The sequence below is a fragment of the Lolium perenne genome, chromosome 3 (genome assembly GCF_019359855.2).
Source record: "Lolium perenne isolate Kyuss_39 chromosome 3, Kyuss_2.0, whole genome shotgun sequence".
Taxonomy (NCBI): domain Eukaryota; kingdom Viridiplantae; phylum Streptophyta; class Magnoliopsida; order Poales; family Poaceae; genus Lolium; species Lolium perenne.
This window is the reverse complement of record NC_067246.2, coordinates 178,610,236-178,682,324: the sequence shown is the minus strand read 5'-3', so window position 1 is coordinate 178,682,324 and position 72,089 is coordinate 178,610,236. Positions and strand designations below refer to the sequence as shown.

General features: G+C 44.0%; 3 protein-coding genes, 1 long non-coding RNA gene and 1 other non-coding gene across 6 annotated transcripts; 3 read left to right on the top strand and 2 right to left on the bottom strand.

Moving 5' to 3' along the window:
- Positions 1-19,578: 19,578 nt before the first annotated feature.
- Positions 19,579-23,067, top strand: LOC127342721 (uncharacterized). 2 transcript variants are annotated; one of them, XR_011755598.1, is made up of 5 exons: positions 19,579-20,566; positions 20,656-20,726; positions 20,821-20,955; positions 21,449-21,533; positions 22,835-23,067. It is a non-coding gene; the product is annotated as an uncharacterized lncRNA (long non-coding RNA). The 2 variants fall into 2 exon arrangements; XR_007876841.1 differs by having other exon boundaries at positions 21,449-23,067.
- Positions 23,068-37,592: 14,525 nt separating this feature from the next.
- Positions 37,593-43,781, top strand: LOC127342720 (DNA repair protein RAD51 homolog 3). The gene is made up of 9 exons (XM_051368723.2): positions 37,593-37,822; positions 37,900-37,998; positions 38,368-38,490; positions 38,809-38,842; positions 38,915-38,985; positions 39,066-39,292; positions 39,501-39,632; positions 40,803-40,869; positions 43,195-43,781. Exons 2-9 carry the CDS (start codon positions 37,902-37,904, stop codon positions 43,371-43,373), a joined length of 930 nt encoding a protein of 309 aa, XP_051224683.1. The 5' UTR covers positions 37,593-37,822; positions 37,900-37,901; the 3' UTR covers positions 43,374-43,781.
- A 1,779-nt stretch (positions 43,782-45,560) lies between these two features.
- TRNAG-UCC (transfer RNA glycine (anticodon UCC)) lies at positions 45,561-45,632 on the top strand. Its single transcript has one exon. It is a non-coding gene; the product is annotated as a tRNA-Gly (tRNA).
- Positions 45,633-47,224: 1,592 nt separating this feature from the next.
- On the bottom strand, positions 47,225-50,681 carry LOC127342719 (probable glycerol-3-phosphate acyltransferase 3). The gene is made up of 2 exons (XM_051368722.2): positions 49,709-50,681; positions 47,225-48,381 (listed from the first exon to the last, which is right to left on the bottom strand). The coding sequence occupies exons 1-2, from the start codon at positions 50,429-50,431 to the stop codon at positions 47,455-47,457; spliced, it is 1,650 nt and encodes a 549-aa protein (XP_051224682.1). The 5' UTR covers positions 50,432-50,681; the 3' UTR covers positions 47,225-47,454.
- A 1,078-nt stretch (positions 50,682-51,759) lies between these two features.
- Positions 51,760-56,270, bottom strand: LOC139838052 (uncharacterized). The gene is made up of 6 exons (XM_071827404.1): positions 55,739-56,270; positions 55,477-55,659; positions 55,223-55,369; positions 53,364-53,927; positions 52,992-53,300; positions 51,760-52,859 (listed from the first exon to the last, which is right to left on the bottom strand). Exons 1-6 carry the CDS (start codon positions 56,268-56,270, stop codon positions 51,760-51,762), a joined length of 2,835 nt encoding a protein of 944 aa, XP_071683505.1.
- Positions 56,271-72,089: the final 15,819 nt, after the last annotated feature.

Sequence of the window (72,089 nt, the reverse complement as noted above, 5' to 3'; positions counted from 1 at the left end):
ACTCAGAAAGGAAGCAATGCTATATGGGTGATTGTTGATCGCCTATCCAAGGTTGCTCATTTCCTTCCTATCCGAGAAGACATTACTGCTAACAAGTTGGCAGATCTGTATGTTTCTCGAATAGTATCTCTTCATGGTGTTCCAAAGAAGATTATCTCTGACCGAGGAAGCTTGTTTACTTCCAAGTTCTAGGCCAGTTTCCAACAAGCTATGGGAACTCGTCTTTCCTTCAGCACGGCCTATCATCCTCAAACCGGTGGTCAAACCGAGAGGGTGAATCAAATCCTTGAAGACATGCTCAGGGCCTGTGTTATATCCTTCAACAAGAATTGGGAAAAGTTCCTTCCATTTGCTGAATTCTCCTATAACAACAGTTTCCAATCTAGCCTGGGCATGGCGCCTTTTGAAGCTCTTTATGGACGGAATTGTCGAACCCCTCTGAATTGGTCAGAAACCGGTGAAAGACAGTTCTTTGGACCGGACATGATCAAGGAAGCAGAAGATCAAGTTGGCATTATCCGAGAACGTTTGAAAGCTGCTCAGTCTCGTCAAAAGAGCAATTATGATCGTCATCATCAAGAAGTTCGCTATGAGGTTGGCGAGCAAGCTTATCTTCGAGTCACTCCTTTAAGAGGTGTCCATCGTTTCGGTATAAAAGGCAAACTAGCTCCTCGCTATGTTGGTCCTTTCCGCATCCTTGCAAAACGAGGTACACTTGCTTACAAGTTGGAACTCCCTCCAACTTTTCCTGAAGTTCATGACGTCTTCCATGTCTCCCAACTCAAACGTTGCTTCAAAGATCCCATTCGTGGTGTTGATCACGAGACACTTGATCTCCAAGAGGATGTAACCTATCGAGAGTATCCTGTCCGTATCCTTGATGAAGCTGAGCGTAAAACTCGTCGTCAAACCATTAAGTTCCTGAAAGTTCAGTGGTCTCATCACTCTGAGTCAGAAGCAACCTGGGAACGAGAGGATCGTCTCCGATCTGAGTACCCTGCCTTCTTTTCTAAAACTTAGGAATCTCGGGGACGAGATTCTTGTAAGGGGGGTAGAGTTGTAACAGAACCACTTTGCTAATCAAATAATGTTGCTAAGTTGTCATGTGCATGCATGCATTTGCATTTAAATTGAGAGAATTTGCACGAATATGTGTTGAAACAATGTTGCAAATGTTGTAGTTTGTCCTATTTAAAATTTGATGCAAAAAGCCCCATAAAAATTGGTTCAAAACACCCCAAAAATCCTAATTTGTGCCCTGTTTAAATTTTCCAAAGAAACCCCAGAAGTACAGGGGGGTTTTCGCAAAATTTCCCCTTTCTTCTCCACGCACGCAGGCAGGCAGCTGCCTGGCGCTGCCGCGACCGTCGATGGCGCCGGCGGCCCGGATGCTCCCCGCCGCCCCTGGCGCCTATAAAGCCCCACGCCGCCGCAGAAGCAACCCTAGCACGCCTCTTCTTCCCTCTCTCTTCTTCTCTGTGAGCTCCGCCCCAAAACCCTAGGTCCGGCCGACGCACCTCGCCGCCGTTCTGCGCGTCCCCGCGCCCAGCCGACGCCACCAGGAGCTCCGCCGCGACGCCCTCGACCTCCTCCAGCAAACGGCTACCGCCGGGGAGCCCTCTACAGCGCCAATCGGGCTTCGTCCCCGACGCCGGCCACCACCGTTCGTCGCCGATTCCTCCACCGTCCGGCCTCCATTCGCCTCGCCGCCACCTTCCCTGCGCTGCTGGTGAGCTCCTGCTCCTCGGGAGCTAGTCGCCGCTCCCTCTCCCCTTCTCTGGCACGCGCGCGCCATTGACCCGGCCGCTCTGCCGCTCGGGCTCGCCGGAGGAGGGCCTCCGGTGACCATTGGCGGGCGGCGCCGCTCCCAGGAGGTTCGCCCTCCTCTTGCGCGTCCAACGCACGTGCCCGCTTGGCCCCTGGCGCCCCGCTTCGTCGAGGCCGTGGCCAACCTGGCCGGCCATGGCCTGGCTGACGTCGTGCTGACGTCATGATGACGTCAGCCGACCCTTTTATTATTTTCTTTTTATTTTTAATTCAGAAAATGATGTGTAATATATCAAATTGTTCAGAATTTGAAATCCTACATGTTTATGAGCATTTCATACATCATTTCAACATTTAAACTTGCAAATGTAGTGAAACCCTAACCGAACCCTCTCATATGGCGGTGTCCGATGTCGGAACCCCTTTAACCTGATGATGCATATAGGGTTTACTCCATTCCTTTAACCTGACATACCATTCATATTGTATGCGCATTGCATTATGCCATGTCTTGAATGTGTATTTCCCTTTCCTGTATTTGGTTCTTCGCGATAGGATCTGAGCCGGAGTCCGACGTCAACGCCACCGGAGAACAATACTCGTCAGCTGAGGGTCAAGGCAAGCCCTAACCTGGTTCATCTATAATTTCAAAATGCTTTTATCTGTGGTTCCTACATATCGCATACGATTCAACTGTCTTTTATCGATAGGTAGAGTTATCCTATCTATTGCATGTTCCACCCTTGTAGCCTCAAATACCTGATCCACTGCTCCTAGCATAACTAGGTTGGGCATGTGTGCGTCGCTAGAGCCTTTATCTCTTTATGCTTAGCCATGCTTAGTTTGTTACGCTACTACTCCGGTCTTCGGACTGGAGCCTTACAATGAATTGAATCTAGCAGGACAGGTTGACGTGGTAAGTGTAGAGATGTTGATAAATATGATTAAAGGCTCAGACGAGAGGCCACATTGGGATGTGGTGGGTTGTTTCGTTTCTGCCGACCCTAGGAACCGAGTTCTCGCCTCTTGAACCAAGACCGAGCGTACAACCACACGAGGCCCTATTATGGTACCCTCTCGACTCACTAACTTGCCTAGTAGATTCCATGAGTCACATAGTTTGCGCGTTATTTGGACATATGCATTGAAAATGTTTGTGAAAAGGTGCATAGCATACAGGTAGGTAAGCGTGGCCGAGGTGGCTTGGGTTAGAGTCCCTGGTGAAACCCACCTCGCCTCACATCGTTAAGGACCGACTTCGGGACTTGACCCGTTACGGCGGAACAATCCTTAGCGCGTGACTCATGGTCTCGGCGACAGCAAGGTAAAGGTCATGGTCGACCACCCTCTGTCGGCTTTCCACGGAAGAGAGCTAATATATTGGCATTAAGAGTCGGTTGGCACGTGTGGGTAAAGTTGTGCACCCCTGCAGGGTTAAATCTTTTCGAAAAGCCGTGTCCACGGTTACGGACGACTTGGGAATGGATTTTGTGATCATAGACAACATGAACCTAATCGTAAAACTTGGCAACCAATGTGTGCTTACGGACACCTTCTTCGGGTGTTGAGGGGGTGATCCGAGGATAGTGGTTCGAGATGATGAAGATTGGTGGATACAATATGATGATCAATAGAGGTAGAGATGTCGCTCTCTTATCCCCTTTCAAATGTTCTGAGTAGTCAAGCTTCTCTTCTCTCTTATCTTACAAAGGAAAACTGGCTTTACGCAAAATAAGATCTACAGAAAGCCCGCATACCCGCTTTGCTAAAAGGTTGTACTAAGTCTTGTTGAGTCCCTGTACTCAGCTTTGCATGCTTTTGTTTCAGATGATGTCGCTACAGGCGAAGGTGGTTTCCACGTTAATATCGACGGTTAGTTTGGGGTTCCCAGACAGCAGCCTGAGGCTTATGGACTGGGACGTCGCTTTATGTTATGGCTTCTTAAGCCCTTTGCTATCTTGTTATTTAGAATAACATAATTTGCTTCCGTTGCTTGTTGAATGTTGGGTCAGTGACCTCTGCGTGTAATAATTTGGATCTTACTCTGTTAAGAGTTGTAATATATTCTTTTGAGTCGTAGAGTCACTGTTGTGTTACCGATTCTCTCACTGTAGTCTTCCGAGCTCGAGTTTAGGCTTATGTCAGATGAAGATCTGGTATTTGTCTAACCCTGATCCCGGGGGTGCCACAACAACGACAACCCTGAAGGAGCCGAGATCATCGGCTATGAAGAACCAGACCTCTCTGGAGGTGTCGAAGGTGTAGACTACTGATGTCTACATTCCCCCTCCTTTCCTGTAGACAGTGTTGGGCCTCCAAGAGCAGAGGTTTGTAGAACAGCAGCAAGTTTTCCCTTAAGTGGATCACCCAAGGTTTATCGAACTCAGGGAGGAAGAGGTCAAAGATATCCCTCTCATGCAACCCTGCAACCACAAAGCAAGAAGTCTCTTGTGTCCCCAACACACCTAATAGGTGCACTAGTTCGGCGAAGAGATAGTGAAATACAGGTGGTATGAATATATATGAGCAGTAGCAACGGTGCCAGAAAATAGCTTGCTGGCGTGTAGTTGATGGTGGTAGTATTGCAGCAGTAGTAACACAGTAAAACAGTAAACAAGCAGTAGTAACGCAGCAGTATTTAGGAACAAGGCCTAGGGATTACACTTTCACTAGTGGACACTCTCAACATTGATCACATAACAGAATAGATAAATGCATACTCTACACTTTTTGTTGGATGATGAACACATTGCGTAGGATTACACGAACCCTCAATGCCGGAGTTAACAAGCTCCACAATTACTGTTCATATTTTAGTAACCTTGTAGTGTAAGATAGATTAACAGACTAAACCAAGTACTAGCATAGCATGCACACTGTCACCTTCATGCATATGTAGGAGGAATAGATCACATCAATATTATCATAGCAATAGTTAACTTCGCAATCTACAAGAGATCATGATCATAGCATAAACCAAGTACTAACACGGTGCACACACTGTCACCTTTACACACGTGCAGGAGGAATAAAACTACTTTAATAACATTGCTAGAGTAGCACATAGATAAATTGTGATACAAACTCATATGAATCTCAATCATGTAAGGCAGCTCATGAGATTATTGTATTGAAGCACATAGGAGAGAGATGAACCACATAGCTACCGGTACAGCCCCGAGCCTCGATGGAGAACTACTCACTCCTCATGGGAGCAGCAGCGGTGATGAAGATGGCGGTGGAGATGGCAGCGGTGTCGATGGAGGAGCCTTCCGGGGGCACTTCCCCGCTCCGGCAGCGTGCCGGAACAGAGACACCTGTCCCCCAGATCTTGGCGTCGCGATGGCGGCGGCTCTGGAAGGTTTCTGTGGTTTTCGCCAATCGTATCAGGGTTTTCGATCCAGGGGCTTTATATAGGCGAAGAGGCGGCGCAGGAGGGTCGAAGGGGCGACGACACCATAGGGCGGTGCGGCCTGGGCCTGGGCCGCGCCGGCCTAGGGTCTGGGGGCCCAGTGCCCCCCCTCTGGTCCTTTCCGGGTGTTCTGGATGCTTCCGGTGAAAATAGGAACTTGGGCGTTGATTTCGTCCGATTCCGAGAATATTTCGTTACTAGGATTTCTGAAACCAAAAATAGCAGAAAACAGGAACTGGCACTTCGGCATCTTGTTAATAGGTTAGTTCCAGAAAATGCACGAATATGACATAAAGTGTGCATAAAACATGTAGATAACATCAATAATGTGGCATGGAACATAAGAAATTATCGATACGTCGGAGACATATCAGCATCCCCAAGCTTAGTTCTGCTCGTCCCGAGCAGGTAAAACAATAACACAGATAATTTCTGGAGTGACATGCCATCATAATCTTGATCATACTATTTGTAAAGCATATGTAGTGAATGCAGCGATCAAAACAATGTATATGACATGAGTAAACAAGTGAATCATAAAGCAAAGACTTTTCATGAATAGCACTTCAAGACAAGCATCAATTAAGTCTTGCATAAGAGTTAACTCATAAAGCAATAATTCAAAGTAAAGGCATTGAAGCAACACAAAAGAAGATTAAGTTTCAGCGGTTGCTTTCAACTTGTAACATGTATATCTCATGGATATTGTCAACATAGAGTAATATAATAAGTGCAATAAGCAAGTATGTAGGAATCAATGCACAGTTCACACAAGTGTTTGCTTCTTGAGGTGGAGAGAAATAGGTGAACTGACTCAACATTGAAAGTAAAAGAATGGTCCTCCATAGAGGAAAAGCATCGATTGCTATATTTGTGCTAGAGCTTTGATTTTGAAAACATGAAACAATTTTGTCAACGGTAGTAATAAAGCATATGCATCATGTAAATTATATCTTATAAGTTGCAAGCCTCATGCATAGTATACTAATAGTGTCCGCACCTTGTCCTAATTAGCTTGGACTACCGGATCATCACAATGCACATGTTTTAACCAAGTGTCACAAAGGGGTACCTCTATGCCGCCTGTACAAAGGTCTAAGGAGAAAGCTCGCATTGGATTTCTCGCTATTGATTATTCTCAACTTAGACATCCATACCGGGACAACATAGACAACAGATAATGGACTCCTCTTTTATGCATAAGCATGTAACAACAATTAATAATTTTCTCATTTGAGATTGAGGATATATGTCCAAAACTGAAACTTCCACCATGGATCATGGCTTTAGTTAGCGGCCCAATGTTCTTCTCTAACAATATGCATGCTTAACCATAAGGTGGTAGATCGCTCTTACTTCAGACAAGACGAACATGCATAGCAACTCACATGAAATTCAACAACGAAAAGTTGATGGCGTCCCCAGTGAACATGGTTATCGCACAACAAGCAACTTAATAAGAGATAAAGTGCATAATTACATATTCAATACCACAATAGTTTTTAAGCTATTTGTCCCATGAGCTATATATTGCAAAGGTGAATGATGGAATTTTAAAGGTAGCACTCAAGCAATTTACTTTGGAATGGCGGAAAATACCATGTAGTAGGTAGGTATGGTGGACACAAATGGCATAGTGGTTGGCTCAAGTATTTGGATGCATGAGAAGTATTCCCTCTCGATACAAGGTTTAGGCTAGCAAGGTTGTTTGAAGCAAACACAAGCACGAACTAGTACAGCAAAACTCACATAAAAGACATATTACAAGCATTATAAGACTATACATCGTCTTCCTTGTTGTTCAAACACCTCACTAGAAAATATCTAGACTCTAGAGAAACCACTCATGCAAACCAAATTTTAACAAGCTCTATGTATTTCTTCACTAATAGGTGCAAGGTATATGATGCAAGAGCTTAAACAAGAGCACAACAATTGCCAAGTATCAAGTTATTCAAGACATCATACCAATTACTACATGTAGCATTTTCCAATTCCAACCATATAATAATTAACGAAGCAGTTTCAACCTTCGCCATGAAAATTAAAAGCTAAGAACACATGTGTTCATACGAACCAGCGGAGCGTGTCTCTCTCCCACACAAGCATTTATTCAAACAAAAACAAAAACAAGAAACATACAGACGCTCCAAGTAAAGTGCATAAGATGTGACGGAATAAAAATATAGTTTCAGGGGAGGAACCTGATAATGTTGTCGATGAAGAAGGGGATGCCTTGGGCATCCCCAAGCTTAGACGCTTGAGTCTTCTTGAAATATGCAGGGGTGAACCACCGGGGCATCCCCAAGCTTAGAGCTTTCACTCTTCTTGATCATAGTATATCATCCTCCTCTCTTGACCCTTGAAAACTTCCTTCACACCAAACTTCTCATAAACTTCATTAGAGGGGTTAGTACATAATCAAAAACTCACATGTTCAGAGGTGACACAATCATTCTTAACACTTCTGGACATTGCTCAAAGCTACTGGAAGGTAATGGAACAAAGAAATTAACCCAACACAGCGAAAGAAGCAATGCGAAATAAAAGTCAGAATCTGTCAAAACAGAACAGTCCGTAAAGACGAATTTTTAATAAATACTTCCGTTGCTCAGATCAGAAAACTCAAAACTAATGAAAGTTGCGTACATATCTGAGGAACACGCACGTAAATTGGCATATTTTTCTGATTTTTCTACAGAGAAAACAGCCCAGATTCGTGACAGATAGAAATCTGTTTCTGCGCAGAAATCCAAATCTAGTATCAACCTTCGATTAGAGGCTTCACTTGGCACAACAAAACACAAAACTAAGATAAGGAGAGGTTGCTACAGTAGTAAACAACTTCTAAGACACAAAATAAAAACAAAGTACTGTAGCAAAATAACACATGGGTTATCTCCCAAGAAGTTCTTTTCTTTATAGCCATTAAGATGGGCTCAGCAGTTTTAATGATGCACTCGCAAGAAATAGTATTTGAAGCAAAAGAGAGCATCAAGAGGCAAATTCAAAACACATTTAAGTCTAACATGCTTCCTATGCATAGGAATCTTGTAAATAAACAAGTTCAAGAAGAGCAAAGTAACAAGCATAGGAAGATAAAACAAGTGTAGCTTCAAAAATTTCAGCACATAGAGAGGTGTTTTAGTAACATGAAAATTTCTACAACCATATTTTTCTCTCTCATAATAACTTTCAGTAGCAACATGAGCAAACTCAACAATATAACCATCACATAAAGCATTCTTATCATGAGTCTCATGCATAAAATTATTACTCTCCACATAGGCATAATCAATTTTATTAGTAATAGTGGGAGCAAATTCAACAAAGTAGCTATCATTATTATTCTCATCAAGTGTAGGAGGCATAGTATAATCACAACAAAATTTACTCTCCATAGTAGGTAGCACCAAAAGACCACTATCATTATAATCATCATAAATAGGGGGTAAAGAATCATCAAAGAAAATTTTCTCCTCAATGCTTGGGGGACTAAAAAGATCATGAAAACCAGCTTCCCCAAGCTTAGAACTTTCTATATTATTATCAACAATGGTGTTCAAAGCGTTCATACTAATATTACTACCAGCATGCAAATAAGATTCTATAGGTTTTTTAATTTTCGCATCAAACAATCCATGTTTTAAATCAGGAAATAGAATAAGAAGATCATTCTTGTCCATTATGCCAAACTAGTGTAAACAAGAAACAAAAAGATGCAATTGCAGGATCTAAAGGAAATAGCTTCGAGTACTTACAATGCGCCGGAAAATAGCTTGGTAGCCGAGGTCCGGAGTGTGAGTACCTTTTACCTTTCCTCCCCGGCAACGGCGCCAGAAAATAGCTTGATGTCTACGTTCCCCCTCCTTTCCTGTAGACAGTGTTGGGCCTCCAAGAGCAGAGGTTTGTAGAACAGCAGCAAGTTTTCCCTTAAGTGGATCACCCAAGGTTTATCGAACTCAGGGAGGAAGAGGTCAAAGATATCCCTCTCATGCAACCCTGCAACCACAAAGCAAGAAGTCTCTTGTGTCCCCAACACACCTAATAGGTGCACTAGTTCGGCGAAGAGATAGTGAAATACAGGTGGTATGAATATATATGAGCAGTAGCAACGGTGCCAGAAAATAGCTTGCTGGCGTGTAGTTGATGGTGGTAGTATTGCAGCAGTAGTAACACAGTAAAACAGTAAACAAGCAGTAGTAACACAGTAGTATTTAGGAACAAGGCCTAGGGATTACACTTTCACTAGTGGACACTCTCAACATTGATCACATAACAGAATAGATAAATGCATACTCTACACTTTTTGTTGGATGATGAACACATTGCGTAGGATTACACGAACCCTCAATGCCGGAGTTAACAAGCTCCACAATTACTGTTCATATTTTAGTAACCTTGTAGTGTAAGATAGATCAACAGACTAAACCAAGTACTAGCATAGCATGCACACTGTCACCTTCATGCATATGTAGGAGGAATAGATCACATCAATATTATCATAGCAATAGTTAACTTCGCAATCTACAAGAGATCATGATCATAGCATAAACCAAGTACTAACACGGTGCACACACTGTCACCTTTACACACGTGCAGGAGGAATAAAACTACTTTAATAACATTGCTAGAGTAGCACATAGATAAATTGTGATACAAACTCATATGAATCTCAATCATGTAAGGCAGCTCATGAGATTATTGTATTGAAGCACATAGGAGAGAGATGAACCACATAGCTACCGGTACAGCCCCGAGCCTCGATGGAGAACTACTCACTCCTCATGGGAGCAGCAGCGGTGATGAAGATGGCGGTGGAGATGGCAGCGGTGTCGATGGAGGAGCCTTCCGGGGGCACTTCCCCGCTCCGGCAGCGTGCCGGAACAGAGACTCCTGTCCCCCAGATCTTGGCGTCGCGATGGCGGCGGCTCTGGAAGGTTTCTGTGGTTTTCGCCAATCGTATCAGGGTTTTCGATCCAGGGGCTTTATATAGGCGAAGAGGCGGCGCAGGAGGGTCGAAGGGGCGACGACACCATAGGGCGGCGTGGCCAGGGCCTGGGCCGCGCCGGCCTAGGGTCTGGGGGCCCAGTGCCCCCCCCTCTGGTCCTTTCCGGGTGTTCTGGATGCTTCCGGTGAAAATAGGAACTTGGGCGTTGATTTCGTCCGATTCCGAGAATATTTCGTTACTAGGATTTCTGAAACCAAAAACAGCAGAAAACAGGAACTGGCACTTCGGCATCTTGTTAATAGGTTAGTTCCAGAAAATGCACGAATATGACATAAAGTGTGCATAAAACATGTAGATAACATCAATAATGTGGCATGGAACATAAGAAATTATCGATACGTCGGAGACGTATCAACTACCTCATAGTCTACGGAGCCGGGGAGGGTTCCGGAGGAGAGCACGTGTAGACCTATCTAGTAGTACAAGTATCCGAGCAGTACAAACTCTTAGTACTTAACTGCTCGAGGGAATAAATGTATAACCTAGTGAGACTTCTATATTGTAAGTTAAGTTGGGTTCGCCTCGAACCCAGGAGTATTCCTCTTAGGACCCAAGAGGAGCTCCGTGATGATATGTACATTATGCTTGTAATAATTAATGAATGAGTTATGGACCTGCTATGTTCTGTTGTACTACTCTGAGGGATGTAATATTTGCGGAATGGTACTTCGTGAATGTTATATCAACGACTGGCATACTACAACATGCAGTGGTATGCAGGGTCACCACAGTTGGTATCAGAGCAAAAGCTTTGACCTTAGGTTGGAACCTAGTAAATGGGACCGAACGTTAGGAGTCAAATAGGATTAGTAAAGAATTCTCTAAAAATATGGTGTATATTCAATTGAGAATACAACAATCATATCTTTTAGTGCGATAATTCTTTATCATCTCTATTATGATGCATTATTACTAATCTTATATTCTTTCTATTTCTACAGCCAACTATGGCAAGTTCACGTCCGGGACGAAACGTGAAAGTAATGGATTCAACACTGAGTGAACATGAAGGAGGACTCGCAGATATTCTTCGTGCCATGTTACTTGAATTTGGGTGTGATCCCCAGATCCAAGTAAAGAAATACATGTACTACGACGGTACGGTATTGGCAAAGTGTAGGGTAGGACTAAGACTTCCAGAATCCCTAGGAATGAGTGTAGTGATGCCAGCAGGTGAGGCTAGAACCACCCAAACAGCCTACCATATAGCCATTATGAGAGCCATCACTGATATCCGGGAACATAAGACGAAAGAGCTTATGGGTACCGAGTTCTCACACATTCCTCATATGGAGGAGGAAGATGATCCTATGCTTAACCACTTCAAATTTGCAAAACGCAAACCAGTAGAAGCCGCTAAGTACATGGACAATAGTCGCAACTTACTGTCATTGTTCTTCCAGTTGAACCGACATCTGTCGGGGGCAATTGATACAATGCTAGAGGAGTTTACTGAGCCCAAGGAGGAGACTAAGGGGAAGGAAACCATGGAGAATGAAGTACACACACCAGTTTACTCAGCTGGTGACTATATTAGTATTGACCATCCTGAACTAGAAACTACACCCATTACACCTAGGTACTATCCTAGTAGTTCTTATAGAGGATATAAGGGTGGAGAGGAATCCGGAAACAATCAGCGTTCCGAGACTCCTATAGAGAACTCAACAGGTTGGCGTTGGGGGTCAGACACCGGAAACTCTGGCAATTCAGTCAGAAATAATGCGGAGATGAATGAGGACGCCACAACCCAGTTCCAGGGCAATCAGTATAATAGGGGTGACTATGAGGAGTACCCTATACTGATCGAGTCAGATACTGATGGAGGTAATACCTATGGCGGAGTCATAGGGGAATATACCCGATGGGTGGATTATGATGTTTTGAATAATCAATTCATGAACACAGATTTCTCCCTCGGATCATCCTCTGATTCCGACTACCAGCCAACGGGAAGACCCTACGTTCCAGATTCTGTCAGGAGGACGACACGTTCGACCGGATGGAAGCCTGGGATGTACCGGGAGTGAAGTACGACTAGAGACCACCAAGGGAGGCGAGACTACAATACATAAGTACCACATGTATTGTAGTGTGTAATATTTGTAGAAATTTGTACATATACTTCAATAAGTGAGTTTGCATACTCACAACGTCACTGAGTATTGTAATAAGACCACTTAAGTATGTATATACATGGTATATGTTTTGAATGATTTGGATTTGCTTCTTGATTTCCATTGCGTGACTAGTTCTGTGCACAAAGTTAAGCTCAGAAAACTTGCGCATGGAGTAATTATGAGTATCATCTTGTGTTGCAGAACTAGGGGGATATGTCGGGACCGGTAGGTGAGGAGAGTGAAGCGCAGCGCATGGAGCGCGAGGCTAAGCAAAAGGAAGAGGCTGACGAAGCAGCCAGAAATCAGTTTCCACCACCACCACCACCCATGACGCAGCAGAATTTCGTCCAGTACATGCAAATGATGGAAGAGAGGCAACGGATAACGTTGGAGCAGCAAAACAAGTTTTTCCAGGAGCTGCTTCAACAAAACAAGGTGGAAAGACCTGATAACCTGGGAGTCACTCTGTCAGACTTCCAGAATACTAAGCCTATATCTTTCGCATACGCGCCCAAGCCTATGGACGCGGAGGATTGGCTGATGGACACCGAGCGAAAGCTCAACACCGTCAGATGCAATGACCTGGAGAAGGTCAGATACGCAACACACTTGTTGTGTGGACCTGCCGCATCATGGTGGGACAATATAGTAGCCGTTTATCCGGCTGAGAAGGTATTCACCTGGGAGGAGTTCAAGCAGAAGTTCAGGGAATCCAATGTCCCTGAAAGCATTGGGAGCTGAAGCGTCGAGAATTTGAGAGTCTCGAGAAGAAAGATAAGGCCATCCTGACTTATGTCAGGGAGTTTTCGAAGCTGTCCCGGTACGCTGTTGAGGAGGTCAACACCGAGGACAAGAAGAAAAAGAGGTTCATGCAGGGATTGAATCCCCAGTTTAAGGTTCAGCTTAGGATGATGAGGGCAACTGAATTCCAAGAGTTGGTGGATGCAGCCATCACTCTTGAAGACGACTTCAAGCAACTGCAGGATGAGAAGAGGAAGAAGGCTAAATTTGAGCCTAAGAGGTTTGTCAGCAACAAGCCCAATACCAACTTGAGTTTCAAGCCAAGGTACAACAACAACAACTACTACTACTACAATAGCAGGAGGAACCAAGCGTTTCAGACTGCAAATCAGATTGTGTGCCGTAGCTGTGGAGGTACGAGACATTTTTCCAAGGACTGCAAGAAGCCCAGGATAATCTGTTTTGGTTGTCGTGAGGAAGGACACATGCTTAGGGATTGCCCTAAGAATAAGAATAAAGGAGGTCAGTCTGGAGGAGGAGGAAGCCGAGGAGGAAACAACGGAGGGAATTGGAAGAACAAGAAACCCTTTGGCAAGTTAAACTGCACCAGCTTGGAGGAGGTGGTTAACTCCGATCAGGCAGTGATAGGTACGCTCCAGATACTTACTCATCCTGGCAAAGTACTTTTTGATACTGGTGCAACTACATCATTCATTTCTCAGCAATTCATCATCAAAAATGGGATTAGTTGCACTAAGTTAGATACAACCATAACCATACTTTCCGCGGGGGGAACGATAGTAGTAACCCATACCAAACAAAAACAAGTCATCATGATCAATAAGTGCGCGTTTGACGCATACCTGTTCATTTTACCGATGAAGGACATTGATGTCATTCTTGGTATGAACTGGTTAGAAGCTAACGGAGCATTGATCGACTGTGCGAACAAGACGGTGTCTTCGAAAAGCCCCGATGGAAGTAGAATGATCTACCAAGGAGACAAGCATACACAGATCGAAGTCGAGCTGCAGCTGAATAGCATGAAGGAGGTGAAGTTGGAAGATATACCTGTAGTAAATGAATTCCAGGATGTGTTTCCTAAGGAATTACCGGGAATGCCACCAGATAGGGAGATAGAATTCACTATCGACCTAATTCCAGGAACAGCTCTGATTGCTAAAGCACCATATAAGATGGGGCCTAAGGAGTTGAAAGAACTTAAGGAGCAATTGGATGACTTGGAACAGAAAGGATTCATACAAGAGAGTGTTTCACCATGGGGATCACCTGTGATCTTCGTGGATAAAAGAGATGGTGGTAGAAGGATGTGCAGAGACTACAGGAATTTGAACAATGTCACAATCAAGAACAAGTACCCACTTCCTAGAATACAAGATCTATTTGATCAAGTTAGAGACGCGGGAGTCTTTTCCAAAATTGATCTAAGGTCCGGTTATCATCAGATTAAGATCAAAAAGGAAGACGTTCCGAAAACCGCCTTTGTCTCAAGGTATGGACATCATGAATACCTTGTAGTGCCTTTTGGATTAACCAATGCCCCAGCAATCTTCATGAATCTTATGAATAAGATCTTCATGCCATATTTAGACAAGTTTGTCATCGTATTCATGGATGATATCTTGATATACTCCAAAGATAAAACTGAACATGCTGAACATCTGAGGTTAGTGTTGCAAACACTAAGAGAACACCAACTCTATGCCAAATTCAGCAAGTGTGAATTTTGGCTAGATCAAGTGGAATTTCTTAGTCATGTCATTAGCAAAGATGGAATAGCTGTTAACCCGAGCAAGGTAGCAGCAGTTTTAGATTGGGAAGCACCCAAGACTATCAAGGAAATCCGAGGATTCCTAGGAATGGCAGGATACTATCGGAGATTCATTGAAGGATTCTCCAAGATAGCAGGACCAATGACGAAGCTGTTAAGAAAGAACACACCATTCGTGTGGTCGGAGGAGTGTGAGAAGAGTTTTCAAACTCTGAAAGAGAAACTCACCACAGCACCGGTGTTAGCAGTTCCGGAAGTTGGCAAGGATTACACCGTGTACTGTGACGCATCCAAGCATGGATTGGGTTGCGTACTCATGCAGGAACGGAAAGTAATATCTTATGGATCGAGGCAACTCAGACCTCATGAAGTGAATTATCCAACACATGACTTAGAACTAGCAGCAGTCGTATTTGCACTCAAAACCTGGAGACATTTTCTCTATGGAGCCAAGTGTGAGCTCTATACGGATCATAAGAGTCTCAAGTACTTCTTCACTCAGAAGGAACTCAATATGAGGCAGAAAAGATGGCTTGAACTAATCAAGGATTATGATTTGACCATCAATTATACTCCAGGAAAGGCCAATGTTGTAGCAGATGCCTTGAGTAGGAAGAGCACTGGAGGAGTAGAACAAGAGTTATCACCGGAGTTGAGGAAGGAAATAAGCCAAGCCCAAATACAACTTTGGGAGAAAGAGGCTCATGAAGGGCTATCAGTTTTACAAGTAGCCGATGAGCTAAATGTTAAATTAAAGAATGAGATAATGATGGGTCAGCTGGACGATCCATTCATCGTGGAGGAGATGAGAAGGATTGATGAAGGAAGACCATCAGAATTCCACCGAGGAGAATCAGGATCACTATGGTTTCAGAAGAGGATTTGCGTTCCGGATATTGCTGAGATCAAGGAAGTAATACTCCGGGAAGCCCATCAAACACCATACTCCATACATCCGGGAAGTACAAAGATGTACATGGATCTCAAGGAGTTATTCTGGTGGAATAACATGAAGAGATAGATAGCACAATACGTGGCAGAATGCCATACCTGCCAAAGAGTGAAGGCTGAACACCAAAGTCCGGCAGGAAAGTTACAACCTTTACCCATCCCAGAATGGAAATGGGAGGAGATAGGAATGGATTTCATCACCGGACTACCCATGACCAATAAAAAGAAGGACATGATATGGGTAATCGTGGACCGGTTGACGAAAAGTGCACACTTCTTAGTGGTAAATCAGCAGGATAAAGGAGAGAAACTCATCGATCTTTACATCAAAGAGATCGTGAGTAAACATGGAGTGCCCAAGAAGATCATGTCAGATCGAGGATCCGTGTTCACGTCAGCATTTTGGAAGCAATTACATGAAGCTTTAGGATCCAAGTTGGACTATAGTACCACCTATCATCCTCAGACAGGTGGACAAACCGAGAGAACTAACCAGATCCTAGAGGATATGCTTAGGGCTTGTGCCCTAGACTTTGGAGGATCATGGGAGGAGCACTTGCCACTAGCAGAGTTTTCATACAATAATAGCTATCAAAGAAGCATCAAGATGGCACCGTTCGAAGCTCTATATGGAAGGAAGTGTAGATCACCCATATGCTGGTATGAAGCTGGAGCAAGCAAAGAGTTCAATCCTGATTATGTCAAGGAAAAGCAACAAATCATAGACATTATAAGAGATAGGCTCAAGATAGCCCAAAGTTGACAGAAGAGTTATGCCGATCAGAAGAGAAGGACATGGGAGCCACAAGTTGGAGACATGGTATATCTCAAGGTGAGCCCAATGAAAGGACTTCAGAGATTCGGAGTAAAAGGGAAGTTAAGCCCTAGATACATCGGACCTTTCAAGATTCTGAGTCAAAACCGAGGGTTAGCCTTTGAATTGGAACTACCGGGAAGGTTAGCTCAAGTTCACAATGTATTCCATGTGTCGCAACTCAGGAAATGCTTAAAGACCCCAGATGAGCCAGTGTCACATGAAGAGCTCGAGCTACAACCAGATTTGACTTACATCCAGAAGCCAGCGAAGATTCTCGAGGAGAACTGGAAACAGCTCAGGAATCGAGCTATTAAGTACTGCAAGATACAGTGGAAACATCACCCCGAGAGGGAAGCCACCTGGGAAAAGGAGGAAGACCTGAGGAAAACATACCCCGAACTCTTCAGGTATTGCCACCACAACTTCGGGACGAAGTTTTCTTTAAGGGGGAAAGGTTGTATTGGCCCAGGTTTAGAGACGATCGAGGGGTAGATTTTAGAAAGAGATGTGCATTGCATCGTAAATTCTGGGGAAATTTCGCGCTTTTAAAACAAAACTGCATCGAAGGGGGACAAGTTTCTCTCTCGACACCTTACAGGGTTAGGGTTTCGAGAGTGCGACAAACTTGCTCTTATCCAACTAAACTAGGGTTTTGGAGAAGAGAGAAGGGATATTGCATCACAAACTTAAGTTGCATGATTGAATTCAAAATTAAGTTGCATGATTGAATTCAAACCTAAAGTTGAATTTGAATTTCAAATTCAAACATCAAATAGATATCTCATAATTTAAACTTGAGATAATTCAATAAACAATTATAAATAATACACAATCTAAACAATACAAATAATAAGTAAAGCTCATTAGAGAAAACCTTGAGCTTTATTGATTATCACACAAGATACATTGTCTTTACATTATTCACAAATTGAAATAAAGGAATATTACAATACATTACAAGAATCGGCAAAATAGAAAAAGAAAATAAAAGAAAAGTACAATGTCAGATTCTATCCTAAACACTACAAGTTAATCTTCATTTAGTCTTGGACTTGATGATCTTCATGTCCATTTGATCATCATCTTGATCCCTGCATAAATCACAACAAATACAAGTTATGCCAAGTGGCATAGCCACTTGGCAGGTTAGAAAGAAATGGAAATGGTGGATAATACCAAGCTCTGCCGAGCTGATCCACTCTCAGCCAAGTGCAAAGCATCAGGCACACACACACACAACACCACTGTGCGGTGTGCATGCACAACAGCAACACACACACAGGGAGAGTCACCAAGTAGTGACAGGCCTTGTTGTCGACCAGGGAAACAAAGCAGGAATGGTATAAAACCTTTTCCACAGTAAACCCTAGCTTCATTCATTGACAAGCAGCAGAGTAAGTCATCAGATAGCAAGAACATCTCAAGAACACCAAGAACAGGTGAACAGCCAGAGCTGTCTCACCTATTCCACAATCACCAAAAGTTAATCAAGCATCACCAGCAAGCCAGGAGGAGCAGGGCAAGCTCATAAATCCAACCAGAAGCAAATCCTCTACACCAACACCCATTTCTAGGAGCTGGAGTGAGGTATACCAAATAAACATGAGCAAACCATAGTTTTGCTCATAAATAAGCATACTATGCATCACAGGAGCACAGAAGGGTAGAATACCATGTTTGTGTCATCATCTGGCAATTGTGTCAGTTGGTGCAAGCAAACATGGATGAATCAAACAGGAAATCACCAAGGGAACACTGGTTAACCAAAGTAGTGGTTTAACCAGAGAAATCCATCAAGGAATGACTCTATCTGTTCAACCAAAAATCACCTAACACCTAAAGCCCAGCAAGCCATCAGACAGATAGACAGATTGTGTCTATGTTTGTTTATCAACAGTAAAGCTCACTGGAAATCCAACAAGGGATTGTCCAGTGATGCATTCATCAAGCCACAGCTAGCCAACAGGGGTGGGAGCATCCTGAACAGCAAGAATTGCTGTTGAGGCCACCTCGACCACAAAACTGAACAACCAAGCCACCCATCATCACCCAGAGGGTTCAGAGTGAGCTAGGGTCCCCAACAAGTGTTGGCTTCCCTCTAGCTCAAGTCAACTGAATTAAAGAATCATAACTGCAGAAACAGTTCATCTCATTTATCAAATAAATCTTGCCAAGCTACACAGATAAATGATGTACACAATTAATTAATACACCAGAGCCTTGCAGTTGATCCAATGGATCACTGCAAGCAACAACAACTGCTTGAGCCAACATCAGCACACACCAGCACTTGTCTGTGACCCACACACATCTCAAATTGAGCACTAGTAAGGCACAAGATGGAGCACAACAGCTTCTACAAGCAACTGATGATCACAAGATCATCAGAAGCTTACTAGAGCCTATTAAGGCATGCTAGAATCAATTCTGACATTAATTCATAAATCATATAAATAAAGTAGCCACAGTTAATCAATAGATGCTTCACAGATAATCACATAAATAATTTATGATTGTATCCAGAAGCACATCAAAGGCATGATGAGTCACTGGATCAAGATACACAAGGAGAGCACACATCACTCATCACTGAATAACACTGATAAGCCAAACAGCAATGCTCAATTGAGCATACTCATGAAATCAAGCACAAGCTATAGCATAGAATAGCACTGGCACTTACAAATTTGCAAGAATTGCACACTGTAATCATGCTAGGGAAGCATACATGAACACACTTGAGTGTCTGGCAAGCATAATAACATGAACAAAAGCACAGAGCAAGAATCTAGCAAGAATGGCAAGCAGCTATAGGGTTAATAGCATGCACAACAGCATGGATGCACAGTTACTGCAAGCCAGGGTAGATAGCAAGTAACAGCAGGGCATGAAAGAGAGCAGTAGAGTAGGATCCAGGGTAGCAGCACAGCATCGCAGCATACACGCAAGCTAGCAAAGCACATTGTAACGGCCCAGGGTAGCACCCCTATTAGATTTTGTCTGTTCTTTTTCTTTTGTGCATCATCATGCATCATGCATCATATCTTCCACAAGATTTTATGAACTAAAATTTATTTCTAAATAAAAACATATTTTGTTTCCTCTCTCTTGTCTCTGTTTGAATTCAAAACTGCTTTTGTATTTGATTGTGTTTCAAACCAGTTTTTCAAATCAAAAGAAAAAGAGAAAAAAAAACCCTTTCTATCTTCCTGGCCTTCCTCTCTTCTTCCTGGCCCATTCCCTCTTCCTCTCCTCTTCCCCGCGCAGCCCAGCTCGGCCTCGGCCCAACTCCACCTCCCCTCCATTTCGGCCCGTACCCCTTCGTGGGAAAAGAACCTCCCAGTCCTTGTCGCCTTCCTCCTCACGATGATGGTGTGAGTGCCTGGTCCTCCACCACCGAGCGCCCCACCTCAACCACTCCCCTCCCCCTTTATCTTTCGGCCTCCAGAAACCCTAGCTCGCCTCTCCTATTCCTCCCTCTGGCCGCCGCCACTATCTCCTCTTCTCCCCACCTCCCCTTTTTTCTCTCTGGGAACGAAGGAGAAACCCCACAGTACACCTCCTCCTCGCCGCCGTCCCATCGATTCCGGCCGCCCCTCGACGAACCGAAGACACCGGGAGAACCGCCTCGTCGAGCTCTACGTCGTGGTGCAAGGAATCGAGTCAATACCCCGTAAATCGAGCGCGCGGTCGCCGTTTCTTCTCCGACCACCGGCGAGTTCATCGTCGATTCCGCCGGGCATGGTGCCTCTCTGGCCTTCTCGTCGCCTCCATCGTCTTCCCCAAGTCAGGGCGCACCTTCGACGCCCTGTACCTCGTCCCGGTTCGCCCGGGAGCTCCAGGTCCATGCTCGACCAGGATCTTCCGCCATGGCTGCCATCCGTGAGCTCTGCCTCTACTTTCTTCATGTTGCTGCGCACCCTCATGTCGACATGATCCAAACAGTACCATACTGGTTCGTCCTATATTCCCTAATCGTTTGGCCTGAGTTCAAATCCCACGCGTGTGGATTAAACCTATCCTTTTTATCTCTGTTTTCTCCAGATCAGGCGTTCACAGATGCTTCACTTTGTGCCTGAGATCATCTTAGCCAACATCAGCAACCAGCCTAGCTGGTTCGTACCCTTCTGCTTCGATCCGGAGGTCCTGTGTTCAAATCCTAATTCCTGCGATTTAATCCACCTTTTTGTTCTCTCCTCCTTGAATCAGATCAGGCACCGCTGATGGGCCTAGCCCAGATCGATCCGGCGCAACGCGTCGCCCGTGCGGCCGAAGCTCCCTCGTCGCTGCTCGCAGGCCTTGAGAGATCCAGCCCACGCGCGGATCCCTTCACGCACCCTGCAGGTAGCAGGCCACTCCCAGATCCAGCCCGTCCCTCTCTGTCCATTTTATTCTTTTTACAAACCTTGATAAATTCATATCTCCTAAACTATAACTCCAAATAAAAAATGTTATATATGAAAGTTGTTCAGAAAAATGTAAGGAACATGAATATGCCATCCATTCATCTGTTTGCATCTTGCATCATGTCGTGACGTGATAGTTCGTGCATACCATCTAACATATATGCGGAGTATTTCGGACACCGACTATGGTTTCCCCGCTCCGTTTAACTTTGAAGTAGCGCACCCTTGCCATGTCGTACCATGCTAATCCACCCTTAAATTTGACGGTAGAAAATGCAACTCCAACCTAATTTATGTGTCAGGGGTTCCGACTCCGATTAAATTGGATAAGTGCATCGCATCACCCTTGCCATGTCATGCATGCATATCATATCATGAGCATGCCGATTCTTCTGCCGTAGTTGTAAGACTTGCATCCGTTGTTTGTCCAGCATTTGCTTCTTCCCGGATAGGATCGCGAAGTGGTGCTGTGAGATACGACAAGTTCTCCGGATGTCCCTCGGCAAGCTTTAACAGGCAAGCATTTCCCCTATACTCCTGTCCCTGCAGGAGTCGCTCACCTATTTTATTTTGCCTTCTCCCTCATGCTATCCTTAAGTTGCGTTCTTGTCACGTGTCCTTTCCACTTGTTACCTCAAGCAGCCCATATTGCCACCACCACCTCCTACGGCTATTGTTTGGTTATCGGGTCTGCCTTGCGAGTCGTAGTGCATGCTAGTGCTGTTTTATCTCGTTACCGTTATTGTTATCTTATCGGGTTATATGTTGGGAAGAATCATGGTTACTTTAGTTGTAGATAATTGTTTAGCGGAGGCATCGGTGGGTCAGCTGCTCGTTTTGTGACGGCTCACTTGTGTTTCCTAAATAACCTAGGACCCCGAGTTCTTGTTATCTGTTCCGAGACTGAGCGCTCTAACCACACGTGGGTATGCTTACCGGGTCTCCCCTCGACCACTGCCGGAATCTACCGCTTTGTCCAGTGGTCACAACTAGTTTGGATGTTTGTTTTGCTTCTCCCGGGCGTGCAAGCATGTTTCTTTGTGGTCAGATGATATGATGTTACTTTTGGGGAAGCCGTGTGCCTTGTAACCCCGTTGTCTCTTGCACGTCCGTAGGTTGCGGAGCCGCTGCGAAGTGGTCATCCCGCTGGGCACTGATCACCTAGTACGCTGACGCAATAGCTGAGTCCGCTTCGGAGCACGGCCGGACTCTGATACGGGTTTAACTTAGTTAGGTGGCTTCCTGGACATTGTTGTAGTGAAGGAGAGTGCGTGTCGTGATATCCACCTGTCGTAAGTGGGTTGAGCGTGCGTGTGGGCACATTTGGGCACCCCTGCAGGGTTACAATCTTATCGATAAGCCGTGTCCGCGGTTATGGACAACTTGGAGCTGTATGACTCGACCATAGACAACTTACACCTGTTGTTTCAATACTAATAACTTGCATAGTAAGATAGAACAACCTAAATAATAACTGGTTAAAACTTGTCAACAGTGTGAGTGCCTTTGTAAGTACTTCTTTGCGAAGGGGGAAAGCGTCGGCTGTGTTATGTTTGCAGAGTATAGAACTGTTAGTTATGCGCTCTCTCATCTTCTCTGATTAGACGACTGTTGTAGAGTGTCTCTATAGGTTTTTAGTGCTTGCGCGCTGCCGCTTAACCCCACCATATTGCCTATGACGTTCCTCTTGCGTCCTCTAAGTCCCCTGCGTGCCTCAAGTACAAAGGACGACTGGTTGACGAATGCTTATACGTCTTGAAGTCTTGTTAAGTACGAACCCGTACTTATTGCTGCTTCTACGGGATATAACCGGGCAGGTATGAAGATATGTTCGATGAAGACGACGTTAACAGGTTACCCTTCCGGCTTGGCCTGGGCAGGGTTATGGACGCCGCTGGTTATCTTCAGGACTCTTAGTCCAATTTGTATCTTGTCCGTACTCGGACGTATTCGATCTTCTGTATGATTTGGATCTTTGTATTGTATATTTGTATCTTGACTCGTTGGAGTCGTTGTTGTAATATATGTTTCTTGTGGGCTCTATTGTAAACCTGTTGTAATGTTACTACTCGTGGTAATTCCTCTGGCATCACGTGTGCTTTGTCGCGCACGTCGTGTCGGAGGGCGTGTCGGAATCGATATCGTGCGGATTTCGGCGGGATCGTTGGAATCCTCATGGTACCGGTTCCGGGGCGTCACACACATCAACAGCATCACGGCAGTGCCAGCATCTCCATGAGGAGAGGCAGACCAGTAACTAGAGCATGGCACAGAGGAGGAGGAAGAAAGGGAGAAGATGGAGGCGCACTAACCTGGAGCAGCACCACGCCATCACCATGGCAGTACGGCGGCACAGCCTGGCCACGGCAGCGCCAAGCCATGGCCAAGCCAGACGGTCGCCGAAGCGCGGAAGCTCCAGCGCAGGCACGGCGAGGCCTACGGCCGAGCCACAGCACCAGGCGCACCAGCGGCGACGAGATCGTCACGGCACATCACGGTCGTGTCGCAGATGCGTTGGGGGCGAACGATGGCGGCGGCGAAACACGGATCGACGCGGATCAACGGGCGCGCCGTCGAGCGGCCGTTCGTTTGCGACCGATCTCGCCGGCGGGGGCGGCCGGAGATGGCCGGAACAATCTGAGAGCACGGCGCGACGCAGTGGATCGCGAGCTCGGGATTAGGGTTCGCGAGGAGAGAGAGGAGGAAGTGAGGGCGGCAAGTGGGCCGGACCAGGCCAACGGGGTTGAGCCCAACCCACTCGGGTTCACCACCCGACAGTGGGCCAGGGGCATTTTGGACATTTCCAAAATAACCAATTAAGTGAGAATTTCAAAGAATTTTATAAAATAGAATATTGCTCTAAAAAAATAATTAAAAATATGAAAATTGATCAGCATAAAATTCTCTACCTGAATAAAATATCAAAGGAAATTTTTGAATAAAACTAAGAATAAGTCTTAATTTGGTGATTATAATAATCATTTAAATCACACCTTATATTTTCAATAATGAAAATAAGTCCATTAATGCTTTTGGACTTTAAAAACACCTTGACAACATTTCAAGGTTGTATTTTACCCTAAACAAAGTATCCCTAAATTATTCTTAGTATTAACCTCTCACATGAAATTATAAGACATCGGAAGGGGGGGAACAAACCCTAAAACTGGAATCATGCATAAATGCTTCTTTAACCATTGCCCTTATCGGACAATGATGCTATTTTTCAGAAACAGAGGACAAGGGTCAGTCCACACCATCCAACTGCAACACTTTGCAGTGTTCAGGCAAGTTCATCACTTGCTCATGTCATTCGAGTATTTTTACCAAATTAATTGCAAAGTACTATGTTTATCACTATTGCATAAAAACCAAAACCACTATTTTCATAACTATGAATATGACTATGTGGTGGGAAATGGAACCATGGATTGTGTTGATATGGTGGAGGTTCCATTGCAAGGGTTTATATCCATCTAGGATTAAACAACAAATGTCGTCCAGTGATTCTTGTGCCGTAATACCCGTGTTAACCATAAGATCCGGAGTGGGACGGAGTAGTCAAAAGTGTTTCCACCTCTCGTTCATCAACAGATGCTCATTACTGGGTGCACATGATCTCATGGGTTGCAACTGCCGGCGTAGGAATGTATGGTAGAGCCCTGCATTGACGTCGTGGTCGGGGTCCACCCTGAAATATATGGGAATAATGGGACCGGCGTGGACCCAGGGTCGGAGATTGCAGCAACGGGTGGGTGTTCGAGGTAGCGGAGGAACATGATTGGCTAGACCTTATACCGGGCCTCACACCATAGGAAGTGTGGACGGGAAAGCTGCCCGGTTGGCACCAAGGTTAAGATCTCTTATGGGTAAAGCAACACACCTCTGCAAAGTATAAAGAACCGTGACCTGTCACTCCCTGTTCCGGGATATGGAACTACGAACGCGGCCGGAAAGGAGCTCCATGAAGTTCTAGTAAACCGGTGAAGGCTGATGGACATAGTTCTTTGAAATAAAAGCAACCTCTTGAAGAAATGTTTATCAAAACCTGCATTGGTATTAGACTTTCTGGTCTAATATCGTAGCTAGTGCATCAAACACCTCTTTTCTATAATGAACTTGTTGAGTACGCTCGTACTCATCCCACTCTTAAATCCCCTGCTTAGATTGTCTGAACCGTCTGGAGGAGGACAACGACAACCCTGAAGGAGCCGAGATCATCGGCTATGAAGAACCAGACCTCTCTGGAGGTGTCGAAGGTGTAGACTACCTCATAGTCTACGGAGCCGGGGAGGGTTCCGGAGGAGAGCACGTGTAGACCTATCTAGTAGTACAAGTATCCGAGCAGTACGAACTCTTAGTACTTAACTGCTCGAGGGAATAAATGTATAACCTAGTGAGTGTAGGGATTCGTTGCATAGAAAACAAAAAAAATTCCTACCGCGAACACGCAATCCAAGCCAAGATGCAATCTAGAAGACGGTAGCAACGAGGGGATGATCGAGACTCACCCTTGAAGAGTTCCAAAGCCTACAAGATGAGGCTCTTGTTGCTGCGGTAGACGTTCACTTGCCGCTTGCAAAAGCGCGTAGAAGATCTTGATCACGGCGCCACGAACGGGCAGCACCTCCGTACTCGGTCACACATTCGGTGTTGATGAAGTTGACGTCCACCTCCCCGTTCCAGCGGGCAGCGGAAGTAGTACCTCCTCTTGAATCCGACAGCACGACGACGTGGTGGCGGTGGTGGTGGAGAACTCATGGTCAAATCCCACTGTTCCAGAGGGCCCAGAGTATATCTATCCGTCATCGGGATGGACAAATCCCACTGTTGATCCATATGCCTCAACTCATACTTTCCGGATATTTAATCCCACCTTTATAACCACCCATTTACGCAGTGGCGTTTGATGTAATCAAAGTACCTTTCCGGTATAAGTGATTTATATGATCTCATGGTCATAAGGACTAGGTAACTATGTATCGAAAGCTTATAGCAAATAACTTAATGACGTGATCTTATGCTACGCTTAATTGGGTGTGTCCATTACATCATTCATACAATGATATAACCTTGTTATTAATAACATCCAATGTTCATGATTATGAAACTAATCATCCATTAATCAACAAGCTAGTTAAGAGGCATACTAGGGACTCTTTGTTGTTTACATATCACACATGTATCAATATTTCGGTTAATACAATTATAGCATGATATATAAACATTTATCATAAACATAAATATATATAATAACCACTTTTATTATTGCCTCTTGGGCATATCTCCAACAGTCTCCCACTTGCACTAGAGTCAATAATCTAGATTACATTGTAAGGTACCTAACACCCATGGCATTCTGGTGTTGGTCATGCTTTGCCCTAGGGAGAGCTTTAGTCAACGGATCTGCTACATTCAGATCAGTGTGTACTTTGCAAATCTTTACTTCTCCATCTTCGATGTACTCGCGAATCGAGTGGTAACGTAGCTTGATATGTTTCAGCCTCTTGTGTGACCTTGGTTCTTGTGCATTGGCGATGGCACCCATGTTGTCACAGTAGATGACTAGTGGGTCCAATGCACTAGGAACCACACCGAGCTCTACAATGAACCTCTTCATCCATACTGCTTCTGATGAAGCCTCTGAAACCGCTATGTACTCTGATTCTGTTGAAGACTTCGCCACCGTGCACTGCTTCGAGCTTGCCCACCATCGCAGCACCATTCAATATAAACACGTACCCAGACTGTGACTTAGAGTCATCAGGATCAGTGTTCCAACTTGCATCGGTGTAACCGCTTACAACGAGCTCTTGGTCACCTCCATAACAAAGAAACATATCCTTAGTTCTTTTCAAGTACTTCAGGATATTCTTGATCATTGTCCGATGTTCCATTCCTGGATCACTTTGATATCTGCTAGTCAAACTAACAGCATGTGCTATATCCGGTCTAGTACATAGCATGGCATACATGATAGATCCTACTGCCGAGGCATAGGGGATATTACTCATCCTTTCTCTTTCTTCTGCCGTAGCCGGTCCTGGAGTCTTACGCAAGACCTTGCCTGGTAACATAGGTAAGAACCCTTTCTTACTTTCGTCCATTCTAAACTTCTTTAGAATCTTGTCCAGGTATGTACTCTGTGATAGCCCTATTAGGCGTCTTGATCTATCTCTATAAATCTTGATGCCTAATATATACGATGCTTCACCAAGGTCTTTCATTGAAAAACTATTATTCAAATAACCTTTTACACTGCTTAATAGTTCTATATCATTCCCAATCAATAATATGTCATCTACATATAATATCAGGAATGCTACAGAGCTCCCACTCACTTTCTTGTAAATACAGGCCTCTCCATGACACTGTATAAACCTGAAGTCTTTGATCACCTTATCAAAGCGTCGGTTCCAACTTCTTGATGCTTGCTTCAGTCCATAGATTGAACGCTGAAGTTTGCATACTTTGTCAGCATTTTTAGGATCGACAAAACCTTTGGGTTGTACCATATACAACTCTTCCTCAATGTCTCCATTAAGGAACGCCGTTTTGACATCCATCTGCCAAATCTCATAATCGAAAAATGCAGCTATTGCTAACAAAATCCTCACAGATTTTAGCTTCACTACAGGTGAGAAAGTCTCATCGTAGTCAACTCCTTGAATTTGTCGGAAACCCTTTGCGACAAGTCGAGCTTTATAGACAGTAATATTACCATCAGCATATGTTTTTCTCTTGAAGATCCATTTATTCTCGACAGCCTTGCGGCTATCAGGTAAGTCTACCAAAGTCCATACTTTGTTATCATACATGGATCCCATTTCGGATTTCATGGCTTCTTGCCATTTGTTGAAATCTGGGCTCATCATCGCTTCTTCATACGTCGCAGGGTCCTCATCATTGTTGTCTACAATCATGACATTTAGACAAGGATCATACCAATCAGGAGTGGCACGTTCCCTTGTCGATCTGCGAGGTTCAATAGTTTCCTCGTTCGAAGTTTCATGATCATTATCATTAGCTTCCTCTGTTGCCGGTGTAGGCGGTACAGGTACAACTTCCGGTACTGCGCTACTCTGATCAACGAGTAAAGATTCATCAATCTCATTGAGTTCTACTTTTCTTCCAGTCACTTCTTTAGTGAGAAATTCTTTCTCAAGAAAGGTTCCGTTCTTAGCAACAAAGATTTTGCCTTCGGATTTGTGATAGAAAGTGTACCCTATAGTTTCCTTAGGGTATCCTATGAAGACGCATTTCTCCGCTTTGGGTTCTAGCTTGTCCGGTTGTAACTTTTTTACATAGGCTTCGCAACCCCAAATTTTAAGGAACGACAACTTAGGTTTCTTATTAAACCATAATTCATACGGTGTCGTTTCTATGGATTTTGATGGTGCTCTATTTAAAGTGAATGCGGCTGTCTCTAATGCATAACTCCAAAATGATAACGGCAAATCAGTAAGAGACATCATAGAACGAACCATATCTAAGAGAGTTCGATTACGACGTTCGGACACACCGTTTCGTTGTGGTGTTCCCGGCGGTGTCAATTGTGAAAGTATTCCGCATTTCTTTAAATGCATGCCAAACTCATAACTCAGATATTCACCTCCGCGATCAGATCATAGAAATTTAATCTTCTTGTTACGTTGATTTTCTACTTCACTTTGGAATTCCTTAAACTTCTCGAAAGTTTCGGATTTATGTTTCATGAAATAGATATACCCATATCTACTCAGATCATCTGTGAAGGTTAGAACATAACGATAACCACCGCGCGATGCTACACTCATTGGTCCGCACACATCGGTATGTATGATTTCCAATAAGTCAGTAGCTCGCTCCATCATACCAGAAAATGGAGTCTTAGTCATTTTTCCCATTAGACATGCTTCGCATCTATCAAGTGACTCAAAGTCAAGTGATTCAAGTAATCCATCGGTATGGAGTTTCTTCATGCGTTTCACTCCAATATGACCAAGACGACAGTGCCACATATAAGTAGAATTATTATTCAATTTAATTCGCTTAGCATCAATGTTATGTATATGCGTATCACTACTATCGAGATCTAACAGAAATAAGCCATTCTTTTCAGGTGCTCGACCATAAAAGATATTATTCATAAAAATAGAACAACCATTATTCTCAGACTTGAATGAATAACCGTCTTGCATTAAACAAGATCCAGATATAATGTTCATGCTCAACGCGGGTACAAAATAACAATTATTTAGGCTTAAAACTAATCCCAAAGGTAGATGTAGAGGAAGTGTGCCGACAGCGATCACATCGACTTTGGATCCGTTTCCAACGCGCATCGTCACTTCATCTTTCAGTAGTCTTCGTTTATTCTTTAGTTCCCGTTTCGAGTTACAAATATGAGCAACCGAACCAGTATCAAATACCCAGGTAGTAGAACGAGAACCAGTGAGATAAACATCTATAACATGTATATCAGATATACCTTCTTTCTTCTTCTTGACAAGGCCGCTCTTCAGATCAGCCAGATACTTGGAGCAATTACGCTTCCAGTGTCCCTTCTCCTTGCAGTAATAGCACTCAGCATCAGGCTTAGGGCCGTTCTTAGGTTTCATAGGAGGCGTGGCAGCTTTCTTGCCACCCTTCTTGAATTTTCCCTTAGACTTGCCCTGTTTCTTGAAACTGGTGGTCTTGTTGACCATCAACACTTGGTGCTCTTTCTTGATCTCAATCTCAGCAGCTTTTAGCATGCCAAAGAGTTCAGGTAACTCCTTGTTCATGTTCTGCATATTGTAGTTCATCAGAAAGTTCTTGTAACTTGGTGGCAGTGATTGAAGGACACGATTAATCCCCAGTCTATTAGGAATCACTATTCCCAAGTCACTGAGTTTCTTCGCATGCCCGGTCATAACGAGCATGTGCTCACTAACGGAGCTGCCTTCTTCCATCATACAGCTGAAGAAATGTTTCGATGCTTCATAGCATTCCACGGCCGCATGAGTCTCAAATATAGCTTTCAGCTCATTGACCAACTCATGAGGATCGTGGTGCTCAAAACGTTTTTGAAGACCGGATTCTAGACTGCATAGGATGGCACACTGTACTTGAGAGTACCGAGGTTTCCGAGTTGCGTAAACATTCTTTACTTCCTCGGTTTCAGTTTCTGCGGGTGGGTCACCTAGCGGTGCATCAAGCACATATTGCAGATTTCCGCCAGCGAGGAAGATCCTCACATGACGGAACCAGTCGGTGAAGTTGCTACCGTTCCTCTTAAGCTTTTCTTTCTCTAGGAACTGGTTAAAATTGATTGGGGACGCCATCTCTACAACATATATTTGCAAAAGTTTAGACTAAGTTTATGATAAATTGAGTTCAAATTTTAATTCAACATAATTAAAAATCTAGGTGAACTCCCACTCAAAACAATATCCCTCGAATTGTCTTAGTGATCACACGAACCAAATCCACCACACCTAAGTCCGATCATCACGAGACAAGGTGTAATTTCAATGGCGAACACTCAAAGTGTTCATCATATCAATCATATGATTCATGCTCTACCTTTCGGTATCACGTGTTCCGAGACCATGTCTGTACATGCTAGGCTCGTCAAGGCCACCTTAGTATCCGCATGTGCAAAACTGTCTTGCACCCGTTGTATGCACTTGTTGATTCTATCACACCCGATCATCACGAGATGCTTCGAAACGACAAGTCTTGGCAACGGTGCTACTAAGGATGAACACTTTATTATCTTGAGATTTTAGTGAGGGATCATCTTATAATGCTACCGTCGCGATCTAAGCAAAATAAGATGCATAAAAGGATTAACATCACATGCAGTTCATATGTGATATGATATGGCCTTTTTGTCTTCGCGCCTTTGATCTTCATCTCCAAAGCACGGACATGATCTCCATCATCTTCGGGCATGATCTCCATCATCGTTGGCGTAGCGTCAAGGTCCATGGTGCCGTCTTCATGGTTGTTCTCCCATGTAGCAACTATTACAACTTCTTTGAAATACTACTCAACATGAAATTTAAAGACAACCATAAGGCTCCTGCCGGTTGCCACAATACAATAATGATCATCTCATACATATTCATCATCACATTATGGCCATATCACATCACCAAACCCTACAAAAACAAGTTAGACGTCTCTAATTTGGTTTGCATATTTTACGTGGTTTAGGGTTTTCGAGAGAGATCTAATCTACCTACGAACATGAACCACAACGTTGATACTAATGTTTTCAATAGAAGAGTAAATTGAATCTTCACTATAGTAGGAGAGACAGACACCCGCAAAGCCTCTTATGCAATACAAGTTGCATGTCGAACGAGGAACAAGTCTCATGAACGCGGTCATGTAAAGTTAGTCCGAGCCGCTTCATCCCACTATGCCACAAAGATGCAAAGTACTCAAACTAAAGACAACAAGAGCATCAAACGCCCAAAAAACCATTGTGTTCTACTCGTGCAACCATCTATGCATAGACACGGCTCTGATACCACTGTAGGGATTCGTTGCATAGAAAACAAAAATTTTCCTACCGCGAACACGCAATCCAAGCCAAGATGCAATCTAGAAGACGGTAGCAACGAGGGGATGATCGAGACTCAACCTTGAAGAGTTCCAAAGCCTACAAGATGAGGCTCTTGTTGCTGCGGTAGACGTTCACTTGCCGCTTGCAAAAGCGCGTAGAAGATCTTGATCACGGCGCCACGAACGGGCAGCACCTCCGTACTCGGTCACACGTTCGGTGTTGATGAAGTCGACGTCCACCTCCCCGTTCCAGCAGGCAGCGGAAGTAGTAGCTCCTCTTGAATCCGACAACACGACGGCGTGGTGGCGGTGGTGGTGGAGAACCCCGGCGGAGCTTCGCTAAGCGTGCGGGAGCGTTGGAGGAGAGAGGGGCGGCTAGGGTTTGGGAGGGGGTGGCCGGCCACTAAGGGGGTGCGGCCAGGCTGTGGTCTTGGGGTGGCCGGCCCCCTCCCCTTGGCCCCTCATTATATAGGTGGAAGCCCCAAGTGTTGGAATACAAGTCTTCGAATAAGACCCCAACCCAAAACCTTCCATGTGATAGGGAAACCTACCCAAGGTGGGAATCCTACTTGGGGTGGGATTCCCCCCTTCCATGTGGGGGGTTGGCCGGCCACCTTGGTGGAGCCCAAGGTGGACTCCCCCCTCCTAGGGTTGGCCGGCCATGGGAGGTGGAGTCCCTCCGGGACTCCGCCTTCCTTAGTGATTTCTTCCGGACTTTTCTAGAACCTTCTAGAACCTTCCGTAGAACCTTCCGGATCATTTTAAATCTTATAAAATGACTTCCTATATATGAATCTTATTCTCCGGACCATTCCGGAACTCCTCGTGATGTCCGGGATCTCATCCGGGACTTCGAACAAATCTTTGAACTCCATTCCATATTCAAGTTCTACCATTTCAACATCAAACCTTAAGCGTGTCACCCTACGGTTCGTGAACTATGCGGACATGGTTGAGTACTCTCTCCGACCAATAACCAATAGCGGGATCTGGAGATCCATAATGGCTCCCACATATTCAACGATGACTTTAGTGATCGAATGAACCATTCACATACGATACCAATTCCCTTTGTCACGCGATATTTTACTTGTCCGAGGTTTGATCATCGGTATCACTCTATACCTTGTTCAACCTCGTCTCCTGACAAGTACTCTTTACTCGTACCGTGGTATGTGGTCTCTTATGAACTTATTCATATGCTTGCAAGACATTAGACGACATTCCACCGAGAGGGCCCAGAGTATATCTATCCGTCATCGGGATGGACAAATCCCACTGTTGATCCATATGCCTCAACTCATACTTTCCGGATACTTAATCCCACCTTTATAACCACCCATTTACGCAGTGGCGTTTGATGTAATCAAAGTACCTTTCCGGTATAAGTGATTTATATGATCTCATGGTCATAAGGACTAGGTAACTATGTATCGAAAGCTTATAGCAAATAACTTAATGACGTGATCTTATGCTACGCTTAATTGGGTGTGTCCATTACATCATTCATACAATGATATAACCTTGTTATTAATAACATCCAATGTTCATGATTATGAAACTAATCATCCATTAATCAACAAGCTAGTTAAGAGGCATACTAGGGACTCTTTGTTGTTTACATATCACACATGTATCAATGTTTCGGTTAATACAATTATAGCATGGTATATAAACATTTATCATAAACATAAAGATATATAATAACCACTTTTATTATTGCCTCTTGGGCATATCTCCAACAGTGAGACTTCTATATTGTAAGTTAAGTTGGGTTCGCCTCGAACCCAGGAGTATTCCTCTTAGGACCCAAGAGGAGCTCCGTGATGATATGTACATTATGCTTGTAATAATTAATGAATGAGTTATGGACCTGCTATGTTCTGTTGTACTACTCTGAGGGATGTAATATTTGCGGAATGGTACTTCGTGAATGTTATATCAACGACTGGCATACTACAACATGCAGTGGTATGCAGGGTCACCACACATTATCTGTTGTCTATGTTGTCCCGGTATGGATGTCTAAGTTGAGAATAATCAAAAGCGAGAAATCCAATGCGAGCTTTCTCCTTAGACCTTTGTACAGGCGGCATAGAGGTACCCCTTTGTTATACTTGGTTAAAACATATGTATTGCGATGATAATCCAGGTAATCCGAGCTAATTAGGACAAGGTGCGGGCACTATTGGTATACTATGCATGAGGCTTGCAACTTGTAGGATGTAATTTACATGATACATATGCTTTATTACTACCGTTGACAAAATTGTTTGTTGTTTTCAAAATAAAAGCTCTAGCACAAATATAGCAATCGATGCTTCCCTCGTCGAAGGGCATTTCTTCTACTTTTATGTTGAGTCAGTTCACCTATTTCCTCCCATCTCAAGAAGCAAACACTTGTGTGAACTGTGCATTGATTCCTACATACTTGCATATTGCACTTATTATATTACTTTATGCTGACAATATCCATGAGATATACATGTTACAAGTTGAAAGCAACCGCTGAAACTTAATCTTCCTTTGTGTTGCTTCAATGCCTCTACTATGAATTTATTGCTTTATGAGTTAACTCTTATGCAAGACTTATTGATGCTTGTCTTGAAAGTACTATTCATGAAAAGTCTTTGCTATATGATTCAATTGTTTACTCATTGTCTTTACCATTGCTTTGGATCGCTGCATTCATTACATGTGCTTACAATAGTATTGATCAAGATTATGATGGCATGTCACTTCCGAAATTATCTTTGTTATCGTTCACCTACTCGAGACGAGTAGGAACTAAGCTTGGGGATGCTGATACATCTCCAACGTATCGATAATTTCTTATGTTCCATGCTACTTTTATGATGATACTCACATGTTTTATACATACTTTATGTCATATTTATGCATTTTCCGGCACTAACCTATTAACAAGATGCCGAAGAGCCGATTCTTTGTTTTCTGCTGTTTTTGGTTTCAGAAATCCTAGTAAGGAAATATTCTCGGAATTGGACGAAATCAACGCCCAGGATCTTATTTTTCCACGAAGCTTCCAGAAGTCCGGGGAGGAAACGAAGTGGGGCGACGAGGCGGCCACACAATAGGGCGGCGCGGCCTACCCCCTGGCCGCGCGGCCCTGGCGTGTGGGGCCCTCGTGGCGCCCCCTGACCTACCCTTCTGCCTACTTAAGCCTTCGTCGAGAATAACTCCAGTACCGAGAGCCACGATACGGAAAACCTTCCAGAGACGCCGCCGCCGCCAATCCCATCTCGGGGGATTCAGGAGATCGCCTCCGGCACCCTGCCGGAGAGGGGAATCATCTCCCAGAGGACTCTTCACCGCCATGGTCGCCTCCGGAGTGATGTGTGAGTAGTTCACCCCTGGACTATGGGTCCATAGCAGTAGCTAGATGGTCGTCTTCTCCTAATTGTGCTATCATTGTTGGATCTTGTGAGCTTCCTAACATGATCAAGATCATCTATCTGTAATGCTACATGTTGCGTTTGTTGGGATCCGATGAATAATGAATGCTATGTTATGTTGATTATCAATCTATCATCTATGTGATGTTTATGATCTTGCATGCTCTCCGTTGCTAGTAGAGGCTCTGGCCAAGTTTTTGCTTGTAACTCCAAGAGGGAGTATTTATGCTCGATAGTGGGTTCATGCCTCCATTAAATCTGGGACAGTGATAGAAAGTTCTAAGGTTGTGGATGTGCTGTTGCCAGTAGGGATAAAACATCAATGCTATGTCTAAGGATATATTTGTTGATTACATTACGCACCATACTTAATGCAATTATCTGTTGTTTGCAACTTAATACTGGAGGGGGTTCGGATGATAACCTGAAGGTGGACTTTTTAGGCATAGATGCATGCTGGATAGCGGTCTATGTACTTTGTCGTAATGCCCAATTAAATCTCACAATACTCATCATAATATGTATGTGCATGGTCATGCCCTCTTTATTTGTCAATTGCCCAACTGTAATTTGTTCACCCAACATGCTTATTCTTATCGGAGAGACACCTCTAGTGAACTGTGGACCCCGGTCCATTCTTTTACATCGAATACAATCAACTGCAAATACTCGTTCTACTGTTCTCTGCAAACATCATCATCCACACTATACATCTAATCCTTTGTTACAGCAAGCCGGTGAGATTGACAACCTCACTGTCACGTTGGGGCAAAGTAATTTGGTTGTGTTGTGCAGGTTCCACGTTGGCGCCGGAATCCCTGGTGTTGCGCCGCACTACACTCCGCCGCCATCAACCTTCAACGTGCTTCTTGGCTCCTACTGGTTCGATAAACCTTGGTTTCTTACTGAGGGAAAACTTGCCGCTGTACGCATCACACCTTCCTCTTGGGGTTCCCAACGGACGCGTGCTGTACGCGTATCAACGTATCATGCCACCGACCACAAATTTGTCCGGTAAGGCACACTTAAACTTCTCGAGTTCTTTGGCAAGGGACTGAATCTCATGAGCCTGCTCAACCACGGAGCGCTCATCAGTAATCCTATAGTCATAGTATTGCTCCATGACATACAGTTCAGTGCCAGCGTCCGAGACCCCAAATTTGACCTCGAGCGCATCCCACACATCTTTACCATGGCCGAAAGCCATGTAAGGGTCAACAATGTTGTCCCCAAGAATGCTGAACAAGGCCGCCTTAAACATGGCGTCGACCTTCTCAAACTTTTCCTGCTCCTCTGCAGAGAGAGGCCCCTCGGGTCTAGCATCTGTGGCGCTAAAACAACCTAGGTTTGTAAACCATAGAACTGCCTTTGTGCGCCACCTCTTGTAATGCATACCATCAAAGAGGGGAGGTCGAGTAGCGGCAGCAACGCTGCTTGAATTGATTTGCCTAAAATCAGGTTTTTGGATTGTTGAATATATAAGCAAATATCCATATGAAATGATCCGTACGAGTAATTGATAAATCATGACTACAAAAATAACAAATAAACTAATCATGCAGACTAGTAAGGTAGATGAATAGATCACATGTAAACAAGACAAACTGATCGCATCTACCACAGAAACTAGAAGAAGAAACTCTAACAGAAACTGAAAAAGAAACGACAAGATCACATACTTAGCAGCAGCGTTGTTGTCGCCTATGTTGAGGTTGCGGAAGAAGTCGCTGAGGTCCGGGAAGAAGTTGTCGGTGTGGAGGAACTCGTCGTCCGATGACGACGTCGTGATGCCAGTACTCGCGCCGGAGCGCTCCCCAAAAACCTGATTGCCCCTCACCCGTACAGGTTCACGAGAGGTAGGGTTCCGGAGGCCTACTGTCCCGGCAGTCGGTGCACACCGACGGACGGGATAAGGAAGACGAAGGCGGCGGCGCAATGAACTGGAAACAGGTAGTCGCATATGCGTCTGGTCGATGCGGCTAGGGTTGCGCATGGTCTTATGTAGTGCGGTTCGGGAAGGTCGTGGGACGCAGCCCACGTCCGAGTCGGCACAACCACGATCCAGAAAAACCGGAAGGCAAAACGGCTGAGTAACGCGTCCGAATGACTCAAAATAGATTACACAATTAATTTCTCAAACAACAAAAAGATAAGCTCGGCTCGGCGAGATTCCCACAATCCGCGTCGTGGCGAGGCGGGCGGCGGAGGAGGAGTGCGCGAGGGCTCTCTCTCTTCTCACTCACTTACCAGGACTAGGACAACCCACCTTATATGCCACTCCAACTCTCTCCCAACTAACAATGTGGGACTAAAATTTAGCTCCCACTAGTGTTTTCACTGATTTTTTGGAATGGGCCATGTGAGTTTCAGAATTTGATAATGGGCCATGAGCCATAGGCCAAATACCCAAAATTCCAGCAAAATTTAACGCAGAATAATGAAAACTAAAATATGTGATCTATCTATATTAGAGGCAACTATAGTACTTATACTTACTGAAAAAGGTGAATATCACGCGTTCGGATATCAAAGTGGAGGCCCAAATAGTGGAATAGTGGAATTGGAGTTTGCGGAGATCAATTGATCAGATTTGGCCCGGGTCCAGCCAACACCTCCTGTTTTGCTTTCTCCCACGAAGGAATCAACCAAACGGACGACGAACCCTTCCTCCCCGCCTCCCAGTGTGAGCAGGCAGTCAGGCACGGGCGCTCCGCCACGCCATCCTCGTCGGCTCCCTGCCTCCCTTTGTCCGAGGCCCCCTCCCCCCGGCCTCTGCCGTGCACCTGCGCCGCTGGGCCGCAGCGCCGTCCTTCTCCGCGGCTCCGTCTCGCCTAGCCCCCGCCTGTTTTGGTCGAGGTGATTACTGAATTCCATCAAAGCTCCACAATTTTTTGGTCACCCGAATGCCATCTACATCCTCTCCTGCTTTACAGATATGAAGAATGAGATCCAGGAGTCTGTTGGCATTCTCAAGGCCGATAAGGGTGCCAACAAGTTCAAGGGAGCGGAGGAACCTAGCGGTGTTCTCAAGGGTAAAATACTCCTCGTACGATGCCGTTTACTGGCCATTGCTCATAAAACATGTTATGACTTCGCTCGTCCTGTTTTATTACATGGCCAATTTATTTCCCCTTTTTCGCATGAGTATTGTGGAAGTGTTTTTTATAGATTTATTTACCCGAGGTTGATAAATTTCGTCAAATTGACCTTTCTTAACGATCTAACGGTATGTGAGTTTATTTTCAACCCATGTGTGATATGTCCTGCTGCCAACAGCCAAAAAGTCACGCGATTTGCAAGCCGGTGCACTTGTTGCTCTTGATTTTATGATGTTGTATATATCCTTGATATAAAAATGGATTGCAATAGTACTACTTCTCACTCTTTCAAATACATCACAGGAGCCCAAAATGCATGGGATATGCTATCCGAGGAGCAATTGCAGAAACACATCAGTACTGGTTCAAGTGACCTCAACGGCATACTTGGTGGAGGGATTCACTGTAAAGAAGTCACTGAGATAGGTGTGCCTTCTTAACATCTTTCATGAGAAGGAAGGAATAGGAGTTCTTGGTTAACAATATAATTAACTGGACAATTTTTAGTCCTTTAGTCCTTTAATCATTTATCTTCATTTCTATGGCTTCTTTCCTGGCCTACAGTCTTCTAGTGATACCCCTGTCAAATTTTTCTACTGCTCTGATTGCCCTACTCTGGTTATCACCTTGTTCATGAACATCTGATTTTCGTTTTTTTTTTGTCTTTTGAGTTGTTTACATATAATGGTTATGTTCATTGATATATCTTGGTGATTACACTAATCAGCTACCAGTTTTATTTAGGTGGTGTTCCAGGAGTCGGTAAAACTCAACTGGGGTATGTTACACCTACTATCGAATCAATGCAATTTCAGAAGAAAATCACCATGCTAAATACCAACATTTGTAGGATTCAGCTAGCAATCAACGTCCAAATCCCAATGGACTATGGTGGCCTTGGCGGCAAAGCAGTTTATATTGGTATAGTGGTGTCAAGGAAAACAATTGCCATTCTGTGCTTTCTCAGAAACTCGTAACAATATTTCCTTTCATCGTAACAGATACAGAGGGCAGCTTCATGGTTGAGCGTGTCTATCAAATTGCTGAAGGGTGTATCAGTGACATAATGGAGTACTTTCCATACCACCATGACAAGTCTTCATCTGGCCAAGGAAATCTGCAGCCTGAGCGTTTCCTGGCAGGCATCTATTACTTCCGAATATGCAGCTACACTGAACAGATTGCGGTGATAAACTATCTGGAGAAATTCCTCGGAGAACATAAAGATGTAATATTCTTGAGCAATTTAGTCTTCAAGTTTGATGACCTGAATTGTGCTCCTTGTTTTGTCCTTCACCTTTATTTGGGTTTAAGATGAGTTTATTCTGGCAGTTGTGTTTTTGCTGAAATTATTTTTCTGCCCTTTCCCTTAATAGGTTCTACTACAATTGGTTCAGTGTTTCACAATGACCATTACTTTTCTTCCTGCTTTACAGGTGAGAATAGTTATAATTGATAGTGTTACCTTCCACTTTCGACAAGACTTTGATGATCTGGCTTTGAGGACTAGAGTGCTCAGTGGATTATCATTGAAGTTGATGAAGCTTTCAAAGACATATAACTTGGCGGTAAGCTTCCTACCATATGTTATGACATTGGCGTAGGTACTGTTATTGGAGTGGATGGCTTTGTAGACAGATAGTTCAGATTTTCTTTGAACTTATCCTCAACATTTGCATGGTCTTGTCTCCTATGGCCTCTTCTGTTAGACATATTGGTAACTGAAGCTATATTTCCTGTTGAAAAATTCTATACTTTTATTCCAGTTGCTGATTTAATATGATAGTACACATTTTCCTTATTTTTATGTTCAAATTTTAGCCTATGAATAAACTGATGAAAAGTCGTGCTAGTTCAGCTGAGAAAACCATGTAGCAGCTCAAATTCATGTAGATTAATTGGGGTCTATTCTCATACTGAGGCAGTACCAGTAAATGGATTTTTTTGCACGTAAATGTTATAATTTAGAAGGGGAACATAACTTTTTGGGTGAAACTCTGCTAATGTCCATTTGTGTATGGCCTGCTTTAATACTACTGTAGCTGTTTCCTGCATGATTTGGCAACACTGCACCTCTTTCCTCAATCTCTGCCTTCCTTATCTGCTGTGTTTGTACTACATTGTTTCATTTTGTTCCATTCTTTCTTTGGTACATTAGAAACAACAGACAATTCAATGTATACCATTGAGAATTTGGTCACTTAAAGATATGCCACTCAAAAAACCGGCCGTGTGCATCTTAGTTATGCAGAGGCCAGGTGTAATGTTTAAACCTTTTGAGTAATAAAGCACCCTTTATCGAAAAAAGTGCCACTCAAAAAATCCAGATCTAAGTAAATTTTGAGCCAATTTAAAATATGCCACTATTGCTAGTCAAGTAGCTGCTGAAAATATGATGTTGCCCTTCATGCCAACTTCCATTTATGCCACTCCAATAGATGTGTATGTAGGTATGTTTTTTATACATCACAAAATATATTTCTTATCCTTTGGTAGCAGAGAGAGTTCAGGAGAGAAGAAGGCACATGAAAAAAAAATACGGAAAGGTACCTGAATCAATATGGAAAAATTTGACAGTCATCCCCCAGTCAACTGCCAGTAGGTTCATATTTGGAACAGCCACAAAATTTGAGCTGGCATATCAGGATCTGACCAAATTCTCAGTGGTACGGTATATATGTAATCTTCTCTAGAAGCAACTCAATGTGCCTAACATACTTATCAATTTCTTTGAGCAGGTTGTCTTGTTGAACCAAGTAACTACCAAATTTACAGAAGGATCGTTTCAGTTAACTCTTGCTCTAGGTCATTTCCTATCTTTACAATATAACTCCTAATTTTACCTTTCAATCATTGTCGATGCCTATGATTTTAGTTGTTCTATACTTCAAACTTCTGAAATCAACAATGCTACTTTGCTATCACCATGATTTTCTTATGAACATTACACTTTCTTGCTGTACTTGTGGTTTGGAGCATAAATTTTGAATGATTAAGGCAGTCGAATTGATGAAATGTCAAAATCCCAGTTTTCTTCTGAAATATATATTATAGACTAGATATTTTATTGATCACATACGAGATTCAGTACTGCTCAACTCAAGTCGTTTAGCTCACATTGATAATACTGTGGTGAGTTTACCTACCTCCGGTCAAAGGAAGTGACCCTAGAATGTGACAATTGAACTATTTTAATCTGTAGCAACAATATGTTTATGATGTTTAGATTATCAATATAAAAATTATATCTCTAGTGTTGTCTTAAAAGTACATCTATAATGATGCAATTACAATATAGTTGGTCGCTGAAATTGTGTTTCAAAGACAATGTCAATGTTGAAACTTCAATTTTTGTGACTGAAAGTAAAATATTATACTTTACATGACATTATTTTCTTAAACAAAATGGTACAAATATAACACATGCAATTGTATAAGTCTGAATGGTAAGGGAGGCAGACTCATATAATTATCTCTACTACTATAATGTGGCAGTTTTGAAATTTGAATTTTAATGGAGTCACCACTCCCGCCAGGTAGCAAAGAACCACTTTTGACCGTTGATTTGAGAGCAGATGCTGCTATCCACCCTACATCACACCCTGCTGTGTCTGATCGGACGGCCATAAACATTGGGATTCGCTCCTTTCCGGTTGCTTCCGCGCGCGTGCCATGGAAGCTGCTCGGCCCTTCTCGATAACTCCATGTTTCAGTGTAAAGTGTCACCCACTAGGCTGCCCATCCTGTCTTTTTTTGCGTGGGTGCATCTGCCCCGTTTGCATCTGCCGTCTGCATTGCGCTTCTTGGCTCGCTCGGCGCCGTCGTGTACATACGTATACGAGCCGTACACAGCCATGCGCGAACATGCACGGGCGAGAGCCGATTGGGAAATTGCGTAGAGTCTACTCACTGCTAGATAGTAGAAATAGGATTTTTCTTATTTGCTTTCCACATGAGAGAGATGTAGAAACGAGTGTGCCTGGTCCGTGATTTACTATTACAGTGGTTTGACCATTGACGAAGGTATATTAGCAGCTGGAACAGGAGCATGTGCTGAACAAATAAGTGAGAAAGAAATGTTTTTTTTTTGAAAATTGGAAAACATTAACCATATTTTTTTGGGTACATAGATGTACTTAAAAATGAATAATGGCAATAGAAAGAACATGTCTAGAGGAAAATATTATTTAAACCATAAAAAGATCAAGTGTCACATTAGGAGTTATGTAAAACTCAATTCTGAATTTTGAACTAATGTACATTATCACATTAGATTAATAAATAGCTTACTTAAAAAATACAAGAAAATATTATAGAATTTAGCGGTGCAAATGTGTGGGTTACATACATATAAAAATTACTAAAGTATTAAATTTATAAATAGATATCAGATAATGATTTTCTAATTTTAAAAATCGTGACATCAAAATATAACACAGATACTCTAGCTGCACTATATCAAGGCCACCCTATGTAAGAAAGACCATTAATATTTTTTCGACATCTAATCACAAAAATGAACGTACCGATATTGAGTTTTCCATAAGTTCTCTGGGTAACTTTGTAATAGGTTATACTTCATTTCATATGTTTTGAAATGATAACTGTAAATGATCTCATGTTATTACTCCTTCCACTCATTATAGGGGATGTTTAATTATTTTTCAAAAGTCAAACTTTACTCTTTGTGAATAATTTGGGCAAAAAGAAAGGTATCAAAATCCGTCATACCAAATAAATAAATACTCTCTTGGGTGAACCGGATATGGTATAAAATATATTTAAAATTGATATATGTCGCAACGTGCAAAGCACGTGCAACTTACTAGTCAGATATAATTGTGCACCTCATACAATTGTCAGATATAAGGGTGGCAGACTTTTACATATGTCAGAGAATTGCATGTGTTTCTATGTAGAATCGTTAATAGTAAAGCAATGATAATCTATGAATGTGTGGGGCATCTCTATTCGGTGTTTGGGACATCTTTATGGTTCCGCAATAGCTTGATGTTCCATCTTCTCTGAATATTTCATGAATCGTGTAGTCAGATTGTAGAGGAACTTGTAATTTGTGTAGAAATCTGTTCCTGGTTCAGGAAATGAACAGAATACAATGCTATTGTGCAGGTGACAGCTGGTCCCACTCGTGCACAAACCGACTGATTCTGTACTGGAAAGGCAACGAGCGGTGTGCATACCTTGATAAGTCCCCTTCACTTCCGGTAGCTTCAACACCATATGCAGTGACAAGCAAAGGGGTGAGAGATGCTGCCACTCCAAACTGCAAGCGAGTTAGGATCATGTAGCAGCCTTGAAATGCATGTTCCTGTTCGCGTAGAAGACGTCAGTGCCATATTTAAGTAGCTTCTGGAGAAGGGGAGTTCACTCATTTGTTTGATCCAGTGATCCAAAATACACCCAGACGCACTCCTGCCGCTTCATCTGGCCTGACGTGTAAAATGTCATTTGACACTGACAGCCAGCATAAATGCAATACCGCGGCGAATGTGATCAGTGAATGACTGGTATCAGTAGCATGAAGGGGCCAGCAGTAATATCGTTGTGCTAGATGTATTAAGATTGGTGAGGAAAAAACAGCTATGTAAGTTAAGTGGAGACTCCCGATGGCGATGCTATATATGAACCAACACCTTTTGCTGTGGGGGCAATTTCAGGTTCTTTGCATTGGGAATCTGAGTTCTTGGTTTGAGAAATATCGTGTGTTTTTCTTTTGAAACGAATGGCGCACTTTATTCAGATCTCAGCAAAGAAATATCTTTCGTTACATCACATAAAACCGAAGGAAGTGGATCACCATCCCACAACAAGATTAGTATTATAACTTAACGTTAGCTATAAATTGTTGTGCGCCACTTTGTTAGCCTCTCTTGGACAATGTCGAGACTTTATGTAGCCGAGCTCAGAAATCTCACTTTGTTATCCTCTCTTGGAGAATGTTGAAACTTCACCAAGCCGGTCCTTTCAGAAATTTGGAAGCAGTGTTGAAACTTTATTGGACTACAATGTTGAAACTTTATTTTGTTAGTTTCGCTTGGTGAGTCATTCCTTGTTTGGTTTGCGGAAGCGTTTGCTTTTGAATCCGAGACTTCTTGGTCATGTGCATGTCATTCATGATGTAGAGCCAGCTTGGTGTTGGTTAGATCATCATAGCATTTCGACAAGTGAGCTAGAACAGAGGAGGATACGCTGCACCGATATGCTAAAACCGTTGGATGCATCATTATCATTATTTAATATTGTTATATCAGCCATTTTGGTCCAGCAGCACTCAACCTTATTTCATTCCCATAATAACTGAGTGTCCGACTCTGGGAGGTTTGCAACCAGATTTGCCGATGTCCCTTCACGTTTGCCAAAGGAAGGCCCCTGTTTTTTATCATGCAATCGCTTCTTAACTTGCCTCCCTTTGGAGTACATAAACTTCTTTCTCCTTGGTAGCAGAAAATAAGAAGAAAAAGTAGTGCTCGTCCAGAAACAAATCATCAACGAAACGCGCTTGGTACAACATAAGCTCTTTGTCATTTACCTAAAATGTAGCTGTACGAGCAAGAAGGAATCGGCTGGCATTGTAAGCACAGATTGGCAATCAATCAGGCTTGCTGTTTCGCCTGGACCAGACGAGCAGTCCCAGTCAGGGATCCTTCCGACCTTCTTCACTCCACTTGAAACTGCTCTGCCCTTCACTCTGATCCGATGACTAGTACTGATGTGACTCATACAGTTGTAGTACGAGTTCTCTGGTTCGCACCGAATTCAAGGCTGTGCCGCTGAACATTTGGTGGCATTTCGCTATGTTCCGTCAGGTACCTCCTACCAGCTGACCGATGCCCTTTGGAGCACGTGTCTTTCCTTCTTCTCCTTGTGTTCCCGGCGGGCAAAGTCACCCATTTTCGTGAGAGAACTCCACATTCCAGACATACCAATGATGCCATTAAGCAAACCTGCCGATCGAGTAGTGCTGTTATCGGGAGGGGTCAGGAAGGGTGTTGGTGGCCTCTGGAGCCGCCGTGCCATCTTGCCAATGCCATGACGTCCAACGCCGCGGCTGGCTGGTGCGCTGGTTCCGTCGGGGGCATGTGAAGGTGGCTGTCGGCGGCCGATGCCCATGCTCATCGGCTTGCCGGGACATGCGCGCCGGAGGAAGCCAATCAATCAATGGCCGTCTTAACTCGGCATGCATGATTGCGCTACACGCACGTACCCGTCGCCGTTAAATGCCTTGCTCGCCTCCTGATTGTCGCCAGCCCGCCACCGTGTTCTCTGGCCACATTGAGATACGGCTGCCGGTCCCGGGCCTGGAGGGCTATCCTCTCGTCTCTATCGGCGATCATTTGTCTCTCCCCTAGCTCTCTGATAACATCGACCATCATTTTTGTAAGTGTTTGGCAAGCCGGCATGGTCTGCGTGCGATTGATCAATCAAAATGACCTGCTATTATATGTATAAGGACGTTCCGTAAAAATGTACAACAAGCGTCTGTAGTCCAACGGTTAGGATAATTGCCTTCCAAGCAATAGACCCGGGTTCGACTCCCGGCAGACGCATTTATAATTTTTTTTCTAGTTCATTCGTCTATTGTGTTTTTCTACATGCTATGTCAGCCTTTTTTCTGGGGTGATAACCGGGCTTTCTGAGGTAAAGAGAACAACACGCGCTTCAGACACATTTTAACTGTTTTTTCTACTGCATTTATCTGTTGTGTTTTTCTAGCCCAGGTTAAGATTTTTAATTATACAAAATCAGTTTATTATTATTATTATTTTTGGCGATAATCGACCTTCTTAGGTAACCGCTTTACTTTTGCTACGACATATAGTACTACTATAGATATAGGTCCTTGTTATCAATAAACCATCTTTAGGGACCCCAAATGGTCCACTTCAACGAAATTCTCTGCCTGCAACCATCTTTTTCTAGTTCATTCGTCTATTGTGTTTTTCTACATGCTATGTCAGCCTTTTTTCTGGGGTGATAACCGGGCTTTCTGAGGTAAAGAGAACAACACGCGCTTCAGACACATTTTAACTGTTTTTTCTACTGCATTTATCTGTTGTGTTTTTCTAGCCCAGGTTAAGATTTTTAATTATACAAAATCAGTTTATTATTATTATTATTTTTGGCGATAATCGACCTTCTTAGGTAACCGCTTTACTTTTGCTACGACATATAGTACTACTATAGATATAGGTCCTTGTTATCAATAAACCATCTTTAGGGACCCCAAATGGTCCACTTCAACGAAATTCTCTGCCTGCAAACATTAAGAAGGGCACTAGGCCAAATTGCACATACCTGCACATTTCGTCTTGTCCAAGATTGTCATCAGCTAGTGGCTCATCATCAAAGAGAAATGTACATCTGCTGTATTAAGTAGAGGTGACACAAACAAAAGGAATGACTTACATATCTTGGTGGAGTTTATGTAACATATGTTCTTATCTGACATACTGTAAAAAAGGTTTTAAAACAATGATGCCAGTTAACATTTAAATCGGGCTACTCCCCTTTTCATTATTAGCATAACGGAAAACACATTGTTCACTACAAAGTTTTTCTAAAATGCAAATAAAAGGGGACGGGACAAAAATCTGACAGCACTGGCAAGAGTCAAGACAAGTACAAAGATAGTATCAAATTACAGGAACCCAAAGATCAACAACTCATACACTAGACAAAGGATAGCGTAGCAAGATCACCAAAACACAAATCATTCAGCATTCCAAAACGCCAGTCTTTGATCACGGACAAGCAATTTGGAGTAGATCTCTGACTCTTGTATTCTCCTGAGAAGATGCCAGGATGTTGGTAGGCGTCAGCATCACTTGCCGCGCTCCATTATTGAGCTGCTTGCCGTCGTCCTCCTTTGCAAACCTGCCCGGTACAAAATGAACGAGCACATACTGAACACTATCACCGAAGGGGACTCAACACATAACCATCAAATGTCACTTTTTTTTCCTGTCAAAATGGACTAACAAACAGCCCCCCGATGAAAGAAGTGTGGAGCCTTTCACCAGGAAAATGAAGTAAAGTCAAACATACCTCTGCCAAAAAGATTTAGGACTCAAACGAGATCCAATAAACATACCTAAAAACACCCCAAACACATCTAGCAATATTGCAAGTGAAGAAAAGATGATTGGAAGTTTCAGTGTTGCTACAAAAGGAATAAACAGCCCAAGTGCCAATCAACATGATGTGTGGTGTTTACAAGTTCAAGTGAATGCAATCGGATCACTGCTTTTTTGCAGACACACGACAAACATATACAAAAAGGTAAGTCAAACGCGTGGCAAATTTAGCTAGCAGCAGGATAACCGGAAAAAAACAAGACCAAGAGGTGGCTAGCTAGAACAGACTAATCAGTTACATATTCTTGATCCCTATAGGAGCAGGTGGAGCAGCAGAGCAGTTGTGGTTGGCTTTGACGACGCCGTCGTTGCCGGCGAGCATGAGGTACTTATCCTTTCTGGTGAGCATGGTGCATCCGTATCCGAGCGCGTCCCCAATCTTCCTCTGCACGATGTTGGCCATGTCCCTGCTGTGCACCTCCCTCCCCATGACCGCCGTGGTGCAGACCCGGTCCAGGAACTGCACCGTGTAGCACATCCTGGGGTTGACCATGTAGTAGAGCGCGTCGAGGCATTTGAACCCACCGGCCGTGGTGGCGTAGAACATGGCCGTCTCGACGGCGACGCCGACCGGGACGACGTCGTCGCTGAGCTCGGCGAAGAGCGGGCTGAAGCGGAGCAGGTAGGGCTCGCGGCAGGTGGTGCCCTCGGGGCAGACGACGACGAGGTCGCCGCGGTCCAGGAGGCGCGCCATGGCAGCGCCGTCGCTGTCGCGGTCGCGCGTGAGCCGCACGGTGCGACCGATCGGCGAGATGAGCTCCGAGAGGCGGCTGAGGCTGTAGGACACGGCTCGCACCTGCCGGTCCAGCGCCACCGACACGTACACTGGGTCGATGAGCGTGCGGTGGTTGCACACGAACAGCTGACCGCGGCCGCCGCCGTGGCCGGGCGGGTGACCCGGCCTGTTCCCCTTGAGCCGCCACGACATGCCGGTGGAGGCGAGGATGAGCGTGGCGTACCTGTACGGCACGACGAGCGCGACGGCGAGGCGGGCGGCGCCCAGTGCGACACCCAAGGGGAGCCACATGAACATGGCGAGCGTGCCGCCGGCGGTGGGCCGGAACGCGAGCCGGCCGTCGTGGAACACCATGGGCTTGGGGTACTTGCCCCTCGGCAGCGCCTGCCGCGTGGCACCGTCCTCCGGCCTCACGTGGTACGTCTCCTGTTTGTGCGTACATACACAAGAGTAAACGGTCACAGGTTTCCCATGCATGCGCGTAGAAACACGTTTCTGTATAACAGTACCATACGTCTACGTATACCAAATAACTACTATCGTACGAGGACATAATCTCCAACCGTTTGATGGTACTGTCGCGGCAACTTTTGCATGTAAGTCGCCTCGTGACCATGCAACTTGTGCAAGAGAGACCAACTGTTTCATTCAAGAGGTGACAGGTATATCGTACTACTTCTTTGTTGGTTAGCCGTGAATTTGGTTACTACCACGAACGAGCTAGCAAAAAGGGTAAATCATGCATGTATAGTCCTCGGTATAAACGGTTGCACGGTCATGGCGTACGGTACCTACTACTTTGACTGATGGAATGTCTGAACCACGTGTACGTACGTCCTTGTATATAGAAATGCCTGATTTTTTACTAGCTACAAGTGCAATGCGATACACCCTCCTTTCGTAATTATCTTGGTCTTTTAGGTTTAGTCAAATTAAAAATTTGTAAAGTTTGACCAAAAATAGAAGAAAACTATGTCAATATTTATAATATCAAATGCATATAATTCATAATTAAGTATACTTTACAACGATTCTAGTGCAATTTTTTTATATTGCAGATGTTCATTTATTTAAAATATTTAGTCAAACTTTAGAAAGTTTAACTATAACTAATTTCAGAACACGAGGTAATTGTGAATGTATGGAATAATTGAGATGGTGAAACTCCTCATGTGGCATGCCAATACCTATCACTTTTGCTATTTCGCAATCAAGTACTCCCTCTAATCCATTTTAATTGATTCAGATTTAGTCAATTAAAATAGATCGAAGGGAGTATTTTTTTAATTCGCTAATACTTGATTTTTATTTTTGACTTTGGGCCACAAGCATTTTAGTGTCTCAAACCGTTATTTGGCACAAACTACAACCCATTTACGCTAGTATGTACAAATAATTAGTAAATTATTACTAGCAATGTAATAATAATGTAAATTACATGCATATACATTGCTAAATTACATGCATATATACATATGTAAATGACATGTCTATATATATTGTAAATTACATGTATATATATTATAAATTAATGAAATTAAAAACAATCAAATATCCACGTGTCATCTTGTGAGCTAGTGGGTAAGAAAAATCAACAATCATCTTATGACAAATTGATAAACAGCCAAGTGACAAATAGAGTCTGCCACATCTATAGATGTATAGAAAGGATAGTAGAAAGGTTAGGATGAATGCAACAAAATAAAATGCAAGTAACTAATTTTCATATTTGTGCAAGATGATAGTACAGTACCTTGCAACAGTGTGAGAGAGGATGTCTGAAAAATTCCAGGGAGCCAGAGAAGGCGACTGCATCACCCTCTAGCATGATCTTCTTCTCCTCCAAGTGGAGGATCACCTCTTCCTCCTCCATCAGGCCGGTGTAGAACCCAAATAGCACCTTCATCCCCTTCCCGACGACCACCTCCGCCCCGAGATACTCCCTGAGGAACCCGTCCACCATCACCCTGGGCATACTCGTCACGCACACCCTCCTCCGCGCGCCCCTCATCGCCTCGAACCCGTCCACCGCGACGTCCTCCATGAACCACTTGGGCAGCACGGCGCGGCCGGCGTGGAGCCGGCTCTCCCGGAGGCCGCAGAAAGCCGCCATGGCCATTACCCTCAGCGCCGTGTCGCCGCGTATACCCACGCAGCAGAGCAGAGGGTAGAGGAGGAGGAGCACGGCACCGCGCAGGAACCCTCCCGCCTCCAGCGCCACGAGCATGAAGTAGGGGAAGAGGCCCGAGGGCGACGACCGGAGGAGACCACCGTCGACGTCGACGACGATCGTTCGCTCGGCGGCGAGCTTGCCATCGGCCATGGGACGGTGGTGGTTTTGCCGCATGGGCGAGGAAGGGAATGTGGCGGAGGTGCTGCCGCCCTTGCTGCTGGTGCTGGAGAGCCATGGCCTCCCATGGAAGATGATGGAGAGCAAGGTGGCGAAGAGCCTCTGGGACAGCTTCTTCTTGGCCATGGTCGATCGTCGTGTGCTCGGTTAAGCTTGTTAACTTGTGGAGCGCTCCCCTAGATAAGGAGTATAAGTAGCCACAGTACTGGTGTGTTTAATTAATGTACTGGTGGCAATAAGAATGGCCGGCAGGCCGGATTGAGTTGGAGAGAGGTCAGTGTATGTATGGATGATGGATTGCCCCTTGTATCAGACAACTCAACTCACTAAATACCTTTATACCCAAAAAAACTTGTGGAAAAACTCAAGCAGTTGTGGAAAACATGAGAAGTGAAGGTGCGTAGCTATCATGCATCTGCCATGTTTGTGGCGGTGCGCCGAGGGAGCAATGGACTAGCTAAGACACGTAGATGTAGTAGCTGTAATTTGAGATATCATCGTATTGCCGTTTAGTGGGCGAAAAAAAGTGAAGCACGTACACTGGCAACCACTCTAGATTGCAGATAGTAATTAGATCCGGCACGAAGACCTGAGCCCGATACCCCTCCGCCAAAAATATAAGACACATTTTGTTTTGCAGGATTTTTCATGCATGACTTTAAACGTTAATATATATTGTACCATATAAATCGATATGTATAAATGATATTGTTGCATTAGATTTTTTTTATTTTAAATATCTTTATACTAGTTTTATTGACATATACTATAAGTACAAATCAAACTTACATGTTGTTAACAAGAAAAAACTAATGGTGGCTTACATTTTGGGATGAAAAAAGCACCGGCCATCTTGGGGACCATACTGGACCGCTGGTTTTTCACCTTGCAAAAGATAGCCCCGATGGTATATGACCCATGAGATCTGGCTCCTCCATCCATGTTTTGCAGCGCCGCACTGGTGTAGTGCACATAGCAGTTTCCCACGCCCATCTTTACAACAACCCTACTTCCACCCCCCCCCCCCCAAAAAAAATCTCAAACCCTAATAATTTTTTTTGTTCTTCTCCCCATCATTCTAGGTAGGCTGTAGCCAACATAGTTGACACTCTCCCACTCAACATGAAACAAAGGATTCATGTTGTATTCTTCCGTCCAACAAAGGATGTCGACAAAATGGTAAAAAGTTGAATATCCTTTTCAGAACGGACGAAGTATATTTTCCAAGTGAAGATATATAATACTATTACTATATGGTCATTCTTGTGAAAATCGTGGCATCGAACGTGCTTTGACCTGCACGGTTACGTGTTCATATATAGGGGACAAAGCCCATAGTTGTTACAGAGAACGAGAGGGATACGGTACATAGGGGAGAGAGGGAAACGGTAGGGTGGAGGACTCCTCCATACCTACAACCTAAACCATCTAACACATATGTTTAACACTCCCCCTTAATCTAAACCTGTAGAAAGGTTTAGATTACGCTTAAACTCCTCTAACTTCTTGATTGGAAGAGCCTTTGTAAAGCCGTCTGCAACTTGATCTTTACTTGAGATAAATCTGATGTTTAGCAAGTTCCTTGCAACTCTTTCTCTTACAAAATGAAAATCAATCTCAATATGTTTAGTACGAGCATGAAACACTGAATTTGCAGACAAATAGGTAGCACCCAAGTTGTCACACCAAAGACATGGTTTATCTTTTAACTTTACTCCAAGTTCTCTAAGAAGAGCTTCAACCCATATCATCTCAGCTGTGGCATTTGCTAAAGATTTATATTCAGCTTCAATACTTGACCTGGATACTGTAGCTTGTTTTCTAGCACTCCAAGATACTAAATTTGGTCCAACAAATATAGCAAAACCTCCTGTAGACCTTCTATCATCAATAGAACCTGCCCAGTCTGCATCTGAAAAGGCACTAAGAAAGGTGGAAGAAGACTTGACAAAGGTAATCCCAGTGTTCACAGTGTCTTTCACATATCTGAGAATACGTTTCACAGCTGTCCAATGTTCTGTAGTAGGAGCATGAAGATACTGACAAACCTTATTAACCGAGTATGCCAAATCTGGTCGTGTCAAAGTTAAATACTGCAAACCTCCAACAACACTTCTATACTGGGTGCTATCATCAGAACCCAGGGGTGTGCCATCTGTAAGAGATAACTGTTCAGTAGAGGACAAAGGTGTTGGAGCTGATTTACATCCTTGCATGCCGATCTTCTGAAGCAAATCATTAGCATATTTTTCCTGTGTCAACAATAGGCCATTATGCATCCTTGTTACCTCAATGCCAAGAAAGTAGTGCAAATCTCCTAAATCCTTGATAGCAAAGTTCTTATTAAGATCTCGAAGCAAAGCAGAAATAGCATGATCAGAAGAGCTTGTTACTATAATATCATCAACATATATCAGCACAAATATAGTAATACTTGCTTTGTTGAAGAGAAACAATGAGGTGTCAGCCTTCGAAGGTATGAAACCAAGACCACATAGCTTTGAACTAAGCCTAGAATACCTAGCTCTGGGAGCTTGCTTCAGTCCATATAAGGCTTTATCAAGTTTGCAAATATAATTAGGAGCATTAGGATCTTCAAAACCTGGAGGTTGTCTCATATATACTTCCTCTTCCAGAACACCATGAAGAAACGCGTTCTTGACATCTAGCTGTCGTAGACTCCAACCTCTAGAAACAGAAAGAGCCAGAACAGTTCTGATAGTAGCAATTTTAACCACAGGACTGAACGTATCTTCATAATCAATACCATATCTTTGTTTAAAACCTTTTGCAACCAATCGTGCTTTATACCTGTCAATTGTGCCATCTGCCTTCTTCTTTATGCGATACACCCATTTGCAGTCAATTAGATTCTTGTTTCTATTTGGAGGAACAAGATGCCAGGTCTTATTATCCATCAATGCCTTGTACTCTTCATTCATGGCATCGCACCAATTTTCATCACCTAAAGCTTTTGTCAGTGTACACGGTTCACCTGTGGAAGTCAACATGCCATAGCGAATTGTACCATCAGCGTATTTCTTGGGATTTTTTATACCTCTTTGAAGCCGGGTGCGAATAGGTGATAGCGGTGTAGGATGCACCGGTGGTGCAGATTGCACTGGCGAGGATGGCAGCGAACTATCGGAAGATGTTGAAGTGTTGCCTGGACTGCCCACAAAATCGTCTGCAACACTAGAAGATGTAGAAGATCCTCCCTGCCCAGCGGACTGTGCACCAGGATCCACAGGGGGACCGCGCGTGGGAAGCCCCGTCGAGCCACTCACGTCATGGCGCGTGGCGGTGGGCGAGTGGCCAGGAATCTCCTGGCGCGAGCAGCCGCTCGGCTGCTGACGCGTGACCGCATCGGGCGCGTGTTCGTCTGGCGCGGAGCAAGCGCGCGTGGGCGAGCGCGTGGACGCGGCGTGCGGCCCAAAGTGCTGCAGAAGGACGTCAGGAGCAGCAGTGCTGGGATCCACCTCGGGATCAGACAGCTTCTCCTCGGAATCAGCTGCCTCGGGATCGGACAGAGCAGAGGAATGTTCCTCCTCGTGCTCTGAGGAAGTTTCTGGACGATTTTCAACTCCGTTTTCTGTACAGTTTTTTCTGCTGCTTCTCCATCCTGCAACACATTAGTACAAGACACAATAGGCACAATAGGGTCATCAAAATTAGCATCATCCTCTTGAGAAGGGGTTGTGGTGGATGGAAGAAGCAAGATATCTTGTTTGAGACGAGCACCAGCATTTGGATGCAGGGCAGCAAAAGGGAAGACATTCTCATCAAAGACAACATCTCGAGAAATATAGACACGCCCAGTGGATATATGAAGACATTTGACACCCTTGTGAAGAGGACTATAGCCAAGGAAAACACATTGTTTTGAGCGGAAAGCAAGTTTGCGTTTATTGTAGGGACGAAGATTAGGCCAACAAACACAATCAAAAGTGCGAAGAGCATCATAATTAGGTGTGACATGAAGAATATGCTCAGTTGGAGATTCAAAATCAAGGACTTTTCTAGGAAGAATATTGATAAGAAAAGTGGATGTGAGAAAAGCTTCATCCCAGAACTTAAGAGGCATAGAGGCATTAGCAAGTAAGGCAAGACCAACCTCAACAATATGACGGTGTTTTCTTTCAGCTGAACCATTTTGCTGATGAGCATGAGGACAAGAAACATGATGTGTAATGCCAACCTTCTGAAAGAAACCATTTAATTTTTCATATTCACCACCCCAATCAGTTTGCATAGTAACAATTTTCCTATCAAACTTGCGTTCAACATATTGTTGATAATTGAGAAAAGCTTGATAAACATCAGAACGCTTTTTGAGCAAATATATCCATGTAAATTTACTAAAATCATCGATGAAGCTTACATAATAGGCATGTTTTGCCACAGAAAGAGGAGCGGGGACCCATACATCAGAGAACACTTGCTCTAAAGGAGCAGTAGAAACACTACTGGATATGGGGTATGGTAGCTGATGGCTCTTGGCTAATTGACAAGAATCACAAACATATGGAGTGCTTTCTGGGGTGTAAGCTATTTTATTCTTCCTAAGAACTTGTTGAACTATAAAAGAAGATGGATGACCTAAACGGTGATGCCATGTAGAGGATGACGGCTTTATTGCGATGTAGGCGAGCTTGGAGGTCTCATGGAACATAGGCAGCAAGGGATAGAGACCATCATAGCGGGGACCCCTAAACAGAGTTCTTCGTGTCTTTATGTCCTTGATCAAGAAAAAGAAAGGGTGAAACTCAATAAAAACATGGTTATCAAGTGTGAATTTATGAACGGAGAGAAGATTTTTTGATGCACTGGGAACATGTAGAACATTTTTAAGATAAAAGGAACCAAGAGGATGTGTAAATTTTGAATGCCCAATATGACTAATGTGCATACATGTACCTTCTGCCGTGCGCACACGGTCATGTCCTGTGTACTTCTCATGTGTAGAAAGCTTGCTTAGCTCACTAGTGATGTGATCAGTAGCACCCGTATCCGAGTACCAGTTCGTGTCAACGCCATATGATGCATGATTTGCACTCTTGTCACCTTTGGAACCTCGATCATCAGAGTCATCATCATCACCATAGCGCCACCAGCAGTCCTTTGCAGGATGTCCGTAGATGTTGCAGATTTGACATGTAGTGTCCACAAACGGCGTTGGGGCACGGTCAGTACGACGGCATCCCTTGCCGCTATCCTGGCGACGATCATCAGTCCGTCGTCAAGGGCGATCATCACGGTCACCTCATGTACGAGTATCATCTCGGCGGTCACGGCGGAAACCGCCACCACCGCCTCCTCTATAGTCCTGGCGTCCACGATCGCGAAGGCCCGGACTCCGGGCATGTGGACGATAGTCACGATCACGGTCATTCTCCTGTCCTCGACGAGCAATGTTGGCAGAAGAGGTTAAACCTTCATGGGCTCCATGACCAGGGCCGTTGCGCATATCATAAGAACTGAGTTGCCCGAAGAATTCATCGAGCGTTGTGTCAGACTTGCCATTGATGTTCGTGATGAGAGAATTGTAGTGATCCTTGTCAAGTCCACGAAGGAGGTATCCGACCAGCTCGTCGTCATCAAGGGGCTTGCCAATAGCTGCCAATTCAGAGGCAAATCCCTTCATCTTGGTGAAGTAATCATCGGCACTCATGGATAGCTTCTTGGTGTCATTGAGTTGGCTCCGAAGATGCTGAGTTTTGGAGCGAGCTGCAGTCTTGAACATGGCATCAATCATTGACCAGGCTTCAGCGGAAGACTCTGCACTCAGGACATGGGACAGAATATCAGGGGACAACGAGTTCAGGAGAAAACGCAGAACTTGCTGATCCCGCACAATCCATGTGTCATAGGCTGGATTCGGAACTTCGATCATCTTCCTGTTCTCATCTTCTTCTTCTTCCAGAGTATCAGGCGGTGCTCGATCAGTGCCAAGGAGGAGTCCCATGACACGAGCTCCGCGGAACGCAGGAAGGACCAACGCCTTCCATGCAAGATGATTGGTGCGGTTGAGGGTTTGTGTGGGGGGCACGCCAAGAGCAGCGGCTAGCGTCGATGAGGACGACGAAGAGCTCATGATGTTGTGTGGGCAGCGGCAGCTGGGAAATCACAGCGGCGGCGGCAGTCGTGGTCGTAGTTGGCGGCGGCTGTAAGGCAGACAGAGGCGGCGGTCTTGATCGTTGGCGGCGACGGTTGCAGAAAGCAACGGCGGCGGCTGTCATCAAGTCGTAGGGGCGGCGGCGATGATTGGATCGCGGCGGCTGTCGTCAGGTTTGTCGGGTCGTAGAGGCGGCGGCGATTGGATCGCTGCAGCTGTCGTCGGGATCTTGATCGTGGGCGGCGGCTGTTGTAGAGAACAACGGCGGTGGCTGTTGTCGAGTCGTAGAGGCGACGGCGGCGATCGGATCTCGGCAGCTAGAGGTCTCGGAAGAGACGCTCTGATACCATGTGAAAATCGTGGCGTCGAACGTGCTTTGACCTGCACGGTTACGTGTTCATATATAGGGGACAAAGCCCATAGTTGTTACAGAGAACGAGAGGGATACGGTACATAAGGGAGAGAGGGAAACGGTAGGGTGGAGGACTCCTCCATACCTACAACCTAAACCATCTAACACATATGTCTAACAATTCTATGATGATTCCAGGGATACAATTTCTGAAGGACCTCTTATCTATGAGTGGACAAATGGAGGTTAAGCTACACGTAGCTCTTTATTTCAAATATTTAAAATCCGTATCCAAAGTTTCAAAAAATCTGGAAAAATCTTAGAGATAGCCAATGTTGTACATTACAAACCCGTAAAATCTCGATTTAACGCATTTTGTATTCTCGGTTACACAAAAATGATAAAATCTGACAAACTTTAAATACAAAGTTGTTTTGTATTGAGATTTTACATGTTTATAGTATACGTCAATGACAAAATCAAGAATTTTGTTTTAATTTTTTAAAACTTTAAAATGTGAATACCAATGTTTCAGAATAAAGACCTAAGTGTAGCTCGGCCTCGGTCTTAAGTTTCTCTAACTAAACATGCCTATATTATTGCTAGGCATTGCAAGGTATTGGCCCGTCCTTTGTTGCACGTCACAATCCGCCACCAGAATAAAGTAGCTACTTTCACATGTCTGAACCATGCTGCCATATGTAGCCTTTTCTTCTGTAGCAAGACGGATATTGATTAGGCGAGCACACGCCACGAGTACACGACGTACGTCCGACCGGCCACCGGCCGTCGAGTTGAACTTTACCCGAGCGTCCAGGCTACCTACCTACCAAACTATACCTACACGGCTACACCTGCATGGCCCTTAGTTGCTCCGTGATTTGCGGTCCAAAATAGCATCTGAATCGTGACAGAGCATGCGTGCCGCCAAAGAAGCCTACACTTTGGGCTGGACTCAGGGATGTAAACGCAGCCATGCCGCGGGAGTATTCTCACATGGACACAAGATTCTGGACGAACTCGTGAAAAAAAGGCAGAACAGAAGAAGACTGAAGCAGAAGAATGGTCTTCCTATAGTAGAGTTATGGCCCTTCTAATCAAGCGTCTGAAAGGAAGACTGCATTTGATTTTTTGTGTATGCAGATAATACAAGAGTTATATACCTATATTGCAAGTTCATGAATATGCTGACATATAAGTATCGAGTAAAAACATGTGACATATCGACCACACGTTTATCTTATACCTACGTCATCCGATCATAATAAGTGCCGCGGTTTTAGTTTGACACGTATTATGGATTGGAGGAGTAGCTTATTACGTGCTCCTCCTCTAATTTTAATTTAGTACACAAACTCTTTTGATAAGCCATTCTAGCCTCTTCGCTCCACATTCAAACAAATCTCTATATTGTAACATAAGTAGTAACATGTGACCACACGTAGTACGTGTTAAAGTAGTTGTCTAGATGTATATGTATAGGTCTCTATTCTCGGTATTGTATCTGGTATACACCTCTGTATAGGTGGACCGCCCCCTGTATGTCTACCCATATATAATGCCATGATGCGGCCCGTGTTAGGGTAACGCTGCCCATACGTTTGATATGGTATCAGAGCACGGTTCTTCCAAACGCATCTAGATCGCTGCCGCCGAGGTCGCCCTAGATCGTCGCCGTCACAAGCTTGCAGGCATCATGTCGTCCTCAGCATCTTACTCTTCGTCGACAGGCGCGGCGGCCCTCAACATCGCCATCTCGGAGAAGCTAACCCGAGATAACTTCCTCCTGTGGCAAACTCAGGTTCTCCCTGAGATTTGTGGAGCTCAGTTATTTGGGTTCCTGGATGGTTCTTCGGCAGAACCAGAGAAGACGATCAAGACCAAGGATAGTGATGGGGTTGAGGTGACAATTCCCAATCCCGAACATGTGCGCTGGGTCGCGCAAGACCAAACCGTTCTAGGGTTTCTGGTCAGGAACATGGCAAAGGAAGTCCTCACGCAGATGGTTGGACTCCCAACGTCCGCAGTGTTCTGGAAAGCTGCCGTGGAGATGTTTGCGGCCCAATCTCAGTCCAGAGTGGTGCACCTCCGCACCAAACTCAATCAATGTCGCAATGAAGACAAGACTGGACATGCGTACTTGGATGAGATCAAGGGTCTCTCCGATGAGATGGCGGCTGCTGGTAAACCTATGGATACCGTGGATGTGATTTCATACATCCTTGCTGGACTTGACAAATGAGTATGATGGTTTTGTTGCTGCCATTAATGTCTTGCTTAAGGCGCAGAAAGATGTGAGTTTGAGTGATGTTTACTCACAATTCATGACATATGAGTCTCGGGTGGAGGCTCGAACAACCGGTGATGGAGCTTCTGTCAATGCAGCGACTCCTGGTGGTCGCAATGGTGGCCGGGGACGCGGACACTATCAGGATCAGTATCGTGATCAGGAGCAGTACCGGTACCCTGATCAGCGCGGTGGATATGATCAGCACAATAACAATTACAGTGGTGGGTATAGAGCTGGCCGTGGCAATGGCGGTGGCCGCAACCCACAGGGGAATCGTCCGTTCGGAGGAGGAGGACGAAGTGATGAAATCTGTCAGGTGTGTGGCAAACAGGGACATACTGCCTTGAACTGCTGGAAGAGGTTTCAGAAAAACTACAGGGGTCCCGACAAATCGGCAGGTGCGGCCTATGATTCTGGCCCATATGGTGTTGACACAAATTGGTACAGCGACACTGGGGCAACTGACCATGTCACTAGTGAGCTAGAAAAATTGCATGTGAGGGACCGCTGCAATGGCAACGAGCAGATACACACGGCTAGTGGTGCAGGTATGGATATACGTCACATTGGTCATTCTGTATCATGATTTGCATCTCAAAAATATCCTACATGTTCCAAAAGCCACAAAGAGTCTCTTATCTACTAGTCGACTAGCCACAGATAATCATGCTTTTGTTGAGTATTGGCCTAATTCTTTCTTTGTTAAGGACCAGGACACGAGGGAATCCTTCTTCAAGGTAAATGTGTTGGAGGTCTCTACCCAATGCCGAAGTCTTCATCCTCTCTTCCTGGCCGGCAATCTCATGGTGTCACCAAGTCCTCCTCTTCGTTTTGGCATAGGCATCTAGGTCATCTAGCTTCAAGTGTAGTTTATCAAATTCTTCGAGACAATAATATTCCGTTTAGTGAGTCCAAGGAATTAGTTTGTGATGCCTGTCAAAAGGCTAAGAGTCATCAGTTACCATATCCTAAATCGTCAAGTGTGTCTAGTTTTCATCTTGAACTTGTATTTTCTGATGTCTGGGTCCTGCCCCGGCTTCTGTTAGAAGATATAAATACTATGTTAGTTTTATTGATGATTATAGCAAGTTCAACTGGATATATCTCTTGAAAAATAAATCTGATGTGTTTCAGAAGTTTCGTGATTTTCAGCACCTTGTTGAAAGATACTTTGATAAGAAAATTATTTCTATGCAAACTAACTGGGGTGGTGAGTATCAGAAGTTAAATTCTTTCTTTAAGCAAGTAGGAATATCTCATCTTGTGTCCTGCCCCCATGCTCATCAGTAGAATGGCCCAGCTGAGCGCAAACATAGACATATTGTTGAGGTTGGTTTGTCTCTTCTTGCCAATGCATTTATGCCACTTAAAATTTGGGATGAGGCTTTTCTTACGGCGGTTTACCTTATCAATCGTCTTCCTACTAAAGTCATTAATTCTGATACACCCCTTGAGCGTTCTCTTTAGTCATAAAGCGGACTACACTTTTCTACGGATTTTTGGCTGTGCTTGTTGGCCAAACCTTCACCCATACAATAGGCGTAAGCTCAAATTTCGCTCCAAGCAATGTGCTTTTCTTGGGTATAGTAATCAGCACAAAGGCTAGAAGTGTCTTGACATATCTTCTGGTCGAGTGTATATTTCTCGTGATGTTGTGTTTGATGAATCTGTTTTTCCGTTTGCCTCACTTCATTCCAATTCCGATGCACAATTAAAATCTGGAATTCTTCTTCTACCAGCCTCTTTGCAACCTATTCATATGCATGATCATGAGGGGAATGATATACAGTTTGATGCTGAGTCCGTTGTGCAGGAATCAGCACAAAATTCTGCTCCAGGGACTCCTTTGGTGATTTTTCTCCATCTGGCACGGATCCCAATGAAGATTCTGCCCAATCATTGGGTTCAGATGGTCAGACGCGATCTCCCTCCAGATCGGAGACGCAATCTGCGTCGGATCGCGCTCCGATAGCACCAGGCGTGGCCTCGTCTCATGTGGCAGCCTCCTGTTTGCCTACTCTGTCTACGGCTGGTTCCCGCACAGAGATTCTCTCGCCCGAAGTACCCTCTCCCGGATCCTCTGCGGCCACCAGCACTGACACACGATCGACTACAGGATCGTCTGCGGCTGTCCGGCTCCTCTATCTCCTCTAGATCGTCTGCGGATGCTGTGCCTGTTGCTCCTGCTGTTTCTACTCCTGGTCATCCTCATACAAGGCTTCAAAGTGGTATCTCTCAGCCGAAAATTGTTACCGATGGTCGTGTTCGGTATGATCGTGTTCAAGTTGCAAATTATAGCAGCACCGGTGAACCAAATGATATTCGTGAAGCTCTTGCGGATCCCAAGTGGAAGTCTGCCATGGATGAGGAGTATATGGCGTTGAAAAGCAACCGTACTTGGCACTTGGTTCCATCTGGTGCTGGTAAGAATGTAATTGACTGTAAATGGGTCTATAAAGTGAAGCGTCGGGCTGATGGTTCAGTTGATCATTATAAGGCTCATCTAGTTGCTAAAGGTTTTAAGCAACGATATGGCATTGACTATGAGAACACTTTTAGTCCTGTGGTGAAGGCAGCGACTATTCGTTTGGTGCTCTCTCTTGCAGTATCTCGTGATTGACACCTTTGACAACTAGATGTGAAGAACGTGTTTCTCCATGGTGTTCTGAAAGAAGAGATCTACATGCGGTAGCCTCCTGGTTATGAGGAGAAATTGGGACATGTTTGCAAATTGGATAAGGATTTATGTGGGTTGAAGCAGGTGACATATGCATCCCCAATGGGCATGCCGAAGATGGTACCCGGGGTTTACTGAAGGCCCACAAGTCGAAGAATATGAAGTTCGGAAGCCCAGTTAATATTAAGGAAAGTTAGAGTTGTATTAGGAAATATAGAGACTTGTAATTTTACGGGACGGGTTAGAAACCCTCCCGGACTCTGTAACTTGTGTATTACGAATCCCTCGGCTCCGCCTCCTATATAAGGGGGAGTCGAGGGACAAAGAGAGGATCGAATCCATTGTCAACATAACCCTAGTTTCTTGATCGTCGAGTACTTTTTGGCTGAAATCTGCGAGATCTACTTGCCCTCTACTTCCAACCAAACCCTAGTCTACAATACGTAGGCATTGACAAGTTAATACCTTGTCAATTGGCGCCGTCCGTGGGGATTAGAGGAGACAAGTAGCTGATCTCGATGGCACGTTCAAGATCGTCGACTTCGTCGGTAGCAAGCAACGCGATGGATCGAGGTAAACAGATCGAAACTGATCTAGTTGATTTTGTTCCTCACCCGCCCTCCCGTTTGGATGCATATGCGTATCTGGAGGATCCCATGGAGATGACGTTCGGAAAATTCCGATTCTGTGTCAAGAAAGAAGGATCGTATCGTCTCGAAGTTCCGATCTCGTCGGGATTATCAGCGGTCGATTCCGACTTTTCGTCAGGCGAAGAGGAGATTTCATCACCTCGCTTCATCAACACTATGGTAAGCGAAAAGCTCGCCAAGATCTTCAGCGACATGTCCTTTGAGTCGTCTGCGGACTCTGATATAAGCAGCGACTCAGACAGCATCGACAGCTTCAATTTCATCGACAGATCTATTGTTGTTGGAAAGGTCTTCACCAATCTGCACGATGGTGTCACCAATCCTGACAAAAATCAAAATTCAAAATATCATCAGATCTATGCAATTGGAGAAACAAACCGAGCAGAGCCGGAGACGTCAGAGGCTTTCGACGATGCGGGAAACCCATATGTCGATCCCGCTGATCTCAGGCGAGGTTTAGGCACCAAATATGTCGGGCCTACACCGCGTTTAAGGGTTCAACTCCCGCAAGAAGCATGGGACAGAGCCGCAAGAGCCATGGATGGTACAGAACCAATGACCACAACTGCTACGGCAGAAGAATTGCAAGCTTACCAATATAGACTCGCTCGTGTTGGCAGAGAGTTAGAAAAACAGACAGCTGAACTAAATAGAAGAAGCGAGGCAGCTTCCGCGTCAAGCAGGCGAAGGGCAGATCTAACGACAATCAGGAAATTCGGGAGATAGTCACAGAGAAGCCCGAAGGAGAGCAAGATCTCGGCTGCAAAATATACCTGAAGCAGAGAGGGAGAATTTAGTTCAAAACCTCGACATGTCTTTTATGTCAATCGACACAAGGGGAAATATTATCCCCAAAACACCGGAAGCTGGATACATGGCAACACAAGCTTTCATCCTCGCGTCCAGACCACCTCCTGGGGATCCGAGAGAAGCATTGTATAACATGGCAATGGCAGGAGTTGGAGCCATGGGAACAGCGTTCGCAACTACACCTCCCGAAGGAGCTGCAAGACAAAATAGTCCGCGACCTACCGCAGCAGTGCAGGATCCACCGAGAGCAAGTGGAGCAAGAGACTCAGCGACTCAGGCAAGGGTGGATAGAGCGCGACAGGACAGAAGAGAACATCGGCATTCACCAGAAGTCGATGAGGAAGATATGTGTGGACTTTCGTGTTTCACGAGACGAGTTCAAAAAACTCGAGTCCCGTCAGGGTTTAAGTTACCCGACAATTTCAAAAAAATTGATGGTCTACAGGATCCCGAGGATTGGCTCGTTGATTACCTCGAGACGGTGAAGTTGATAGGTGGAACCAGGGCAACAGCCATGTAGAGCATCCAAGTGCACTTGAGTGGAGCAGCACGATCATGGATAAAGAAGTTACCGCCGGGGTCCATCGACAGTTGGGATAGTTTCGAGGATGTTTTTGTGAAGAATTTCCGATCCACATGCAAAAAACCCGCATCACAAGAGGAGTTGAGGGCTTGCAGGCAGAAGTATGATGAACCAATGAGAAAATATATTCAGAGGTGGAATATCATCAAAAATTCGGCAGAGAACATATCTGACGAGAGGGCAATAGATGCGTTTGTGGCAGGAATTCGACGGAGAGATTTTGTCGAAGACTTGGGGAGAACCAATCCAAGGACAATATCAGCATTAATGGAAATAGCGAACAGGTGGGCAGATGGAGAAGATGCTGTTCACAACAAGCGACATAGGTCGCCAGAGGAGGACCACAGTCGAAACTTCCAAAATAGATGACGATTCTCTCGACAGTTCTCGAGTTATGATGCTCCTGGCCAAATATCGGCTGGGTTCCGAGGAAATACTGGAGGAAACAGTCGAGATGATTATCAAAGAAGTAGCGAGCAGCAAGGCGACAATAGAGGTGATTCCAGTAATAATAGACAAAATAGTGGACCAAGGTTCCAAAGACCATATGTATCTCCCGAGGATATGATGAATGGACCGTGTCAGATGCATTTTTATCTTGATATTAACGGGAAGAGACAGTCAGGGCATCTGCAGAAGGACTGTCGAAATTTTCAAGCAATGTTGAGATTTGCAGGGCAAGCCAATGCTCAAGCAACGAATAGAAACCCCCAGGGGCCAAGGAGTGAGATCTACCTCCCACCTCCTCCCGCAATTACGGACGAAAATCGGCACCAGCTCAGAATAGCGGCAGCACCACACCCACCTCCATATATCGACCCCAACGCCAACGGCGCAGTCTCGATGATTCAGAAAGCTAGGCCATCCAACAGGGCCCAGAAAGTAATCTCGCGACAAGTATTTATGGCAGAAAAGATATCTCCACCAACAATTGAGTACCTGAATTAGTCAGGACAGGACATCGGCTTCACAATAGCGGACCACCCACAGCAAGTTCCTCGACCAGGGCAATCAACACTCATTTTACCAGCGGTGATTGCAGGTTTCGACGTTTCTCGAGTATTCATAGACGGAGGCAGCAGTTTAAACCTTATGTATGCAGATACACTAAGGAAGATGAACATATCCCAGGCGAACTTAAAACCAACTGACACACGTTTCCATGGAATTACACCAGACAAGCCAAATTATCCGCTGGAAAAAATCAATCTCGACGTTCAGTTTGGAACCCGAGAAAACTACAGTATAGAGAGATTGGAGTTTGAAGTCGTGGATTTCCGTCACAGTATCACGCTTTATTGGGGCGACCAGCGTATGCCAGGTTTATGGCGGTACCACACGTACTATACGTACCTGCTATGGAGGCTCCCTGGACCCAAGGGACCAATTACAGTAAAAGGCAGTTTTGCGCTAGCTGATAAATGCGACAAGGATTTTCATCGACTTTCAGAGACTTTCGGGATGCAGGCAGAATACATGGCATCAAGGTTAACAATGGATTATGATGTGTTGCCAGATACAGGGAGGCCACTCAGGGAACTGATACGCGTACAGCACGCGTCCGTTGGGAACCCCAAGAGGAAGGTGTGATGCGTACAGCGGCAAGTTTTCCCTCAGTATGAAACCAAGGTTTATCGAACCAGTAGGAGCCAAGAAGCACGTTGAAGGTTGATGGCGGCGGGATGTAGTGCGGCGCAACACCAGAGATTCCGGCGCCAACGTGGAACCTGCACAACACAACCAAAGTACTTTGCCCCAACGAAACAACGAGGTTGTCAATCTCACCGGCTTGCTGTAACAAAGGATTAGATGTATAGTGTGGATGATGATTGTTTGCAGAAAACAGTAGAAACGATTGCAGAGATTGTATTTCAGTATAGAGAATTGGACCGGGGTCCACAGTTCACTAGAGGTGTCTCTCCCATAAGATAAACAACATGTTGGGTGAACAAATTACAGTTGGGCAATTGACAAATAGAGAGGGCATGACCATGCACATACATATTATGATGAGTATTGTGAGATTTAATTGGGCATTACGACAAAGTACATAGACCGCTATCCAGCATGCATCTATGCCTAAAAAGTCCACCTTCAGGTTATCATCCGAACCCCTCCAAACATTAAGTTGCTAACAACAGACAATTGCATTAAGTATTGCGCGTAATGTAATCAGTGACTACATCCTTGAATATAGCACCAATGTTTTATCCCTAGTGGCAACAGCACATCCGTAACCTTAGTGGTTCTTGTCACTCCTCCAGATTCACGGAGACATGAACCCACTATCGAGCATAAATACTCCCTCTTGGAGTTACTAACATCAACTTGGCCAGAGCATCTACTAATAACGGAGAGCATGCAAGATCATAAACAACACATAGACATAACTTTGATAATCAACATAACAAGTATTCTCTATTCATCGGATCCCAACAAACGCAACATATAGAATTACAGATAGATGATCTTGATCATGTTAGGCAGCTCACAAGACCCGACAATGAAGCACAATGGGGAGAAGACAACCATCTAGCTACAGCTATGGACCCATAATCCAGGGGTAGACTACTCACACATCACTCCGGAGGCGACCATGGCGGCGTAGAGTCCTCCGGGAGATGAATCCCCTCTCCGGCAGGGTGCCAGAGGCGATCTCCTGAATCCCCCGAGATGGGATTGGCGGCGGCGGCGTCTCAGTAAGGTTTTCCGTATCGTGGCTCTCGGTACTGGGGGTTTTGCGATGGAGGCTTTAAGTAGGCGGAAGGGCAAGTCAGGAGGGGGCACGAGGGGCCCACACCATAGGGCCGCGCGGCCAGGGGCCAGGCCGCGCCGCCCTAGGGTTTGGCCACCTCGTGGCCCCACTTCGTCTCCTCTTCGGTCTTCTGGAAGCTTCGTGGCAAAATAGGACCTTGGGCGTTGATTTCGTCCAATTTCGAGAATATTTCGTTACTAGGATTTCTGAAACCAAAAACAGCAGAAACAAGAATCGGCACTTCGGCATCTTGTTAATAGGTTAGTTCCAGAAAATGCATGAATATGACATAAAGTGTGCATAAAACATGTAGATAACATCAATAATGTGGCATGGAACATAAGAAATTATCGATACGTTGGAGACGTATCAGCATCCCCAAGCTTAGTTCTGCTCGTCCCGAGCAGGTAAAACGATAACAAAGATAATTTCTGGAGTGACATGCCATCATAACCTTGATCATACTATTTGTAAAGCATATGTAGTGAATGCAGCGATCAAAACAATGTATATGACATGAGTAAACAAGTGAATCATATAGCAAAGACTTTTCATGAATAGTACTTCAAGACAAGCATCAATAAGTCTTGCATAAGAGTTAACTCATAAAGCAATAATTCAAAGTAAAGGCATTGAAGCAACACAAAGGAAGATTAAGTTTCAGCGGTTGCTTTCAACTTATAACATGTATACCTCATGGATAATTGTCAACATAGAGTAATATAACAAGTGCAATATGCAAATATGTAGGAATCAATGCACAGTTCACACAAGTGTTTGCTTCTTGAGGTGGAGAGAAATAGGTGAACTGACTCAACGATGAAAGTAAAAGAATGGTCCTCCATAGAGGAAAAGCATCGATTGCTATATTTGTGTTAGAGCTTTGATTTTGAAAACATGAAACAATTTTGTCAACGGTAGTAATAAAGCATATGTATCATGTAAATTATATCTTACAAGTTGCAAGCCTCATGCATAGTATACTAATAGTGCCCGCACCTTGTCCTAATTAGCTTGGACTACCGGATCATCGCAATACACATGTTTTAACCAAGTGTCACAATGGGGTACCTCCATGCTGCCTGTACAAAGGTCTAAGGAGAAAGCTCGCATTTTGGATTTCTCGCTTTTGATTATTCTCAACTTAGACATCCATACCGGGACAACATGGACAACAGATAATGGACTCCTCTTTTATGCATAAGCATGTAACAACAATTAATAATTTTCTCATATGAGATTGAGGATATATGTCCAAAACTGAAACTTCCACCATGGATCATGGCTTTAGTTAGCGGCCCAATGTTCTTCTCTAACAATATGCATGCTTAACCATAAGGTGGTAGATCTCTCTTACTTCAGACAAGACGAACATGCATAGCAACTCACATGAAATTCAACAAAGAGTAGTTGATGGCGTCCCCAGAAACATGGTTATCGCACAACAAGCAACTTAATAAGAGATAAAGTGCATAAGTACATATTCAATACCACAATAGTTTTTTAAGCTATTTGTCCCATGAGCTATATATTGTAAGGCGAATGATGGAATTTTAAAGGTAGCACTCAAGCAATTTACTTTGGAATGGCGGAGAAATACCATGTAGTAGGTAGGTATGGTGGACACAAATGGCATAGTGGTTGGCTCAAGTATTTTGGATGCATGAGAAGTATTCCCTCTCGATACAAGGTTTAGGCTAGCAAGGCTATTTGAAACAAACACAAGGATGAACCGGTGCAGCAAGACTCACATAAAAGACACATTGTAAACATTATAAGACTCTACACCGTCTTCCTTGTTGTTCAAACTCAATACTAGAAATTATCTAGACCTTAGAGAGACCAAATATGCAAACCAAATTTTAGCATGCTCTATGTATTTCTTCATTAATGGGTGCAAAGTATATGACGCAAGAGCTTAAACATGAGCACAACAATTGCCAAGTATCACATTACCCAAGACATTATAGCAATTATTACATGTATCATTTTCCAATTCCAACCATATAACAATTTAACGAAGAAGAAACTTCGCCATGAATACTATGAGTAGAGCCTAAGGACATACTTGTCCATATGCTACAGCGGAGCGTGTCTCTCTCCCATACAATGAATGCTAGGATCCATTTTATTCAAACAAAACAAAAACAAAAACAAACCGACGCTCCAAGCAAAGCACATAAGATGTGATGGAATAAAAATATAGTTTCAGGGGAGGAACCTGATAATGTTGTCGATGAAGAAGGGGATGCCCAAGGCATCCCCAAGCTTAGACGCTCGAGTCTTCTTGATATATGCAGGGGTGAACCACCGGGGCATCCCCAAGCTTAGAGCTTTCACTCTTCTTGATCATGTTGCATCATACTCCTCTCTTGATCCTTGAAAACTTCCTCCACACCAAACTTAGAACAACTCATTAGAGGGTTAGTGCACAATAAAAATTAACATGTTCAGAGGTGACATAATCATTCTTAACACTTCTGGACATTGCATAAAGCTACTGGACATTAATGGATCAAAGAAATTCATCCAACATAGCAAAAGAGGCAATGCGAAATAAAAGGCAGAATCTGTCAAAACAGAACAGTTCATATTGATGAATTTTAAAATGGCACCAGACTTGCTCAAATGAAAATGCCCAAATTGAATGAAAGTTGCGTACATATCTGAGGATTACGCACGTAAATTGGCATATTTTTCTGAGCTACCTACAGAGGGGCAGGTCGGAATTCGTGACAGCAAAGAAATCTGAAACTGCGCAGTAATCCAAATCTAGTATGAACTTTTCTATCAACGACTTTACTTGGCACAATAAAACACTAAACTAAGATAAGGAGAGGTTGCTACAGTAGTAAACAACTTCCAAGACACAAAATAAAAACAAAGTACTGTAGGTAAAAACCATGGGTTGTCTCCCATAAGCGCTTTTCTTTAACGCCTTTCAGCTAGGCGCAGAAAGTGTGTATCAAGTATTATCAAGAGACGAAGTGTCAACATCATAATTTGTTCTAATAATAGAATCAAAAGGTAACTTCATTCTCTTTCTAGGGAAGTGTTCCATACCTTTCTTGAGAGGAAATTGATATTTTATATTACCTTCCTTCATATCAATGATAGCACCAACGGTTCGAAGAAAAGGTCTTCCCAATATGATGGGACAAGATGCATTGCATTCAATATCCAAGACAACAAAATCAACGGGGAGAAGGTTATTGTTAACGGTAATGCGAACATTATCAATTTTCCCCAAAGGTTTCTTTGTAGAATGATCAGCAAGATTAACATCCAAATAACAATTTTCCAGTGGTGGCAAGTCAAGCATATTATAAATTTTCTTAGGCATAACAGAAATACTTGCACCAAGATCACATAAAGCATTACAATCAAAATCTTTAACCTTCATCTTAATGATGGGCTCCCAACCATCCTCTAGCTTTCTAGGAATAGAGGCTTCGCGCTCTAGTTTCTCTTCTTTAGCTTTTATGAGAGCATTTGTAATATGTTGCGTGAAAGCCAAATTTATAGCACTAGCATTAGGACTTTTAGCAAGTTTTTGCAAGAACTTTATCACTTCAGAGATGTGGCAATCATCAAAATTCAAACCATTATAATCTAAATCAATGGTATCATCATCCCCAATGTTGGAAAAAATTTCAGCAGCTTTATCACAGGCAGTTTCAGCAGTTTTAGCAATTTCAGGCAGTTTCTCGCGCTTTGCATTAGAAGTGGAAACATTGCTAACACCAATTCTTTTATTATTAATAGTAGGAAGTGCAGCAACATGTGTAGCATTAGCATTACTAGTGGTGGTAATAGTCCAAACTTTAGCTACATTCTTCTCTTTAGCTAGTTTTTCATTTTCTTCTCTATCCCACCTAGCACGCAGTTCAGCCATTAATCTTATATTCTCATTAATCCTAACTTGGATGGCATTTGCTGTAGTAACAATTTTATTTTCAATATCCCTATTAGGCATAACTTTTGATTTCAAAAGATCAACATCAGAGGCAAGACTATCGACTTTAGAAGCAAGTATATCAATTTTCCCAAGCTTTTCTTCAACAGATTTGTTAAAAGCAGTTTGTGTACTAATAAATTCTTTAAGCATAGCTTCAAGTCCAGGGGGTGTGTTCCTATTAATATTGTAAGAATTCCCATAAGAATTACCATAGCCGTTGCCATTATTATAAGGATATGGCCTATAGTTGTTACTAGAATTGTTCCGGTAAGCATTGTTGTTGAAATTATTATTTTTAATGAAGTTTACATCAACATGTTCTTCTTGGGCAACCAATGAAGCTAACGGAACATTATTAGGATCAACCTTAGTCCTATCATTCACAAGCATAGACATAATAGCATCAATCTTATCACTCAAGGAAGAGGTTTCTTCGACAGAATTTACCTTCTTACCTTGTGGAGCTCTTTCCGTGTGCCATTCAGAGTAATTGATCATCATATTATCAAGAAGCTTTGTTGCTTCACCAAGAGTGATGGACATAAAGGTACCTCCAGCAGCTGAATCCAATAAATTCCGCGAAGAAAAATTCAGTCCTGCATAAAAGGTTTGGATGATCATCCAAGTAGTCAGTCCATGTGTTGGGCAATTTTTAACCAAAGATTTCATTCTTTCCCAAGCTTGAGCAACATGTTCAGTATCTAATTGTTTAAAATTCATTATGCTACTCCTCAAAGATATAATTTTAGCAGGGGGATAATATCTACCAATAAAAGCATCCTTGCATTTAGTCCATGAATCAATACTATTCTTAGGCAGAGATAGCAACCAATCTTTAGCTCTTCCTCTTAATGAGAAAGGGAACAATTTTAATTTTATAATGTCACCATCTACATCCTTATACTTTTGCATTTCACATAATTCAACAAAATTATTGAGATGGGCAGCAGCATCATCAGAACTAACACCAGAAAATTGCTCTCGCATAACAAGATTCAGTAAAGCAGGTTTAATTTCAAAGAATTCTGCTGTAGTAGCAGGTGGAGCAATAGGTGTGCATAGGAAATCATTATTATTTGTGGTTGTGAAGTCACACAACTTAGTATTTTCAGGAGTATTCATTTTAGCAACAGTAAATAAAGCAAACTAGATAAAGTAAATGCAAGTAACTAATTTTTTTGTGTTTTTGATATAGTAAACAAGATAGCAAATAAAGTAAAACTAGCAACTAATTTTTTTGTATTTTGATTTAGTGCAGCAAACAAAGTAGTAAATAAAACTAAGCAAGACAAAAACAAAGTAAAGAGATTGGGAAGTGGAGACTCCCCTTGCAGCGTGTCTTGATCTCCCCGGCAACGGCGCCAGAAAAAGAGCTTGATACGCGTACAGCACGCGTCCGTTGGGAACCCCAAGAGGAAGGTGTGATGCGTACAGCGGCAAGTTTTCCCTCAGTATGAAACCAAGGTTTATCGAACCAGTAGGAGCCAAGAAGCATGTTGAAGGTTGATGGCGGCGGGATGTAGTGCGGCGCAACACCAGAGATTCCGGCGCCAACGTGGAACCTGCACAACACAACCAAAGTACTTTGCCCCAA

Coding starts and splice junctions, on each gene's coding strand:
- LOC127342720 (XM_051368723.2), top strand. CDS start 37,902: ATGAAGAATGAGATCCAGGAGTCTGTTGGCATTCTCAAGGCCGATAAG. Junction 38,843..38,914: donor GTCGGTAAAACTCAACTGGG/GTATGTTACACC, acceptor CAACATTTGTAG/GATTCAGCTAGCAATCAACG. Junction 38,986..39,065: donor CGGCAAAGCAGTTTATATTG/GTATAGTGGTGT, acceptor TCATCGTAACAG/ATACAGAGGGCAGCTTCATG.
- LOC127342719 (XM_051368722.2), bottom strand. CDS start 50,431: ATGGCCAAGAAGAAGCTGTCCCAGAGGCTCTTCGCCACCTTGCTCTCC. Junction 48,382..49,708: donor CTCTCTCACACTGTTGCAAG/GTACTGTACTAT, acceptor ACGCACAAACAG/GAGACGTACCACGTGAGGCC.
- LOC139838052 (XM_071827404.1), bottom strand. CDS start 56,270: ATGGGACTCCTCCTTGGCACTGATCGAGCACCGCCTGATACTCTGGAA. Junction 55,370..55,476: donor ACTGACCGTGCCCCAACGCC/GTTTGTGGACAC, acceptor GAGGTTCCAAAG/GTGACAAGAGTGCAAATCAT. Junction 53,301..53,363: donor TCGCACCCGGCTTCAAAGAG/GTATAAAAAATC, acceptor TGACTTCCACAG/GTGAACCGTGTACACTGACA.